We start from the raw sequence: 72,089 nt of genomic DNA, 5'->3' as shown, positions 1-72,089 counted from the left end.
TTAATGGCCCCACTGCTCCTCTCGCACTCTCACTGTTAATGGTCCCGCTGCTCCTCTCGCACTCTCACTGTTAATGGTCCCGCTGCTCTTCTCGCACTCTCACTGTTAATGGCCCCACTGCTCCTCTCACTCTCACTGTTAATCGCCCCACTGCTCCTCTCGCTCTCTCACTGTTAATGGCCCCACTGCTCCTCTCGTTCACTCACTGTTAATGGCCCCACTGCTCCTCTCGCTCTCTCACTGTTAATCGCCACACTGCTCCTCTCGCTCTCTCACTGTTCATGGCCCCACTGCTCCTCTAGCTCTCTCACTGTTAATGCCCCATTGCTGCTCTCGCTCTCTCACTGTAAACGGCCCCACTGCACCTCTCGCTCTCTCACTGTTAATGGTCCCACTGCTCCTCTCACTCTCTCTCTGTTAATGGCCCCACTGCTCCTCTCGTTCACTCACTGTTAATGGCCCCACTGCTCCTCTCACTTTCTCACTGTTAATGGTCCCACTGCTCCTCTCGCTCTCTCACTGTTTATGGCCCCACTGCTCCTCTCGCTCTCTCACTGTTAATGGCCCCATTGCTCCTCTCGCTCTCTCACTGTTAATCGCCCCACTGCTCCTCTCGCTCTCTCACTGTTAATGGCCCCACTGCTCCTCTAGCTCTCTCACTGTTAATGGCCCCACTGCTCCTCTCGTTCACACTCTGTTAATGGTCCCGCTGCTCCTCTCGCTCTCTCACTGTTAATGACCTCACTGCTCCTCACACTCTATCACTGTTAATGGCTCCACTGCTCCTCTCACTCTCTCACTGTAAATGGCCCCACTGCTCCTCTCGTTCACTTACTGTTAATGACCCCACTGCTTCTCTCGCTCTCTCACTGTTAATAACCCCTCTGCTCCTCTTGCTCTCTCACTGTTTCTGACCCCACTGCTCCTCTCGTTCACTCACTGTTAATGGCCCAACTGCTCCTCTCGCTCTCTCACTGTTAATGACCCCACTGCTCCTCTCGCTCTCTCACTGGTAATCGCCCCACTGCTCCTCTCGCTGTCTCACTGTTAATCGACCCACTGCTCCTCTCGCTCTCTCACTGTTAATCGCCCCACTGCTCCTCTCGCTCTCTCACTGTTAATGGCCCCACTGTTCCTCTCACTCTCTCACTGTAAATTGCCCCACAGCTCCTCTCGCTCTCTCACTGTAAATTGCCCCACTGCTCCTCTCGCTCTCTCACTGTTAATGGCCCCACTGCTCCTCTCGCTCTCTCACTGTTAATGGCCCCATTGCTCCTCTCATTCACTCACTGTTAATGGCCCAACAGCTTCTCTCGCTCTCTCACTGTTAATGACCCCACTGCTCCTCTCGTTCACTCACTGTTAATGGCCCCACTGCTCCTCTCACACTTTCAATGTTAATGGTCCCACTGTTCCTCTCGCTCTCTCACTCTTCATGGCCCCACTGCTCCTCTTGCTCTCTCACTGTTCATGGCCCCACTGCTCCTCTTGCTCTCTCACTGTTAATGGCCCCACTGCTCCTCTCGCTCTCTCACTGTTAATCGCCCCACTGCTCCTCTCGCTCTCTCACTGTTAATGGCCCCACTGCTCCTCTCACTCTCACTGTTAATCGCCCCAATGCTCCTCTCGCTCTCTCACTGTTAATGGTCCCACTGCTCCTCTCGCTCTCTCACTGTTAATCGCCCCACTGCTCATCTCGCTCTCTCACTGTTAATAGCCCCACTGCTCCTCTCACTCTCACTGTTAATTGCCCCACTGCTCCTCTCGCTCTCTCACTGTTAATGGCCCCACTGCTCCTCTCGCTCTCTCACTGTTAATCGCCCCACTGCTCCTCTCGCTCTCTCACTGTTAATGGCCCCACTGCTCCTCTAGCTCTCTCACTGTTAATGGCCCCATTGCTCCTCTCGCTCTCTCACTATTAATGGCCCCACTGCTCCTCTCGCTCTCTCACTGTTAATTGCCCCACTGCTCCTCTCACTCTCTCACTGTAAATTGCCCCACAGCTCCTCTCCCTCTCTCACTGTAAATTGCCCCACTGCTCCTCTCGCTCTCTCACTGTTAATGGTCCCGCTGCTCCTCTCGCACTCTCACTGTAAATGGCCCCACTGCTCCTCTCGATCTCTCACTGTTAATCGCCCCACTGATCCTCTCACTCTCTCACTGTTAATGGCCCCACTGCTCCTCTCACTCTCTCACTGTTAATGGCCCCACTGCTCCTCTCGCTCTCTCACTGTTAATGGCCCCACTGCTCCTCTCACTCTCTCAATGTAAATGGCCCCACTGCTCCTCTTGCGCTCTCACTGTTAATGACCCCACTGCACCTCTCGCTCTCTCACTGTAAATGGCCCCACTGCTCCTCTCGTTCACTCACTGTTAATGACCCCACTGCTTCTCTCGCAGTCTCACTGTTAATGACCCCACTTCACCTCTCGCTATCTCACTGTAAATGGCCCCACTGCTCCTCTCGCTCTCTCACTGTAAATGGGCCCATTGCTCCTCTCACTCTCTCAATGTAAATGGCCCCACTGCTCCTGTCACTCTCTCAATGTAAATGGCCCCACTGCTCCTCTTGATCTCTCACTGTTAATCGCCCCATTGCTCCTCTCGCTCTCTCACTGTAAACGGCCCCACTGCACCTCTCGCTCTCTCACTGTTAATGGTCCCACTGCTCCTCTCACTCTCTCTCTGTTAATGGCCCCACTGCTCCTCTCGCACTCTCACTGTAAATGGCCCCACTGCTCCTGTCGCTCTCTCACTGTTAATGGCCCCACTGCTCCTCTCGTTCACTCACTGTTAATGGCCCCACTGCTCCTCTCACTTTCTCACTGTTAATGGTCCCACTGCTCCTCTCGCTCTCTCACTGTTTATGGCCCCACTGCTCCTCTCGCTCTCTCACTGTTAATGGCCCCATTGCTCCTCTCGCTCTCTCACTGTTAATCGCCCCACTGCTCCTCTCGCTCTCTCACTGTTAATGGCCCCACTGCTCCTCTAGCTCTCTCACTGTTAATGGCCCCACTGCTCCTCTCGTTCACTCTCTGTTAATGGTCCCGCTGCTCCTCTCGCTCTCTCACTGTTAATGACCTCACTGCTCCTCACACTCTATCACTGTTAATGGCCCCACTGCTCCTCTCACTCTCTCACTGTAAATGGCCCCACTGCTCCTCTCGTTCACTCACTGTTAATGACCCCACTGCTTCTCTCGCTCTCTCACTGTTAATGACCCCTCTGCTCCTCTTGCTCTCTCACTGTTTCTGACCCCACTGCTCCTCTCGTTCACTCACTGTTAATGACCCCACTGCTTCTCTCGCTCTCTCACTGTTAATGACCCCACTGCTCCTCTCGCTCTCTCACTGGTAATCGCCCCACTGCTCATCTCGCTCTCTCACTGTTAATCGACCCACTGCTCCTCTCGCTCTCTCACTGTTAATCGCCCCACTGCTCCACTCGCTCTCTCACTGTTAATGGCCCCACTGTTCCTCTCACTCTCTCACTGTAAATTGCCCCACAGCTCCTCTCGCTCTCTCACTGTAAATTGCCCCACTGCTCCTCTCGCTCTCTCACTGTTAATGGCCCCACTGCTCCTCTCGCTCTCTCACTGTTAATGGCCCCACTGCTCCTCTCATTCACTCACTGTTAATGGCCCAACAGCTTCTCTCGCTCTCTCACTGTTAATGACCCCACTGCTCCTCTCGTTCACTCACTGTTAATGGCCCCACTGCTCCTCTCACACTTTCAATGTTAATGGTCCCACTGTTCCTCTCGCTCTCTCACTCTTCATGGCCCCACTGCTCCTCTTGCTCTCTCACTGTTCATGGCCCCACTGCTCCTCTTGCTCTCTCACTGTTAATGGCCCCACTGCTCCTCTCGCTCTCTCACTGTTAATCGCCCCACTGCTCCTCTCGCTCTCTCACTGTTAATGGCCCCACTGCTCCTCTCACTCTCACTGTTAATCGCCCCAATGCTCCTCTCGCTCTCTCACTGTTAATGGTCCCACTGCTCCTCTCGCTCTCTCACTGTTAATCGCCCCACTGCTCATCTCGCTCTCTCACTGTTAATGGCCCCACTGCTCCTCTCACTCTCACTGTTAATCGCCCCACTGCTCCTCTCGCTCTCTCACTGTTAATGGCCCCACTGCTCCTCTAGCTCTCTCACTGTTAATGGTCCCATTGCTCCTCTGGCTCTCTCACTGTAACTGGCCCCACTGCTCCTCTCACTCTCTCACTGTAAACGGCCCCACTGCACCTCTCACTCTCTCACTGTTAATGGTCCCACTGCTCCTCTCACTCTCTCACTGTTAATGGCCCCGCTGCTCCTCTCGCACTCTCACTGTAAATGGCCCCACTGCTCCTGTCGCTCTCTCACTGTTAATGGCCCCACTGCTCCTCTCGTTCACTCACTGTTAATGGCCCCACTGCTCCTCTCGTTCACTCACTGTTAATGACCCCACTGCTCCTCTCGCTCTCTCACTGTTAATCACCCCACTGCTCCTCTCGCTCTCTCACTGTTAATGGCCCCACTGCTCCTCTAGCTCTCTCACTGTTAATGGCCCCATTGCTCCTCTCTCTCTCTCACTGTTAATGTCCCCACCGCTCCTCTCGCTCTCTCACTGTTAATGGTGCCTCTGCTCCTCTCACACTCTCACTGTTCATGGCCCCACTGCTCCTCTTGCTCTCTCACTGTTAATGGTCCCACTGCTCATCTCGCTCTCTCACTGTTAATCGCCCCACTGCTCCTCTCGCTCTCTCACTGTTAATGGCCCCACTGCTTCTCTCACTCTCACTGTTAATCGCCCCACTGCTCCTCTCGCTCTCTCACTGTTAATGGCCCCACTGCCCCTCTCGGTCTCTCACTGTTAATGGCCCCACTGCTCCTCTCGCTCTCTCACTGTTAATCGCCCCACTGCTCCTCTCTCTCTCTCTCTCACTGTTAATGGCCCCACTGCTCCTCTCGCTCTCTCACTGTTAATGGCCCCACTGCTCCTCTCGCTCTCTCACTGTTAATGGCCCCACTGCTCCTCTCACTCTCTCACTGCTCCTCTCGCTCTCTCACTGTTAATGGCCCCACTGCTCCTCTCACTCTCACTGTTAATCGCCCCACTGCTCCTCTCGCTCTCTCACTGTTAATGGCCCCACTGCTCCTCTTGCTCTCTCACTGTTAATGACCCCACTGCTCCTCTCACTCTCTCACTGTTAATGGCCCCACTGCTCCTCTCACTCTCTCACTGTTAATGCTCCCACTGCTCCTCTCGCTCTCTCACTACTAATGGCCCCACTGCTCCTCTCGCTCTCTCACTGTTAATGGACCCGCTACTCCTCTCACTCTCTCACTGTTAATGGCCCCACTGCTCCTCTCGCTCTCTCACTGTTAATGTCCCCACTGCTCCACTCGCTCTCTCACTGTAACTGGCCCCACTGTTCGTCTCGCTCTCTCACTGTTAATGTCCCCACTGCTCCTCTCGCTCTCTCACTGTTAATGTCCCCACTGCTCCACTCGCACTCTCACTGTTAATGACCCCACTGCTACTCTCGCTCTCTCACTGTTAATGACCTCACTGCTCCTCTCACTCTCTCACTGTTAATGGCCCCACTGCTCCTCTCAGTCTCTCACTGTAAATGGCCCCACTGTTCCTCTCACTCTCTCACTGTAAATTGCCCCACTGCTCCTCTCATTCACTCACTGTTAATGACCCCACTGCTTCTCTCGCTCTCTCACTGTTAATGACCCCACTGCACCTCTCGCTCTCTCACTGTTAAGGGCCCCATTGCTCCTCTCGCTCTCTCACTGTTAATGGCCCCAGTGCTCCTCTCGCTCTCTCACTGTAAATGGCCCCACTGCTCCTCTCACTCTCTCACTGTAAATGGCCCCACTGCTCCTCTCACTCTCTCACTGTTAATGGCCCCACTGCTCCTCTCGCACTCTCACTGTTAATGGTCCCGCTGCTCCTCTCGCACTCTCACTGTAAATGGCCCCACTGCTCCTCTCAATCTCTCACTGTTAATGGCCCCACTGCTCCTCTCACTCTCACTGTTAATCGCCCCACTGCTCCTCTCGCTCTCTCACTGTTAATGGCCCCACTGCTCCTCTAGCTCTCTCACTGTTAATGGTCCCATTGCTCCTCTGGCTCTCTCACTGTAACTGGCCCCACTGCTCCTCTCACTCTCTCACTGTAAACGGCCCCACTGCACCTCTCACTCTCTCACTGTTAATGGTCCCACTGCTCCTCTCACTCTCTCACTGTTAATGGCCCCGCTGCTCCTCTCGCACTCTCACTGTAAATGGCCCCACTGCTCCTGTCGCTCTCTCACTGTTAATGGCCCCACTGCTCCTCTCGTTCACTCACTGTTAATGGCCCCACTGCTCCTCTCGTTCACTCACTGTTAATGACCCCACTGCTCCTCTCGCTCTCTCACTGTTAATCACCCCACTGCTCCTCTCGCTCTCTCACTGTTAATGGCCCCACTGCTCCTCTAGCTCTCTCACTGTTAATGGCCCCATTGCTCCTCTCGCTCTCTCACTGTTAATGTCCCCACCGCTCCTCTCGCTCTCTCACTGTTAATGGTGCCTCTGCTCCTCTCACACTCTCACTGTTCATGGCCCCACTGCTCCTCTTGCTCTCTCACTGTTAATGGTCCCACTGCTCATCTCGCTCTCTCACTGTTAATCGCCCCACTGCTCCTCTCGCTCTCTCACTGTTAATGGCCCCACTGCTTCTCTCACTCTCACTGTTAATCGCCCCACTGCTCCTCTCGCTCTCTCACTGTTAATGGCCCCACTGCCCCTCTCGGTCTCTCACTGTTAATGGCCCCACTGCTCCTCTCGCTCTCTCACTGTTAATCGCCCCACTGCTCCTCTCTCTCTCTCTCTCACTGTTAATGGCCCCACTGCTCCTCTCGCTCTCTCACTGTTAATGGCCCCACTGCTCCTCTCGCTCTCTCACTGTTAATGGCCCCACTGCTCCTCTCACTCTCTCACTGCTCCTCTCGCTCTCTCACTGTTAATGGCCCCACTGCTCCTCTCACTCTCACTGTTAATCGCCCCACTGCTCCTCTCGCTCTCTCACTGTTAATGGCCCCACTGCTCCTCTTGCTCTCTCACTGTTAATGACCCCACTGCTCCTCTCACTCTCTCACTGTTAATGGCCCCACTGCTCCTCTCACTCTCTCACTGTTAATGCTCCCACTGCTCCTCTCGCTCTCTCACTACTAATGGCCCCACTGCTCCTCTCGCTCTCTCACTGTTAATGGACCCGCTACTCCTCTCACTCTCTCACTGTTAATGGCCCCACTGCTCCTCTCGCTCTCTCACTGTTAATGTCCCCACTGCTCCACTCGCTCTCTCACTGTAACTGGCCCCACTGTTCGTCTCGCTCTCTCACTGTTAATGTCCCCACTGCTCCTCTCGCTCTCTCACTGTTAATGTCCCCACTGCTCCACTCGCACTCTCACTGTTAATGACCCCACTGCTACTCTCGCTCTCTCACTGTTAATGACCTCACTGCTCCTCTCACTCTCTCACTGTTAATGGCCCCACTGCTCCTCTCAGTCTCTCACTGTAAATGGCCCCACTGTTCCTCTCACTCTCTCACTGTAAATTGCCCCACTGCTCCTCTCAGTCACTCACTGTTAATGACCCCACTGCTTCTCTCGCTCTCTCACTGTTAATGACCCCACTGCACCTCTCGCTCTCTCACTGTTAAGGGCCCCATTGCTCCTCTCGCTCTCTCACTGTTAATGGCCCCAGTGCTCCTCTCGCTCTCTCACTGTAAATGGCCCCACTGCTCCTCTCACTCTCTCACTGTAAATGGCCCCACTGCTCCTCTCACTCTCTCACTGTTAATGGCCCCACTGCTCCTCTCGCACTCTCACTGTTAATGGTCCCGCTGCTCCTCTCGCACTCTCACTGTAAATGGCCCCACTGCTCCTCTCAATCTCTCACTGTTACTGACCCCTCTGCTCCTCTTGCTCTCTCAGTGTTTCTGACCCCACTGCTCCTCTTGTTCACTCACTGTTAATGGCGCAACTGCTCCTCTCGCTCTCTCACTGTTAATGGCCCCACTGCTCCTCTCACTCTCTCACTGTTAATGGCCCCACTGCTCCTCTCGCTCTCTCACTGTAAATGGCCCCACTGCTCCTCTCACTCTCTCACTGTTAATGGTCCCACTGCTCCTCTCACTCTCTCACTGTTAATGGCCCCACTGCTCCTCTCGCACTCTCACTGTTAATGGTCCCGCTGCTCCTCTCGCACTCTCACTGTAAATGGCCCCACTGCTCCTCTCAATCTCTCACTGTTACTGACCCCTCTGCTCCTCTTGCTCTCTCACTGTTTCTGACCCCACTGCTCCTCTTGTTCACTCACTGTTAATGGCGCAACTGCTCCTCTCGCTCTCTCACTGTTAATGACCCCACTGCTCCTCTCGCTCTCTCACTGGTAATCGCCCCACTGCTCCTCTCGCTCTCTCACTGTTAATCGCCCCACTGCTCCTCTCGCTCTCTCACTATTAATGGCCCCACTGCTCCTCTCGCTCTCTCACTGTTAATTGCCCCACTGCTCCTCTCACTCTCTCACTGTAAATTGCCCCACAGCTCCTCTCCCTCTCTCACTGTAAATTGCCCCACTGCTCCTCTCGCTCTCTCACTGTTAATGGTCCCGCTGCTCCTCTCGCACTCTCACTGTAAATGGCCCCACTGCTCCTCTCGCTCTCTCACTGTTAATCGCCCCACTGCTCCTCTCGTTCACTCACTGTTAATGGCCCCACTGCTCCTCTCACTCTCTCACTGTTAATGGCCCCACTGCTCCTCTCGCTCTCTCACTGTTAATCGCCCCACTGCTCCTCTCGATCTCTCACTGTTAATCGCCCCACTGATCCTCTCACGCTCTCACTGTTAATGGTCCCACTGCTCCTCTCGCTCTCTCACTGTTAATGGCCCCATTGCTCCTCTCACTCTCTCAATGTAAATGGCCCCACTGCTCCTCTCGCTCTCACACTGCTAATGGCCCCACTGCTCCTCTCACTGTCTCAATGTAAATGGCCCCACTGCTCCTCTTGCGCTCTCATTGTTAATGACCCCACTGCACCTCTCGCTCTCTCACTGTAAATGGCCCCACTGCTCCTCTCATTCACTCACTGTTAATGACCCCACTGCTTCTCTCGCAGTCTCACTGTTAATGACCCCACTGCACCTCTCGCTCTCTCACTGTAAATGGCCCCACTGCTCCTCTCGCTCTCTCACTGTAAATGGCCCCACTGCTCCTCTCACTCTCTCAATGTAAATGGCCCCACTGCTCCTGTCACTCTCTCAATGTAAATGGCCCCACTGCTCCTCTTGATCTCTCACTGTTACTGACCCCTCTGCTCCTCTTGCTCTCTCACTGTTAATCGCCCCACTGCTCCTCTCGCTCTCTCACTGTTAATCGCCCCACTGCTCCTCTCGCTCTCTCACTGTTATTGGACCCACTGCTCCTCTCACTCTCTCACTGTAAATTGCCCCACAGCTCCTCTCGCTCTCTCACTGTAAATTGCCCCACTGCTCCTCTCGCTCTCTCACTGTTAATGGCCCCACTGCTCCTCTCGCTCTCTCACTGTTAATGGCCCCACTGCTCCTCTCATTCACTCACTGTTCATGGCCCCACTGCTCCTCTTGCTCTCTCACTGTTAATGGCCCCACTGCTCCTCTCGCTCTCTCACTGTTAATCGCCCCACTGCTCCTCTCGCTCTCTCACTGTTAATGGCCCCACTGCTCCTCTCACTCTCACTGTTAATCGCCCCAATGCTCCTCTCGCTCTCTCACTGTTAATGGTCCCACTGCTCCTCTCGCTCTCTCACTGTTAATCGCCCCACTGCTCATCTCGCTCTCTCACTGTTAATGGCCCCACTGCTCCTCTCACTCTCACTGTTAATCGCCCCACTGCTCCTCTCACTCTCTCACTTTTAATGGCCCCACTGCTCCTCTAGCTCTCTCACTGTTAATGGCCCCATTGCTCCTCTGGCTCTCTCACTGTAACTGGCCCCACTGCTCCTCTCACTCTCTCACTGTAAACGGCCCCACTGCACCTCTCACTCTCTCACTGTTAATGGTCCCACTGCTCCTCTCATTCTCTCACTGTTAATGGCCCCGCTGCTCCTCTCGCACTCTCACTGTAAATGGCCCCACTGCTCCTGTCGCTCTCTCACTGTTAATGGCCCCACTGCTCCTCTCGTTCACTCACTGTTAATGGCCCCACTGCTCCTCTCGTTCACTCACTGTTAATGACCTCACTGCTCCTCTCGCTCTCTCACTGTTAATCACCCCACTGCTCCTCTCGCTCTCTCACTGTTAATGGCCCCACTGCTCCTCTAGCTGTCTCACTGTTAATGGCCCCATTGCTCCTCTCGCTCTCTCACTGTTAATGTCCCCACCGCTCCTCTCGCTCTCTCACTGTTAATGGTGCCTCTGCTCCTCTCACACTCTCACTGTTCATGGCCCCACTGCTCCTCTTGCTCTCTCACTGTTAATGGTCCCACTGCTCATCTCGCTCTCTCACTGTTAATCGCCCCACTGCTCCTCTCGCTCTCTCACTGTTAATGGCCCCACTGCTTCTCTCACTCTCACTGTTAATCGCCCCACTGCTCCTCTCGCTCTCTCACTGTTAATGGCCCCACTGCCCCTCTCGGTCTCTCACTGTTAATGGCCCCACTGCTCCTCTCGCTCTCTCACTGTTAATCGCCCCACTGCTCCTCTCTCTCTCTCTCTCACTGTTAATGGCCCCACTGCTCCTCTCGCTCTCTCACTGTTAATGGCCCCACTGCTCCTCTCGCTCTCTCACTGTTAATGGCCCCACTGCTCCTCTCACTCTCTCACTGCTCCTCTCGCTCTCTCACTGTTAATGGCCCCACTGCTCCTCTCACTCTCACTGTTAATCGCCCCACTGCTCCTCTCGCTCTCTCACTGTTAATGGCCCCACTGCTCCTCTTGCTCTCTCACTGTTAATGACCCCACTGCTCCTCTCACTCTCTCACTGTTAATGGCCCCACTGCTCCTCTCACTCTCTCACTGTTAATGCTCCCACTGCTCCTCTCGCTCTCTCACTACTAATGGCCCCACTGCTCCTCTCGCTCTCTCACTGTTAATGGACCCGCTACTCCTCTCACTCTCTCACTGTTAATGGCCCCACTGCTCCTCTCGCTCTCTCACTGTTAATGTCCCCACTGCTCCACTCGCTCTCTCACTGTAACTGGCCCCACTGTTCGTCTCGCTCTCTCACTGTTAATGTCCCCACTGCTCCTCTCGCTCTCTCACTGTTAATGTCCCCACTGCTCCACTCGCACTCTCACTGTTAATGACCCCACTGCTACTCTCGCTCTCTCACTGTTAATGACCTCACTGCTCCTCTCACTCTCTCACTGTTAATGGCCCCACTGCTCCTCTCAGTCTCTCACTGTAAATGGCCCCACTGTTCCTCTCACTCTCTCACCGTAAATTGCCCCACTGCTCCTCTCATTCACTCACTGTTAATGACCCCACTGCTTCTCTCGCTCTCTCACTGTTAATGACCCCACTGCACCTCTCGCTCTCTCACTGTTAAGGGCCCCATTGCTCCTCTCGCTCTCTCACTGTTAATGGCCCCAGTGCTCCTCTCGCTCTCTCACTGTAAATGGCCCCACTGCTCCTCTCACTCTCTCACTGTAAATGGCCCCACTGCTCCTCTCACTCTCTCACTGTTAATGGCCCCACTGCTCCTCTCGCACTCTCACTGTAAATGGCCCCACTGCTCCTCTCACTCTCTCACTGTTAATGGCCCCACTGCTCCTCTCACTCTCTCACTGTAAATGGCCCCACTGCTCCTCTCACTCTCTCACTGTTAATGGCCCCACTGCTCCTCTCACTCTCTCACTGTTAATGGTCCCGCTGCTCCTCTCGCACTCTCACTGTAAATGGCCCCACTGCTCCTCTCAATCTCTCACTGTTACTGACCCCTCTGCTCCTCTTGCTCTCTCACTGTTTCTGACCCCACTGCTCCTCTTGTTCACTCACTGTTAATGGCGCAACTGCTCCTCTCGCTCTCTCACTGTTAATGACCCCACTGCTCCTCTCGCTCTCTCACTGGTAATCGCCCCACTGCTCCTCTCGCTCTCTCACTGTTAATCGCCCCACTGCTCCTCTCGCTCTCTCACTATTAATGGCCCCACTGCTCCTCTCGCTCTCTCACTGTTAATTGCCCCACTGCTCCTCTCACTCTCTCACTGTAAATTGCCCCACAGCTCCTCTCCCTCTCTCACTGTAAATTGCCCCACTGCTCCTCTCGCTCTCTCACTGTTAATGGTCCCGCTGCTCCTCTCGCACTCTCACTGTAAATGGCCCCACTGCTCCTCTCGCTCTCTCACTGTTAATCGCCCCACTGCTCCTCTCGTTCACTCACTGTTAATGGCCCCACTGCTCCTCTCACTCTCTCACTGTTAATGGCCCCACTGCTCCTCTCGCTCTCTCACTGTTAATCGCCCCACTGCTCCTCTCGATCTCTCACTGTTAATCGCCCCACTGATCCTCTCACGCTCTCACTGTTAATGGTCCCACTGCTCCTCTCACTCTCTCACTGTTAATGGCCCCACTGATCCTCTCGCTCTCTCACTGTTAATGGCCCCATTGCTCCTCTCACTCTCTCAATGTAAATGGCCCCACTGCTCCTCTCGCTCTCTCACTGCTAATGGCCCCACTGCTCCTCTCACTGTCTCAATGTAAATGGCCCCACTGCTCCTCTTGCGCTCTCACTGTTAATGACCCCACTGCACCTCTCGCTCTCTCACTGTAAATGGCCCCACTGCTCCTCTCATTCACTCACTGTTAATGACCCCACTGCTTCTCTCGCAGTCTCACTGTTAATGACCCCACTGCACCTCTCGCTCTCTCACTGTAAATGGCCCCACTGCTCCTCTCGCTCTCTCACTGTAAATGGCCCCACTGCTCCTCTCACTCTCTCAATGTAAATGGCCCCACTGCTCCTGTCACTCTCTCAATGTAAATGGCCCCACTGCTCCTCTTGATCTCTCACTGTTACTGACCCCTCTGCTCCTCTTGCTCTCTCAATGTTAATCGCCCCACTGCTCCTCTCGCTCTCTCACTGTTAATCGCCCCACTGCTCCTCTCGCTCTCTCACTGTTATTGGACCCACTGCTCCTCTCACTCTCTCACTGTAAATTGCCCCACAGCTCCTCTCGCTCTCTCACTGTAAATTGCCCCACTGCTCCTCTCGCTCTCTCACTGTTAATGTTCCCGCTGCTCCTCTCGCACTCTCACTGTAAATGGCCCCACTGCTCCTCTCGCTCTCTCACTGTTAATGGCCCCACTGCTCCTCTCGTTCACTCACTGTTAATGGCCCCACTGCTCCTCTCACTCTCTCACTGTTAATGGCCCCACTGCTCCTCTCGCTCTCTCACTGTTAATCGCCCCACTGCTCCTCTCACTCTCTCACTGTTAATGTCCCCACTGCTCCTCTCGATCTCTCACTGTTAATGACCCCTCTGCTCCTCTTGCTCTCTCACTGTTTCTGACCCCACTGCTCCTCTCGTTCACTCACTGTTAATGGCCCAACTGCTCCTCTCGCTCTCTCACTGTTAATCGCCCCACTGCTCCTCTCGCTCTCTCACTGTTAATGGCCCCACTGCTCCTCTCACTCTCTCTTTGTAAATTGCCCCACAGCTCCTCTCGCTCTCTCACTGTAAATTGCCCCACTGCTCCTCTTGGTCTCTCACTGTTAATGGTCCCGCTGCCCCTCTCGCACTCTCACTGTAAATGGCCCCACTGCTCCTCTCACTCTCACTGTTAATCGCCCCACTGCTCCTCTCGCTCTCTCACTGTTAATGGCCCCACTGCTCCTCTTGCTCTCTCACTGTTAATGACCCCACTGCTCCTCTCACTCTCTCACTGTTAATGGCCCCACTGCTCCTCTCACTCTCTCACTGTTAATGCTCCCACTGCTCCTCTCGCTCTCTCACTACTAATGGCCCCACTGCTCCTCTCGCTCTCTCACTGTTAATGGACCCGCTACTCCTCTCACTCTCTCACTGTTAATGGCCCCACTGCTCCTCTCGCTCTCTCACTGTTAATGTCCCCACTGCTCCACTCGCTCTCTCACTGTAACTGGACCCACTGTTCGTCTCGCTCTCTCACTGTTAATGTCCCCACTGCTCCTCTCGCTCTCTCACTGTTAATGTCCCCACTGCTCCACTCGCACTCTCACTGTTAATGACCCCACTGCTACTCTCGCTCTCTCACTGTTAATGACCTCACTGCTCCTCTCACTCTCTCACTGTTAATGGCCCCACTGCTCCTCTCAGTCTCTCACTGTAAATGGCCCCACTGTTCCTCTCACTCTCTCACTGTAAATTGCCCCACTGCTCCTCTCATTCACTCACTGTTAATGACCCCACTGCTTCTCTCGCTCTCTCACTGTTAATGACCCCACTGCACCTCTCGCTCTCTCACTGTTAATGGCCCCAGTGCTCCTCTCGCTCTCTCACTGTAAATGGCCCCACTGCTCCTCTCACTCTCTCACTGTAAATGGCCCCACTGCTCCTCTCACTCTCTCACTGTTAATGGCCCCACTGCTCCTCTCGCACTCTCACTGTTAATGGTCCCGCTGCTCCTCTCGCACTCTCACTGTAAATGGCCCCACTGCTCCTCTCAATCTCTCACTGTTACTGACCCCTCTGCTCCTCTTGCTCTCTCACTGTTTCTGACCCCACTGCTCCTCTTGTTCACTCACTGTTAATGGCGCAACTGCTCCTCTCGCTCTCTCACTGTTAATGACCCCACTGCTCCTCTCGCTCTCTCACTGGTAATCGCCCCACTGCTCCTCTCGCTCTCTCACTGTTAATCGCCCCACTGCTCCTCTCGCTCTCTCACTATTAATGGCCCCACTGCTCCTCTCGCTCTCTCACTGTTAATTGCCCCACTGCTCCTCTCACTCTCTCACTGTAAATTGCCCCACAGCTCCTCTGCCTCTCTCACTGTAAATTGCCCCACTGCTCCTCTCGCTCTCTCACTGTTAATGGTCCCGCTGCTCCTCTCGCACTCTCACTGTAAATGGCCCCACTGCTCCTCTCGCTCTCTCACTGTTAATCGCCCCACTGCTCCTCTCGTTCACTCACTGTTAATGGCCCCACTGCTCCTCTCACTCTCTCACTGTTAATCGCCCCACTGCTCCTCTCGATCTCTCACTGTTAATCGCCCCACTGATCCTCTCACGCTCTCACTGTTAATGGTCCCACTGCTCCTCTCACTCTCTCACTGTTAATGGCCCCACTGCTCCTCTCGCTCTCTCACTGTTAATGGCCCCATTGCTCCTCTCACTCTCTCAATGTAAATGGCCCCACTGCTCCTCTCGCTCTCTCACTGCTAATGGCCCCACTGCTCCTCTCACTGTCTCAATGTAAATGGCCCCACTGCTCCTCTTGCGCTCTCACTGTTAATGACCCCACTGCACCTCTCGCTCTCTCACTGTAAATGGCCCCACTGCTCCTCTCATTCACTCACTGTTAATGACCCCACTGCTTCTCTCGCAGTCTCACTGTTAATGACCCCACTGCACCTCTCGCTCTCTCACTGTAAATGGCCCCACTGCTCCTCTCGCTCTCTCACTGTAAATGGCCCCACTGCTCCTCTCACTCTCTCAATGTAAATGGCCCCACTGCTCCTGTCACTCTCTCAATGTAAATGGCCCCACTGCTCCTCTTGATCTCTCACTGTTACTGACCCCTCTGCTCCTCTTGCTCTCTCACTGTTAATCGCCCCACTGCTCCTCTCGCTCTCTCACTGTTAATCGCCCCACTGCTCCTCTCGCTCTCTCACTGTTATTGGACCCACTGCTCCTCTCACTCTCTCACTGTAAATTGCCCCACAGCTCCTCTCGCTCTCTCACTGTAAATTGCCCCACTGCTCCTCTCGCTCTCTCACTGTTAATGTTCCCGCTGCTCCTCTCGCACTCTCACTGTAAATGGCCCCACTGCTCCTCTCGCTCTCTCACTGTTAATGGCCCCACTGCTCCTCTCGTTCACTCACTGTTAATGGCCCCACTGCTCCTCTCACTCTCTCACTGTTAATGGCCCCACTGCTCCTCTCGCTCTCTCACTGTTAATCGCCCCACTGCTCCTCTCGCTCTCTCACTGTTAATCGCCCCACTGCTCCTCTCACTCTCTCACTGTTAATGTCCCCACTGCTCCTCTCGATCTCTCACTGTTAATGACCCCTCTGCTCCTCTTGCTCTCTCACTGTTTCTGACCCCACTGCTCCTCTCGTTCACTCACTGTTAATGGCCCAACTGCTCCTCTCGCTCTCTCACTGTTAATCGCCCCACTGCTCCTCTCGCTCTCTCACTGTTAATGGCCCCACTGCTCCTCTCACTCTCTCTTTGTAAATTGCCCCACAGCTCCTCTCGCTCTCTCACTGTAAATTGCCCCACTGCTCCTCTTGGTCTCTCACTGTTAATGGTCCCGCTGCCCCTCTCGCACTCTCACTGTAAATGGCCCCACTGCTCCTCTCGCTCTCTCACTGTTAATGGCCCCACTGCTCCTCTCACTCTCTCACTGTTAATGGCCCCACTGCTCCTCTCGATCTCTCACTGTTAATGGTCCCGCTGCTCCTCTCGCACTCTCACAGTAAATGGCCCCACTGCTCCTGTCACTCTCTCACTGTTATTGGCCCCACTGCTCCTCTCACTCTCTCAATGTAAATGGCCCCACTGCTCCTCTCGCTCTCTCACTGTTAATGGCCCCACTGCTCCTGTCACTCTCGCACTGTTAATGGCCCCACTGCTCCTGTCAATCTCTCACTGTTAATGGCCCCACTGCTCCTCTCACTCTCTCACTGTTAATGTCCCCACTGATCCTCTCGTTCACTCACTGTAAATTGCCCCACAGCTTCTCTCGCTCTCTCACTGTAAATTGCCCCACTGCTCCTCTCGCTCTCTCATTGTTAATGGTCCCGCTGCTCCTCTCGCAGTCTCACTGTAAATGGCCCCACTGTTCCTCTCGCTCTCTCACTGTTAATGGCCCCACTGCTCCTCTCGTTCACTCACTGTTAATGGCCCCACTGCTCCTCTCACTCTCTCACTGTTAATGGTTCTGCCGCTCCTCTCGCACTCTCACTGTAAATGGCCCCACTGCTCCTCTCACTCTCTCACTGTTAATCGCCCCACTGCTCCTCTCGCTCTCTCACTGTTAATCGCCCCACTGATCCTCTCACTCTCTCACTGTTAATGGCCCCACTGCTCCTCTCGCTCTCTCACTGTTAATGGCCCCACTGCTCCTCTCGCTCTCTCAATGTAAATGGCCCCACTGCTCCTCTCACTCTCTCACTGTTAATGGCCCCACTGCTCCTCTCACTCTCTCAATGTAAATGGCCCCACTGCTCCTCTCGCTCTCTCAATGTAAATGGCCCCACTGCTCCTCTCACTCTCTCAATGTAAATGGCCCCACTGCTCCTCTCGCTCTCTCAATGTAAATGGCCCCACTGCTCCTCTCACTCTCTCACTGTTAATGGCCCCACTGCTCCTCTCACTCTCTCAATGTAAATGGCCCCACTGCTCCTCTCGCTCTCTCAATGTAAATGGCCCCACTGCTCCTCTCGCTCTCTCAATGTAAATGGCCCCACTGCTCCTCTCACTCTCTCACTGTTAATGGCCCCACTGCTCCTCTCACTCTCTCAATGTAAATGGCACCACTGCTCCTCTCACTCTCTCAATGTAAATGGCCCCACTGCTCCTCTCGCTCTCTCACTGCTAATGGCCCCACTGCTTCTCTCACTCTCTCACTGTAAATGGCCCCACTGCTCGTCTCAGTGGATAGGGAATGGCGATGTTTAAATCTTGTAGACCTTGTCAGTTATGTGAGACGACAAAGTGTTTGGTGAGATATTGGTCATTTTGTGGGAACTTGTAACTATTTAGAATTTCCCTCCCTTCCCGCAACCCACCACGGTGTGAAGCATTCCGGTGCGGGAGCCCGCTCACAGAGATTTGCACGGTGAATTCTTCATCAGGACCTACAGCGTGATGACTAACAGCCAATTCTCACAAACAGGAATATTGTGAAGTCTCAGTGCTTATGTCTTGCCCAAAGTAATTGATTAACTTTTGAGTGACTCCCATTAGGGGCAACGGATAATGAATCCATATCCAGTCACTGTCTGAGTTCGTATAGGAGCCCAAAACATCCTGTGGGTGGTGGATGAGAGGCCAGCAAGGACAGAATAGCAATAGTCTAGTCTGAAGAAGAGAATTTTCCATCATTAAAAGCAAGTGGCTGGGAGTGGACAGGTGAACAGGGGAAAGGCGGTCAGGGAGTTTACTGGGAGTGGACAGGTGAACAGGGGAAAGGCGGTCAGGGAGTTTACTGGGGAATGGAGACTAAATGAGTAAATGAGTCTTATGCACTTGTAAAATTTTGCAGAGAGATAAGAGTAGCAGGGCAATTAACAGTCAGAGAGCGAGAAGAGCAGTGGGGCCATTAACAGTGAGAGAGTGAGAGGAGCAGTGGGGCCATTAACAGTGAGAGAGTGAGAGGAGCAGTGGGGCCATTAACAATGAGAGAACGAGAGGAGCAGTGGGGCCATTAACAGTGAGAGAACGAGAGGAGCAGTGGGGCCATTAACAGTGAGAGAACGAGAGGAGCGGTGGGGCCATTTACAGTGAGAGAGCGAGAGGAGCAGTGGGGCCATTTACAGTGAGAGAACAAGAGGAGCAGTGGGGCCATTAACAGTGAGAGAGCGAGAGGAGCAGTGGGGCCATTAACAGTGAGAGAACGAGAGGAGCAGTGGGACCATTAACAGTGAGAGAGCGAGAAGAGCAGTGGGGGCATTAACAGTGAGACAGCGAGAGGAGCAGTGGGACCATTAACAGTGAGAGAGTGATAAGAGCAGTGGGGCCATTAACAGTGAGAGAGTGAGAGGAGCAGTGGGGTCATTAACAGTGGGAGAGTGAGAGGAGCAGTGGGGTTTTTAACAGTGAGAGAGAGAGAGGAGCAGTGGTGTGTTTAACAGTGAGAGAGTGAGAGGAGCAGTGGGATCATTAACAGTGAGAGAGTGATAAGAGCAGTGGGGCCATTAACAGTGAGAGAGTGAGAGGAGCAGTGGGGCCATAAACAGTGAGAGAACGAGAGGAGCAGTGGGACCATTAACAGTGAGAGAGTGAGAGGAACAGTGGGGTGTTTAACAGTGAGAGAGCGAGAGGAACAGTGGGGTCATTAACAGTGGGAGAGTGAGAGGAGCAGTGGGGTGTTTAACAGTGAGAGAGAGAGAGGAGCAGTGGTGTGTTTAACAGTGAGAGAGTGAGAGGAGCAGTGGGATCATTAACAGTGAGAGTGAGAGGAGCAGTGGGGTCATTAACAGTGAGAGAGTGAGAGGAGCAGTGGGGTGTTTAACAGTGAGAGAGTGAGAGGAGCAGTGGGGTCATTAACAGTGAGAGAGTGAGAGGAGCAATGGGGTGTTTAACAGTGAGAGAGTGAGAGGAGCATTGGGGCCATTAACAGTGAGAGAGCGAGAGGAGCAGTGGGGTCATTAACAGTGAGAGTGAGAGGAGCAGTGGGGTGTTTAACAGTGAGAGAGAGAGAGGAGCAGTGGGGTGTTTAACAGTGAGAGAGCGAGAGGAGCAGTGGGGCCATTAACAGTGAGAGAGCGAGACGAGCAGTGGGGTGTTTAACAGTGAGAGAGAGAGAGGAGCATTGGGGCCATTAGCAGTGAGAAAATGCAAGGTACAGCTGTACAAATGAATTTTCTCTCCCTGCCTCTCTCGTGTGATTCAAACATAATAAATAGGAGTAGGAATAGGCCATTCAGTCCCTCGAGCCTGCTAATAATGTGATGGCTGATCTTTAACATCAACTCAACTCCTCTATTCTGTGCCCATATTCCTTGATTTCCTTAGTGTCCAAAAGTCCACCAATCTCATTCGACAGCCAACCTGTCACAGCCCCTTCAAGTAGAGAATCCCAGAGATTCCCAACCCTCTGAGTGATGAAATTTCTCTTCAGCTCAATCCTAAGTGGCTGACCCCTAATCCTGAGGCTGTGACCCCTAGTTCCAGTTGTTTCAATCTTTCATTCTTCTAAACTCCAGAGAACATAGGCCCATTTCACTTAACCTCTCCTGATTTGACACTTCTCTCAGCAAAGGAATTAATCCATTGACCCTTTGTTGCATCCTCTTCAAGACAAATATACTCTTCCTCAGGTAAGGAGAGCAGATCTTTACATAGAACTCCAGGACATGAATTTTACACCCCCCTACACACACACCCCCCCCCCACCCCCCCAAGGTTCTGAGGCAGGCTGGGAGGGTGGGGATTAATGCAATTCCCCCTGGGATCCTGCCCACCCTGACCTGGTGACACTTTTATACTGGGGCGGGCAGGGCCTTGGACAGGAAGCCCGGCCTTGCCCCAATTAATGCCCTTAAATGGCCATTCAATGGCCAGAATTAAACCGAGTTCGATCTCTGGCTGAAAGGTGGCAGGGAGGATTGGTGCCTCCATCAGAAGCCCCCTTCCGACTGGGGGGTGTGGAGGGGTGGTGCCCTCCTCTTAAGGCCAGTTGACCTCCAGACCTCCCTCCCCACCCAAGTCCCAAGCTTGCCTCCTGAGACCCCAGTCACCTACCTTATGACCATCCAGACCTTCCCTACCCTCCCCACTCTGGGACTCCTTCCTGTACTCCAGGTCCTGGGACTTACTGCCAGGCAACTCCCTGCAGTGCCTCATCCAGCCTCTGCAGTGCTGTGCCTGGAGGGACCGGAGAACTGAATGGCCAGCTGCTCTACAAAGCAGGTCTTCCTCCCGTATAAGGAGTGGAAGTCCCGCTTTATGCCAATCAATTCTTGTTAGAGTGTGAAATGGCATCAGGGCTGCAGGAGTCGGCGGGGATGTGTGCAGGGTCGAACAACTGTAATCCTGAAAATTCAGTCCCAGCTGTGGTCTCAGCAAAATTTTACAAGTGCGTGAGACTCCTCTTCTCATTTAGTCAAACCTCTTTCAATAAAAGGCGCTCATTACAGTCTTGGTTCAAATATGGACAAAAGAACTGAATTCCAGAGAGGAGGTGAGAGTGACTACCCTTGACATCAAGGCAGTATTTGACCGAGTGTGGCATCAAGGGGCCCTAGCAAAACTGGAGTCAATGGGAATCAGGGGGAAAACTCTCCACTGGTTGGAGTCATACCGAGCACAAAGGAAGATGGTTGTGGTTGTTGGAGGTCAGTCATCTCAGCTCCAGGACATCACTGCAGGAGTTCCTCAGGGTAGTGTCTAGGCTCAACCATCTTCAGCTGCTTCATCAATGACTTTAACTCCATCATTAAGTCAGAAGTGGGGATGTTCACTCATAATTGCACAATGCTCAGCACCATTCACTACTCCTCAGATACTAAAGCCGTCCAACTCCAAATGCAGCAAGATCTGGACAATATCCAGGCTTGGGCTGACAAGTGGCAAGTAACATTCGCACCACACAAGTGCCAGGCAATGACCATCTCCACCAAGAAAAGATCTAACCCTCACCCCTTGACATTCAATGGCATTACCATTGCTGAATCCCCCACTGATCAACATCCTGGGGGTTACCATTGAGCAGAAACTGAACTGGACTAGCCACATAAATACTGTGGCTATAAGAGCAGGTCAGAGGCTAGGAATCCTGCGGTGAATAACTCACCTCCTGACTCCCCAAAGTCTGTCCGCCATCTACACGGCACAAGTCAGGAGTGTGATGGAATGCTCCCCACTTGCCTGGATGAGTGCAGCTCCCACAACACTCAAGAAGCTTGACACCATCCAGGACAAAGCAGCTCCCATGATTGGCACCCCATCCACAAATATTCGCTCCCTCCACCAACAATGCACACCAGTAGCAGTGTGTACCCTCTATAAGCTTTTGCCAAGGCTCCTTAGACAGCACCTTCCAAATCCATTATCACTACCATCTAGAAGGACAAGGACAGCAGACACATGGGAACACCACCACCTGAAAGTTCCCCTCCAAGTCACTCACCATCCTGACTTGGAAATATATCGGCCGTTCCTTCACTGTTGCTGGGTCAAAGTCCTGGAACTCCCTCCTTAACAGCCTATGGGTGTCCCCAAACCACATGGACAGCAGCGGTTCAAAAAGGCAACTCACCACCACCTTCTCAAGGGCAATTAGGGATGGGCAATAAATGCTGGGCCCAGCCAGTGAAGCCCACATCCCATGACTGAATTACAAAAAGGACACCCAAATCCCTCTGAACATCAAGAATTACTGGACTCTCACCATTTACCTGTCTCTAGATGACCTGCAGAATTAGGCAGTGGAGAGCTAGAAAAGACTGCATATCCCTCTGTTTTGTGGGAATCTTAAGTTCAACAACAAACTGCTCCATTTGCTGTCTCCTTGACATAATCTAAGCAAATGGAGAGAAACAGATGTTCTCACTATCTCCTTCATCCTGTAAAAGTTAAAATGTATTGACTTTCCAATCCACTTGTTTGAGATTCAAAATGCTAATTCAAGCTGTACTATTAAGTCCACAGGTTCCAGTTCTCTCAAACAAATCAACCCGATACATAAATATTTCAGAAAGCTGACATGATATTTAGTGAAATATTTGATCAACTGTGTTGGTTTTGCCATCACAAGTAATGAAGTGCCAGAGGAGAACAACAGAACTTTCAATCTCCCTGGGTGTTTTGTGAATTGTTCACCAAGAAATGGACAGAAATAAAAATTACAGTTGTTCAGTAAATATTTTCCTATTACTAGATGTTGGTTTATGCCTGCATTCTGTGTTCCATTAATATGCATCTTATCTCTGAACATGAAAGACTCGAAGGGATGGGAGTAGTGGTAATCCCTAAATTGAATTATTAATGGAAATCTGTTAAAAATTCTGATGTATAGTCCATCTCTTATTAATATTACCAAAGGCTAGCAGTTTAACTGTGTGAATCCATGTCCTGAATCCCATGTAAAATCAGCAAAGGCTTCCCCTCCTTATAATGGGCCATTTTCCCAAAGGGCTGGATTTTGGATAATATTTCTTCTTCACCTTTTCATCTCACAGCATTGGAACATGAGGCAGCATCACACCTAAATCATGATGTCACAAATGGGAGTGAGACCAAAAAATTTCAGCTGTGAACCCTTGGCCAAAACAACCCATTAGTTACCAGCCCTTACAGCTGTAAAGCTTTGGATTGTCCTTGTAGGAAGCCTCAAGGACAAGGACAAGCTTAGGTTCAGTTTCTGACGATACAAATATCTATTAGAAAGGTCAGGTTACCTACCGCTCACTCTCATCCAAGGTCAGGGTGTGCCCTTCACTCTCTCACAGATGTAATGATTACTGTTATGATCTTGTTCATCATGATGACAAGTCTAACCAATCAATAATGGAACTCTTAGTCTAAATAAGACCACCAGGTTTGAATAAGATTGGCCTTGATATGATCAGGGTCGGGTTATGTTGGCGGGGGAGAGGAGTGGGAGGGGAAGAGTTTCAGACTCCACATGCAGCATCTTTTGGCCCTGACAGGTTCCTAGCCTGGAAGTCAGCTTGATTGACAGGCTTGGCTTCCAGTCAGGTGGTGAGAACACAGAGGAGGCACAGGACCACATAGTCCAATCCTATGGGGAAAGGGTCTGAACCCCGGGGGCTCTGATCACTGACCCTGGGGGCCTTTGTTCTTTTGTATGGGAAGGAATGATTAATGAGGGGCATTTTGGGAGTCTGGTGGAAGTGCTCTTGCTCTTAGAGGGCCACAAACAGTCTTGCAAAGGAACTTACCTTCTCCCTGAGCCTATCCTCACCTCCCTTCAGCTGCTGGGTTCTCCTGATGCCTCGGGAACATGACTGGCTGCTGTAAATCCTGCTGAGCAGGTTCAATCTGAGGCTGTGAGCCTCAATAAAATATTTAAATGGACAACTTAACTCTCATCCTGCCTCCATTGAAGCTGAAAGTAGGGTGAGCTGCGGTCAGTGTTCAGGTCCCAGCTGATCCTAACCCAAGTGTTTTTGATTAGAATTCAGCCATTGTGTCTGCTCCAGGTTCATGCAGGGTTAACCCTGCATTCTTAAATTTGGGTGGGGGGGGTGCGTTGGTTATGGTGTTGGCATTGAGATTCTTAAATGCTAATAGTAATCTAGGGTCAATGAAGCAATTGTAAAACACTTGCTGCTGCTCAACTGTGTGCTCCTAATTGAACACAGGGTTCTGATTAAACCTGGGGTCTTCCTGCTTTTCATAGTTAGGTGCCAGTGCCTTCTCTTCAATCTTAAACTGATGAATCCTGCACCTTCCCAGAGTGAAAGTCTACCATAGCGTCCTTTTGGAAACTTGGGGAGAGCTTTACGAATCGATTGCCGAGTGTAAAGACGTTTGCCGCTGCGCTGGGAAATTGTAGCATCAACTTCCCCAGCTCTAACTTTCTGATGAATGTAATTTGGATGAACCCTTGTGAGAAATATAATTTATTCATATGTTTAAGCTGCAGAACTATTGAACTAGTTAACATAATGAGCAAAAGGCGCTGTTGCTCTGGCCCATCACTGTTTGTTTAATGAGGACATTGGTATCCGCCTGACTTAAGAAACAAGGGACATTCTGCCAAACTGTCAATCACTCGCACCCTGTAATGAAACCTGTTGCAAGATTTACAAATGAAACAGTCACAGAAGAAATGTAGTTACTGCCCAATTAAGGGGAACAGAACAGAGTGGGGAATAAGAGCTATTACATTCTTGCATGTAAAAGCTGCTCCAGAATGAGAGTAGGTGGGCCGGGATTGCCAACTCAACTTCATTTCCTTAATGCTTGACTTATCAAAGTGTTATTCAGCAAGGGTGCCTCATCATTGAAAATCAGTTCCATCAGTTTACTTTACAAGTGCATTTCTTTTTTGCCTGAAGGGATTGGTTGCTGGGGAATAGTTCTACTGGGCAGCTGAATTTTAATAGCTGTCCAAATTCGTCACATCTACATCCAGAAATGGGTGTAAATCTGCATATAGATCCAGCAAATTCATTTGAGCTGGGTTGGAGCTGTATGTAAATAAAGGATTCAGTGGACCAACACAATAAATAGGAGACCATTCGGCTCTTTGAGCCTGCTCCATCATTCAACAGGACCAAGGCTGATCTTCCACCTCGATTCCACCTTCCTGCACGATCCTCATGTCACCTAATTCCCTTTGTGTCCATAAATATATCAACCTCTGTCTTGAAAATACGTATCAGTTGAGCATCCACAGCTCCCTGGGTAGAGATTTCCAAAGATTCAAAACTCTCAGAGTGAAAAAGACCTCCTCATCTCAATCCTAATTGATTGTCCCCTTATCCTGAGACATTTTTTTTATTGCCCATTCCTAATTGCCTTTGAGAAGGTGTAATGGAAGGACGGAAATGCATTGAAAGCAGTTCAGAGAAGGTTTACCAGACTAATACCAGGAATGGGTGGGTTGTCTTATGAGGAAATTTTGGACAGGTTAGGCTTGTATCCACTGGAGATTAGAAGACTAAGAGGCAACTTGATTGAAACATGTAAGGTCTTGAGTGGCCTTGACAGAGTGGATGTGAAGAGGATGTTTCCACTTGTAGGAGAATCCAGAACTAGGGGTCGCTATTTAAAAATGAGGGGTCGCCCATTTAAAACAGAGATGAGGCAAAATTTTTTCCCTCAGGGGGTCGTGAGTCTTTGAAACTCTCTTCCTAAAAAGGTGGTGGAAGCAAAGTCTTTGAATATCTTAAGACAGAGGTGGATAGATTCTTGGTAAGCAAGGGGTGATGGGTTATCAGGGATAGGTGGGATGCAGATTTGAGGTTACTATCAGATCAGCCACGATCTTATTAAATGGCGGAGGAGCCTCAAAGGACCAAATGGCCTACTCCTACTCCTTGTTTGTACTTCATACATATACATACGAGCATATGAATTAGGAGCAGGAAGAGGCCACTCAGCCCCTTGACCCTGCTCCACCATTCAATAAGGCCATGGCTAATCTGAATGTAACCTCAACCCCACATTCCTGCCTACTCCCAGTAACCTTTCACCCCCTTGTTAATCGAGAATCTATCCAGCTCTGCCTTTAAAATATTCAAAGACTCTGCTTCCAGTGCCTTTTCAGGAAGAGAATTCCAAAGACTCACAACCCTCTGAGAGAAAAAATTTTCTCTTCATCTGTCAAAAATGAGTGACCCCTTATTTTTAAACAGTGACCCCTAGTCCTAGATTATCCCACAAGAGGAAACATCCTCTCCACATCCACCCTGTCAAGACCACTCAGGAACTTATATGTTTCAATTAAATCGCCTCTTACTCTTCTAAATTCCAGTGGATACAAGCCTAACCTGTCCAGCCTTTCCTCATAAGACAACCTGCCCATTCCTGGCATTAGTCTGGTAAACCTTCTCTGAACTGCTTCTAATGCATTTACATCTTTCCTTAAATAAGGAGACCAGTACTGTACACAGTATTCCAGATGTGGTCTCACCAATGCCCTTTACAACTGAAGCACAACCTCCCTACTGTCATAATCAATTCCTCTCACAATCACTATCAGCTTTCCTAATTACCTGCTGTACCTGCAGATTAACCTTTTGTGATTCATGCACTAGGACACCCAGATCCCTCTGAATCTCAGAGCTCTGCAATCTCACACCATTTAGATAATAAGCTTCTCTTTTATTCTTTCTGCCAAAATGAACAATTTCACATTTGCCCACATTATACTCCATTTGCCAGATCTTTGCCCACTCACTTAACCTTACCCATGTCACTTTGTAGCCTCCTTCTGTCCTCCTCACAATTTACTTTCCTACTTATCTTTGTGTCATCAGCAAATTTAGCCAACATTCCCTCAGTCCCTTCATCCAGTCATTTATATAAATTGTAAAAAGTTGAGGCCCCAGCACTGATCCCTGTGGCACACCACTCATTACATCCCGCCAACCAGAAAAAGACCCATTTATGGCAATTCTTTGCTTCCTGTTCGCCAACCAATCTTCTATCCATGCCAAAATATTTCCCCCTACACCACGAGCTTTTATTTTCTGCAATAGCCTTTGATGTGGCATTTTATCAAATGCCTTCTGGAAATCTAAGTACAGTACATCTACCAGTTCCCCTTTATCCACAGCACATGTGACTCCTACAAAGCACTCCAATAAATTTTTTAAACATGATTTCCCTTGCACAAACCCATGTTGACTCTACCTGATTGCCTTGATTTTTTCTAAGTACCCTGTATAACATCTTTAATAGTAGCTTCTAACATTTTCCCTATGACAGATGTTAGGCTAACTGGCCTATAGTTCCCTGTTTTCTGTCTCCCTCCCTTTTTGAATAAAGGAGTTATATTTGCTATTTTCCAATCTAATGGAACCTTCCCCGAATCTAGGGAATTTTGGAAAATTAAAACCAATGCATCAACTATCTTACTAGCCACTTCCTTCAAGACCTTAGGGTGAAGTCTGTCTAGATCTGGGGATCTGTCAGCCCCACAGCCCCAACAATTTGCTCAATACCATTCTCCTGGTAATTTTCCCGAGTTCCCCCCTCCCTTCCATTTGCTGATTTACAGCTATTTCTGGGATGTTACTTGTGGCCTCTATAGTGAAGACTGAAGCAAAATACCTGTTTAATTCATCCACCATCTCCCTACTTTCCATTATCAATTCTCCAGACGCACTCTCTATAGAACCAACACTCACTTTGTTAACTCTCCTATTTAAATATCTATAGAAACTCTTACTATCTGTCTTTATATTATTAGCTAGCCTTCTCTCATACTCTAATTTTTCCCTTCTTATTAATCTTTTTGTCATTCTTAGCTGTTCTTTATGTTCTTCCCAATACTCTGACCTGCCACCCGCCTTTGCGTAATTATATGCTTTATCTTTTACATTTTTAGTTAACCACGGATGGTTAAAGAAGTTTTCTTTCTCATTGGAATGTATCTATTGTGTGGGATTCTGAAATATCCCTTTACATGTCAGCCACTGAGCTTCTATTGACATATCCCTTAACCTCATTTGCCAGTTCAATTTAGCTAGCTCTGCTTTCATGCTCTCATAATTGACCTTAAGTTTAAAATATTAGTTTTAGATGCACTCGTTTCTCCCTCAAAATGAATGTAAAATTCAATCAGATTATGATCGCTGCTACCCAGGGGTGCCTTCACTAGGAAGTTGTCAATTAATCCTATCTGGTTGCTCAATACCAGGTCCAGTACAGTCTGCTATCTGGTTGGCTCCAGAACGTGCTGTTCTAAGATGCTATTCTATGAACTCCTCATCTATGCTACCTTTGCCCATCTGGTTTTTCCATTCTATATCTAGATTAAAGTCCCCCATGATTATTGCTGTACATTTCTGGAAAGCTCCCATTATCTCATCTTTTATATTCTGTCCTACGGTGTAGTTACAATTAGGGGGCATGTACACCACTCCCACAAGTGACTTCTTGTCTTTATCCTTCCTCATCTCAACCCAAACCACTTCTGCATCCTGGTTTCCTGAACTTAGGTCATCCCTCTCTAATGTGCTAATACCATCGTTAATTAACAGAGTCACTCCTCCACCTTTTCCTAACTTTCTGGCCTTCCTAAATGTCACACACCCTTCGATATTTGGGTCCCAATCTATGTCACCCTGTAGCCAGGTCTCTGTAATGGCTATCAGATTGTACTTATTTATTTCTATTTGCGATATCAGATGACCTGTTTTGCTTTGAATGCTACGTGCATTTAGATACAGAGCCTTTAGTTTTGTCCTTTTATCATTTTTGTAAGCAGCCTTACCTGCTGATTTTCTCTTAGATTTGTATCTCTGTCCCTTCCTGTCACAATCTGTTTATCATTTCCCATATTAATACCTGTCTCTTCTGCCTTGTCTCTATTCTTTGGCTTACCACATCTTCCCAGTTTGATCCCTTGCCCTCACCATCCTCTGTACTTCCCTAGTTAGGCAGCTCGCAAGGACACCAGCCCCAGCAAGGTTCAGGTATAGACCATCCCAATGGTACAGATCCCACTTTCCCCAATAGTGGTGCCAGTGCTCCACGAACCAGAACCCTCTTCTCCCACACCAGTCTTTGAGCCACGCATTAATTTCTCTAATCTTATTTGCCCTGTGTCAATTTGCATGTGGCTCAAGTAATAATCCAGAGATTATTACCTTTGAGGTTCTGCTTTTTAATTTGGTGCCTGGCCCATCATACTAACTATGCAGAGCCTCCTTCCTCATCCTGCCAATGTTGTTGGTACCTACATGGACCATGACCACTGGATCCTCCCCCTCCCACTGCAAGTTCCTCTCCAGCCCTGAGCAGATGTCCCGAACCCTAACACCGGACAGGCAACACAGCCGTCTGGCCTCTCGCTCTTTGCTGCAGTGAACAGTGTCAATCCCCCTCACTATCCTGTCCCCTACCACCAACACTACATTCCTCTTTGCTCCGCCCACGAATGGTTTCCTGTACCACGGTGCCATGGTCAGTTTGCTCATCCACTCTGCAGTCCCCACTCTGATCCAAACAAGCTGAGAGGCCCTCAAACCTGTCGGACAATTGCAGAGGCTCACACTCCTGCACTCCTGCCCTCTGGGTCCCCTTACCTGCCTCACTCACAGCCACACATTCCTGTCCCTGGCCACTGACCAAATTAGAAGACCCTATCCTAAGTGGTGAGACTGCCTCCTGGTATAAAACATCCTGATAACTTTCCCCCTCCCTGATGTGTTGCAGTGTCTGCAGCTCAGCCTCCAGCTCAATGACCCTGAGGCGAAGTTCCTCAAGCTGTAAACACTTATTGCAGACGAGTTTGCCTCAGATCACAATGTTATCCAGGAGCTCCCACATGCTGTAGCCTTGACACATCACCAATCCTGCCATCCTTAATGTGTTTTAAATAATTACTTGATTATATTAATCACTTATTTATGTTGCTTTCTTATATATTTTATTACCTTTACCACCAAATTGTGTACTATTTTAAACCTTAGGGATAGAATAGAATTTACCCACTTACCAGATTCTCACCAATGAACTAGCTCCTTTCCCTGTAGTAGAGCAAGAACCAATTTCTATGGTGTGGGAAAGATAGAAAGAGGAAATGAACAACTCCTTGTCCTTCTTCACCAAACTAGCCCCTCATCAAACTCCAATCTTCATTCAGTTAGTCAGCTGCACTCCGTTCACCTTCTTGAACCGTTGCAGTCCATGTGGTGTAGGTACACCCACAGTGCTGTTAGAGAGGGAGTTCCAGGATCTTGACCCAGCAACATTGGAGGAACGACGATATATTTCCAAGTCAGGATGGTGTATGGCTTGGAGGGGAACTTGCAGATGGTGGTGTTCCCATATATCTGCTGCCCTTGTCCTTCTAGGTGGCAGAGGTCACAGATTTGGAAGATGCTATCAAAGGAACCTTGGTCAGTTGCTGCAGTGCATCTTGTAGATGGTACAGCTTGCTGCCACTGTGTATCAGTGGTGGAAGGAATGAATGTTGAAAATGCTGGATGTGGTGCCAATCAAGCAGCTTCGTCCTGGATGGTATTGAGCTTTTTCAGTGTTGGAGCTGCACTCATCCAAGCAAATGGAGAGTATTCCATCACACTCCTGACTTGTGACTTGTGGGTGGTGAACAGGCTTTGGGGAATCAGGTGAGTTACTCTCTGCAGAATTTCCAGCCTCTGACCTGCTCTTGTAGCCACAGTATTTATATGGCTAGTCCAGTTCAGTTTCTGGTCAATGGTAACCTCTAGGATGTTGACAGTGGGGGATTCAGTGATGGTAATGCCATTGAACGTCAAGGGGCGATGGTTGGATTCTTTTTTGTTGGAGCTGGTTATTGCCTGGCACTTGTATGGTGCAAATGTTACTTGCCACTTATCAGCCCAAGCCTGGATATTGTCTAGGTCTTGCTGCATTTGGACATGGGATGCTTCAGTATCTGAGGAGTCACAAATGGTGCTGAACATTGTGCAATCATCAGCGACCATCCCCACTTCTGACCTTATGAGAGAAGGAAGGGCATTGATGAAACAGCTGAAGATGGTTGGACCAAGGACACTACCCTGAGGAACTCCTGCAGAGATGTCCTGGAGTTGAGATGGTTGACCGCCAACAACCACAACCATCTTCCTTTGTGCTAGGTATGACTCCAACTAGTGGAGAGCTTTCCCCCGATTCCCATTGACTCCAGTTTTGCTAGGGCTCCTTGATATCATACTCGGTATAATACTGCCTTGATGTCAAGGGCAGTCACTCTCACCTCACCTCTTGAGTTTTGTTCTTTTGCCTGTGTTTGGACTAAGACTGTAATGAGGTCAGGAGCTGAGTGGCCTTGGCAGAACCCAAACTGAGCGTCAGTGAGCAGATTATTGCTGAGTAAGTGCTGCTTGATAGCATTGTCAATGACCATTCCAACACTTTGCTGATATTCGAGAGTAGGCTGATGGGGTGTAATTGACTAGGTTTGATTTATCCTGTTTCTTGTGTACAGGACATACCAGGGCAATTTTCCACATTACCAGAGAGATGGCTGTGTTGTAGCTGTACTGGAGCAGCTTGGCTATGGGTGCTGCTAGTTCTGGAGTACAAATCTTCAGTACTATTGTTGAAATGTTGTCAGAGCCCATAGTGTTTGCACTATCCAGTGCCTTCAGGTATTTCTTAATCTCATGTGGAGTGAATCGAATCGGCTGAAGATTGGCATCTGTGATGCTGGGGACCTCAGGAGGAGGCCGAGATGGATCATCCACTCGGCGCTTCTAGCTAAAGGTTGTTTCAAATGTTTCAGCCTTATCTTTTGCATTGATGTGCTGGGCTCCCCCATCATTGAAGATGGGAATATTTGTGGAGCCTCTTTCTCCAGTGAGTTGTTTAATTGTCCATCACCATTCCCGACTGGATGTGACAGGACTGCAGAGCTTAGACCTGATCCTTTGGTTGTGGGATCGCTCAGCTCTGTCTATCACTTGCTGCTTATGCTGTTTGGCACGCAAATAGTCCTATGTTGTCGCTTCACCAGGCTGTCACTTCATTTTTAGGTATGCCTGGTGTTGCTCCTGGCATGCCCTCCTGCACTCTTCATTGAACCAGGTTTGATCACCAGCTTGTTGGTAATGGTAGAGTGGGGAATATGCTGGACCATGAGTTTACAGATTGTGGTTATATACAATTCTGCTGCTGATGATGGCCCACAGCACCTTATGGATGCCCAGTCTTGAGTTGCTTGATCTGTTCAAAATCTATCCCATTTAGCACGGTGGTAGTACTACATAACATGATTGAGGGTATCCTCAATGTGACAGTGGGACTTTGTCTCCACAAGGACTATGCCATGGTCACCCCTACCAATACTGTCATGGAAGATGCATCTGTGAAAGGTAGATTTGTGAGCATGAGGTCAACTAAATGTTTCCCTCTTGTTGGTTTGTTCACCACCTGCCGCAGACCCAGTCTAGCAGCTATGTCCTTTAGGAATCAGCCAGCTCGGTCTGTAATGGTGCTACCGAGCCACTCTTGGTAATGGACCAAGTTCTGGATTCTAGGTTCTAGATTCCCGTGTCAGGAAAGCAACCTCTCAGTGTCTACCCTGTCAAGCCCCTTAAGAACATGATATGTTTCAATGAGATCCCGTTTCATTCTTCCAAATGACAGGGTATATGGGACTGGTCTGCTCAATCTCTCCTCATAGACAATCCCCTCATCTCAGGAACGAGGCCAGAAATGAAAACAGGGAAACAGGGAGAAGAGTGGCCCTGTGGATGTGAAGTTAAGCTACAGTGCTTGACCCAGCACTAGTTGGCCCATCAATGTTAATTTCTAGACTAAAACAGAGCCATTTTCTTTGGCCTGGCAGTGAATCCCACAGCTGTGTACTAATGTCCATCAGACTGGTCGGGTTCAGCGAAAAAAACTTGAAAAATTCTAATCTCCACCCACAGGCTCCTCATCGAGCTCGTTAAGGAGCTTAATGGGCCATGAATTGGCAGCAGGCAGGTCTCCTGCTCTCTCCCTGTGCCAGCCTTTTGAAAATTTCAGGCTCTCCTGGTGGAGACGGGACCCTTAGGCGACCCCTGGGACCTACATTAGGTCATTTGAAAATCCAGCCCTTGCTCTCTATCCTGGCAGAGGGCTGGTTTATCTGTGCACCCAGAAATCTTTCCTAGCAGACATCGGAAGAAAATTATGGGGAAAAATCCTTATCAGCCACTTTAATTGAACATGTAAGGACAGTGATGGTGATTGTTGTTTCCCAGTGCGATCGAACTGAGCTGCCTTGGTCTGAACTGGGTCAATGTAAAACAGATGCTTATTTCCTCCTTCATATCATTTATCTTAACAGAGGACTCTGTCCTGAAAGAACAGAACTGGTCCCTGCTGTCTATCTCTGAAAGATTGCTATTCCATTTTCAAATTAATTAAGTTGTTCACAAGACCAAAAAGATATTAATGTTCTGAAATATGTGTAAATTTAGATCTGCAGTGTGTAAGACAGAGCTGATTTTGGTTGCATAAATTATATCTCTTCTGCCTGAGATGAAGTAATTACCTTAATTGAAGTCTGAGTGTATTCCACTCATTACAGTGTAGTAACTGTGTTTCTGCTATTATTGTGCTCTGAACTGACACTTTGGAAGCTCCATTATCTTCACCAACTATCTGATGGTGGGCTGGAGGAGGAGGTAGGGAATTTGAATGCTGCGTGTGTGCTTTTCTTTCCATTCCTCCTCATGCCGGGATAGAATTTCATGTTCCCTGTAAAAATAAAAGACTTGCATTTAGATAGCACCTTTCACAACCTCAGGATGTCACGAAGCGCTTCCCAGCCAATGAAGTGATTTTTGAGGTGTAATCACTGTTGTGATGTAGGAAATGCAGCAGCCAATTTGTGCACAGCAAGCTCCCACAAACAGCAATGTGGTAGTGACCAGGTAATCTTTTATTTGTGATGTTGATTGAGGGGTAAATATTGGCCAGGAGTCCAGGGAGAACTCTTTTTCACCTCTTCAAAATAGTGTCCTGGGGTCTTTTATACCCAGCAGAGAGGGCAGATGGGGCCTCGATTTAATGTCTCATCTAAAAGAAGGCACCTCCGATATTGCAGCACTCCCTTGGGGTGTCAGCGTAGATGGAAAATGTTACATTCACCCAAGAGGGCAGATGGGGCCTTGGTTTAACATCTCATCCGAGTCTTTCTTTGTGAGCCTCAGAGTTCCATGAGCCTAGCTGTTTCTTGTCCAAATGCTAGCCACTGGGCTGCACGAGTTAAGCTGTTTCCCCTTCACCCCGCACCTCCCCTCCAACCCCCCTCCATCCCACCCCATGAAGGCACTGAGGCTAACAATTGGGTCAACTTGAAGTCAATAAATTCACGACTCGGGCTGGGAGCTCTGTTTGAATGCATTCCTGGAGGTTTCATCACATGATCTTCTGCCATGAAGATGAAATTATGCCTAAATATTTAAAATCTACCCTTAGGACTTTTCTCCAGACTCTGCTTGCAGCAGTGTCCTAGAAATAGCCATTTAATCTTGGAGATTCCAGGCTAATCCTGGAGGGTTGGCAACCCCTGGGCCTGCCTGGGGTTTTAACCTCTGCTGGCTACTGTGGAACTAACTGAGGTAAATTGCTTAACCATTTAATGTAATATTCCTCTTCACTCACTTACCTCAACTGGGTTACTGGAGCAGTAAAAATAACTAACAGCCACTGACCATTCACTTAGAGGTTCTATTTTCAGGTTGATGTACTCCCAATAAATGCCACAAATTATTCCACAAACATATGCCTGTGCGGGAGTTAATTATATTTTCTCAAGAACATCACCAACGACAAAATGAAATTAAAGACCAGCAGCTTTTCATGAGTGTAAAAATACCCATTTGGATGCACATGTTCTAAATTGAAAACTTATTACCAGTTTCATTAGTGAAATGGTATGAATGGCTGAAATGAGTTTCTGTACCCACAGGGGCAACGCAGTTCATTCCAAAACTGATTCAATCCTGAATTATCCACTCCACTTGGCCTGTGTATCAGAAGTCACTCTGTTCCTGGAGAATGGGTTGTGCAATCAGCTGACCTTCTCATCCACACTCCTGTTCAGGGAGGCCCATCGCCCTTGACAAATCGACCAATCCCATACCTCCAAATTCTGATGGGATTTGGCAAATTAATCCAGGCAAATCATTCAATGTGGTCACCTTCCAGGGCACACAGTGTAAGAATTGGGATAGTAGGAATGTAGGGAGAGAAGTTTGTGGGGCACTGTTGTCTCTGAGGGCAATCTGATTGTGGAGTGAGAATTCTGGAAGGATTGTGAGGATGACAATGACAATTAGATGTATTTTGGAGTGAGAAAGCATTAAGGGATATGGGGAGAAGATGGGTAGATGGGATTGGTCCAATAAATAGAATGTCATCTATGTTCCTGTACTTGTATCTGTCTGATTTTTTGCTTTTTGAGTTTAACAAAGTAAAAGGGGTTAGGGTTGGACTGTTAACCCAGCTTCAGCATCCAGTGTCAGCATAGATTGAAATAAACAGAAAATGCTGGAAATATTCAGCAGTTCTGGCTGCATCTTTGGAGAGAGGAACAGAGTTAATGTTTCAGATCTGTGATCTTTCGTTAGAACTCTTGTGGTATCTGCCCTGACCTAGTTTTGCCTTGTGCAGCCTTGCTGTTGAAATCACACTCTGTGTTAAACACATATTGACCATGTCATATCTTATATGGTTCTATTAGATCTGTATAGCTTCCTTTCATGCATAAAAAGCCCCAGCATCATGAGTCTATCCTCAGAACTTGACAAGGATTTTAGTATTACCTCTCGGTTGCGAGTGTCTCCCCCAGGCTAAAGAATACAGAATGTTCTGGTTTACATCTTCAGAAATATAACCATCTCTACCCATCTGAAAGGCCAGCAAGATTATGACGCATAAAATATTCTCTTAAATAACAAATAAATCGACGTCTTAGAGGTTTGAGTGGTAAAGGAACTGGTTAGAGTGGTTCTGACAAATGCAGAATAGGCAGATCCCAGGGTCCAATCTCCAGACGGTGCTGAGGTGTTTGATTTGAGCTGGGATATTGATTGAGTATTGCAGTTGACTTTTGCAACTTCTGAGCAATGGAGGGGCAAATGTCAGTGAGGGTTCTTGCCCTTGAATGCTCTCCAGTGCCCTCTGTAAGTTTGAGTGATCCTCGCCGAGGACAAAATATCCTCGGCTGTGACCTCTGTAAGGGGGCGATGGTGGCATAGTGGTAATGTCATTGGCTGAGGAATTCAGAGGCCCAGGTTAATGTTCTTGGGTCATGGGTTCAGATCCCACTGCAGCAGCTGCTGGAATTTGAATCCAATTAACAGAATCTTGAATTGAATGCTAGTCTCAGTAATAGAGACCATGAAAGTATTGTTGATTGTCTGTTGTAATGTGGAAAACAGAAACTTACTTGGCAGAGTAAGAGAGAAACTTAAACCAAATTTCAGGTTTGCTTATACAAGTTGACAATCAGTTACAGTTTGTGCCTCCAAACACCAAGCATCATGCTTAAACTGACAAAATAGACACTGGCCTATCACAGCTCTCATAATTTATGGATATAGCCAGACTGTTCCATGAAGCTATAATTTTTATCTAATTATTTCATAGCTCACTGTTCTAACCTCCGCAGCTTAAGGCACAGCTGACAATCTGTCGCCTTCCATCTCATTCCCTTCTGACTTTCAAATCTGCCAGAGAAAAATAATAGATTCCATTTATTGTAGGCACCTTCCCTCTGGAATTAGAAATTTCTAGATTTTTGCTTGGGAGCAATGGAAGCATTGGGAAAGGCCTGGGTTACATGCACAATGGACACTAACTGGCTCTTCACCCCTAAACATGGGCCTGGTCCTTACACAGGTGTCATAGAGTCATAGAGATCTACAGCACAGAAAAAGGCTCTTCGGCCCATCAAATCTGCGCCGGTCAAACAAGTACCTAACTATTCTAATCCCATTTTCCAGCACTAGGCCCATAGCCTTGTACACAAGTGCACATCCAAATACTTCTTAAATGTTATGAGGGTTTCTGCCTCTACTGCCCTTTCAGGCAGTGAGTTCCAGACACTCACCATTCTGGTGAAAAAATTCTTCCTCACATCCCCTCTAAACCAACTGCCCCTTATCTTAAATCTACGCCCCCTGGTTATTGATCCCTCCACCAAGGGAGAAGCTTCCTTCCTGTCTACCCTATCTATGCCCCCCATAATTTTATACACCCCAATCATGTGCCTCCTCAATCTCCTCTGCTCCAGGGAAAATAACCCCAGTCTATCCAATCTCTCCTCATAACTAAAACTCTCCAGCCCAGGCAACATCCTGATAAATCTCCTCTGCACTCTCTCTAGTGCAATCACATCCTTCCTATAATGCGGATTCCAGAACTGCTGCAATACTCTAGCTGTGACCTAACCAGCGTTTTATACAGTTCCAGCATACAGTTCCCTGCTCTTATATTCTGTGCCTCGGCTAATGAAGGTAAGTATCCCATATGCCTTTTAACCACCTTATTTACCTGTCCCGCTACTTAAGGGACCAGCAGACATGCACACCAAGATCCCTCTAATCCTTGGTAATTCCCAGGGTTCTATCATTCATTGAGTGTTCCCATGCCTTGTTTGCTCTGCTTAAGTGCAAAACCTCACACTTATCTGGATTAAATTCCATTTGCCACTGATCAGCCCACCTGACCAGCCTGTCTATTTCCTCCTGTAATCTAAGGTTATCCTCCTCACTATTTACCACCCCACCAATTTCCGTGTCATCCGCGAACTTACTGATCAACCCTCCTACATTCAAGTCTAAATCATTTATATATACCACAAACAGCAAGGGATCCAACACCGATCCCTGTGGAACCCCACTGGACACAGGCATCCAGTCACAAAAACACCCCTCAACCATCACCCTCTGCTTCCTGCCACTCAGCCAATTCTGGATCCAATTTGCCAAATTGCCTTGGATCCCATGGGCACTTACCTTCGTTATCAGTCTCCCATGTGGAACCTTATCAAAAGCCTTGCTGAAGTCCAAGTAGACTACATCAAATGCATTGCCCTCATCTACACACCGGGTCACCTCTTCGAAAAATTCAATCAAATTGGTCAGACATGACCTCCCCTTAACAAAACCATGCTGACTGTCATTGATTAATCCCTGCCTCTCCAAATGTAAGTTAATTCAGTCCCTCAGAATTGCTTACAATAGTTTCCCCACCATTGAGGTTAGACTGACTGGCCTGTAGTTCCCTGTTTATCCCTTCCTCCCTTCTTGAATAACGGTATCACACTGGCTGTCCTCCAGTCCTCTGGCACCTCTCCTGTGGTCAGAGAGGTATTGAAAATTATTGCCAGAGCCCTGCTATCTCCTCCCTTGCCTCACTCAACAGCCTGGGATGCATTTCACTGGGCCTGGAGATTTATCTACTTTTAAGCCTGCTAGACCACTTAGAACCTCCTCCCTTTCTATGCTAATTTCTTTAATTATAATCACAGTCCTTCTGCCTGATTTCTATACCCATGTTGTCCCTCTCACTTGTGAACACTGACACAAAGTATTAATTTAGAACCCTATCTACGTTTTCCGGCTCCACACACAAATTACCACTATGGTCCGAAATGCTCTTTCCCTAGTTATCCTCTTAGAGGGGTACCATGTACCATGAGACCGACACCACTGGTATCTCCTCACTCTCCTGTTTTCATGGTTTCTGAGTTTCAATTACTTGGTTAATGGGGCAATCTCACTTCATGGAGGCCGCAAGTGGCTGGAGTGAGAATTGGAAATCCCTGTTCAGTTTGAGATAATCTTCTTTGTAGGGGTAGGGCGGAGAAACTTTCGTTATTTTGCTTGTTTGTACCTGACCTGGGAGAGCTTGATAATGACGGTGAGTGTTCAAAATACAGAAGACTCCATTTTTAACAGCCTCAGCATCAACACCCTCCTCATCTTGACAAGTTCCAAACTTACCAAAAACTAGGTATAATGAATGAGTCACTGTCGGTGTCTGTTGACAACATGAATTGCTGCCCCCAATGGCACAGAGAGGGACATGGCCTCATGATTGTGAACAGGTGCAGCTTGAATCCTGCCTTTAGGAAAAGACACTGAGCAGAGGTAGCAGTTTAGGTAAGGCCATTCCTGAATATTACTTAACAATAAGACAGCGTATCATGTACAGTAATCACAAATACAAAGCAGTGCAAAATAAATTTAGATCAAATATCAGAAAGATCTCTTCACAATAAAGGTCCAGAATATTCTTCCAGACAGGGAGGCCAAACTTAAAAGCATCTGAAAAAGATGAGATGAAACTACAGAGGGCCATCTGTGATTCACATCATGGTTAAATTGCCCATCAGCATTCACTGTCCAACTCAGATGTGAAGGGTGGCTATTTGAGTTAATTATCAGGGACTTCTGGCTTGTGTGGAACTAAACCCCTGGAGATCTGAAGACCCTCTGGAGAGGAGAGCTAACTGGCAGAACAATCGTAATGCGTGCTCTGTACAGGAGGCAGGATCCTTCAGTTAGTAACACTTACTCCAGATTGCAACATTAAGAGGGTCATGCAAAAACCTCTTTCTAAGATGATAAGTTGTCCATGCTTAGCCTTACACGCTGGAATCCCCTTCTTAAACTCCTAGCCTTCTCCAACTCTCCGTCCTCCTTCAATACCCTCGTTAGAGCCTTCACTTTGATCAAGCTTTTGATCATCCCTCTCAATTACTCCTTCTTTGGCTCAGTTGCCATTTTTGGAAAGCACCTTGAGGCATGTCTTCATGTTAAGGATGCTTTATTAATATTCATTGTTGGTACATTGAGATTGAAACTAGAGTTGAGTGAGTGAAACACAATCTCCTTCCCACTAGAACTCTTCTTTATCTTCAGTAACTGGCTTAGATCTGAACACATGTTCATTGTTACACCTGATAATTGGGGCAGGAACAGATTGTGATGAATTTACTATCAGAGCGAAAATCAGATTTTCAATGTGGAAGGAGCAGTGATCATAAAATGAATTAGTTACTCTGTTCATGCTGATTGATGGATCATTTATTCGCTCTGTGAAAAGGTGTTTATATTCCCCAAGTGATGATGGATTCTCCTGTCAGTTCGATGGATGAGTGTTCAACAGGGATACCAGTTGTTCACTGTCTAAGCTGGTTTAGTCTTATACGTGATGGTAAACCAAATTTTGAATTTGCAGATCTGATTGCAATGATTACATATGAAGTCACTGTTGGGGGAGCTAGATGGAGGCCCTGGCTTTGTAGCATGCTCTCTTGTCCTGTATGGACCTGGCTTTGTTCTCCTGAAATGTTAAGATTGCTTGATGACAAGTGCTTCTCCATCTGGATCTGTCCAGGTTCTTGAAGCTATGAATGTATATATAATTGGAAAATATTTTTCTTTTAAATTAGAGGTTTGGTCTGTGGGTGTGTTTTAATTGGATTAAAACCAGCTATTCTGGGTGCTTTGATGTGTACTAGTTTTGATATGTAAGACAGATGGAGTGCATTTGCATTTTTTGAATAGAGCATTCAAGAAGTGGGGTGAAATCTGGCACCTAACTAGCAGAGACCAAGCAATATCTTTATATTGCTAATAAAATTGATACTATGAAAGGGCTTTTATTGTTAGAAGAGGCTGGTGATACAATGAGAATTTATATTCAATGAGCTGTGCTAGGTATAACTTCAGAACTTTTTATGTGTGCAGAGGAAAGGCAATGTAAGATCAAAGCAGCTGTAAGCCTACAACTGTCTCCACAGGAACCAAAGCGAAAGGAACCTCATTTTGAATTTGAAAGGTGAAAATGCTTTACCTGGTGTCTGGTTAAGTCTATGGGCACTGTTGCCTTAATGGAGATTAGTTTGGGAATTTGTTAAAAGTTATGTAATTTGTAGCCATGTGTATGTGTTCAATGTGTTGTAACTTAATAAAATGTTTCATTTAGTTTAATATAAAACATCTCAAGAACTGGGGATCTGATTCCTGAATGTATAGTTGCATCTCAAACATACCACTTAAAAATATAGGTTATGACAGTTGTTCAAAGTTTCCCTCTGAGATTTTTAAATAACTCAGCTTTACCGAAAGACTGTCCCATAAAACTAGGGGTTTTTTTTCCATGTAGCGGGCAGGCGTCCAACTTATTGGCTCTGAGGCTGGTTTCCAGAATGTCTTTATATCTGGTTTTGCGATGTCGGGTTGTGTGGGTTCCCATGCTCAGCTGGCTGTGGTGTACTGCCTTTGGTATGTAGCAATCCTTCATGTGAACCACATGACTGACCCAGCAAAGCTGAACTCTGATGAGCATGTTCTCAATGCTAGGTATGCGGCACCTTGCAAGAACTTTGGCGTTGGGGATTTTGTCCTGCCACCTGATGTTGCAGTTAGATCTTAAGCAGCGACGGTAGAATGCATCTTATGTTCCCCAAGCGTGCAGCAAGATTATTGGCCATGATATAAAGCTGCTTCAGTGAATGTGAGAGCTGGGATTTAGGGTGAGGAAGGAAGCTGTGGATTGACTTAACCTGCGAACAATAGCACCAATTAATTGGCACATGGTGTTTTTAATTATCATTTTACAGGTGTGGAGAGGCTGGGCTAAGTTATTTACAGTATGATAACTAGACTGGACTGAGTGTGTTCTATATAATGCAGTAACCAGTTATATACATTGCAATGCTCAGCCTGCAATCTATTATGTATGGTGTAATAACCAGGTCAGGTAGAATACATGGAGAATATTAAACAGAAGGGTCACAAATCCATCATCTAATAAAGCGATGTGTTTCAGAAAATGTTTATCTACAAAGAATTTTCCTCCTTGTGCTCCCTCAAGTAAAATCTTTCTGTCATATCTGCATTGTCACATTGCAATCAATTAGTTCGTTTACCTCCCTGTGCTGAAACTTCTATTTATATAATTATTTGCAGCCCTTTAAGTGCTGCTAGCGTACCAGATTTTAGATTTAAGGGGAAGACTTTCCGTCAGGAAATTGGTTCCCTGGGAACTGGCAAAACAGGTGACCCCAGAACCATGGACACGGCTCAGTTGCTATTGCCAAACCAGCATTGTCACCTGCTTTAATTCGCCTCTCAACTACTGTCCGCCTCCAATTTTCGCCTGAGGCACTGGTTCATGCCATGGGCTCTGTTCCACAGCATTAAACTTCCTGTGGTACCTCATTTGAGAGACCAGTTTCCTTCTGTGATACAAGATAGTATGCATTGGCCAAGGGAAGATGTCAAAGCTGAGCCTAGTCTTATTTTCGCTCAATGTCCTCACTTCCCTCCTTACCTAATGCAATGGCACTGGGTCCAATTGTAGCTGAGATCAGAGATCAACCAGGGGCTGATGCTGGAGAGTTCCAGGCTAATAGCACATTGCCTTCACCAAATAACTCCTGGCAAGATCTACAATTGCAGCCATGCTCATGTCTTAGAGTAAGGCCTCATTACAAAAAAGCAAGCATCAAGCTTCATATTCCAACTGAAATGTTATCCTTTAAATAATATCCTCCACTTAAAGCTGCAGAAGAATTCTCAGCCTGGACCATCATTTCATTTCTGGAGTAATGTGTAGGTTGTGCTCCCAGAGGTGAAGAAGCAATCTTCAGTTCTCACAGCAGGGGCTTGATTTGAGAGAAAATGAAACACAATTGATGCTTTAGGTCCTTAGACTTATGCCTCACAAAATGCATGTGGGTAGCACTTTCTCTTCCCATAGGGCAGACAACAAGCAGACAAGATCTCAGAGCTCAAAAGGCTATCCTGTTCAGCAGCTGAACTTTCCCTTATGTTCAAGTATCTTTGGAAATATTCTTTGCTGTTCAAATCCCATATGGATACAGCACAGATGTGAAATATGATTATAAGGTCTGAATGTGCTCACCCAAACAGGGATTCCCACCTTTACAATAATAGGGAATGTAAGCAGCCCCTATGATGATTTAACTTCTTTTTAAAGGCTCCTGATAGCAAGATTACTTTCTTACAAGAGAATTATCGAGCAAGACCTCCTCTTTAGAAGGAGGACTCTGAATACTGCTCACAATTTAAGAGACATTTGCATAGAAGCTCTCTCCCTTTAGTGAACATCTTTCTTTAAATACCCATGTGCTCCAGTGAATGTCACATGTCAGTGAACATATTTTTAAAATTCATTCATGGGATGTGGGGCATCTCTGACTAGGCCAGCATTTATTTCCCTTGTTCACAGGACATTTAAGAGTCAACCACATTGATGTGGGTCTGGAGTCATATGTAAGCCAGACCAGCAGATTTCCTTCCTTAGTGAACCAGATGGGTTTTTACAACAATAGGCAATGGTCATCATCAGACTTTTAATTCCAGATTTTTATTGAATTCAGACTTCACCATCTGCTGTGGTGGGATTTGAACCCAGGAACCACAAAGCATTACCCTGGAATACCAGTCCAGTGACAATACCACTATGCTACTGCCTCCCCAATATACATAGCAGATATTATCCAATGCAACAACTGCTCATAACCACAACTTCTGAATCCTTCACACATGCCTTTTCTAATTCGTTTTATTATGGGCAGGATTTTTCACTCAGCGTGGTCCCCGCCCGACGCGCCCAAGTGTAAAATAGCGCGATGATGTTGGATGAGTGTCCCGACATCATTGCGCGCTTGTGCAATAATTCGGTCGGCAGGCACGTGTGAGAGTCGGCAGCGCGCCCACCGACAGCTAAGAGGCCTATTGAGGCCATTAATGTATTAATGAAGTGCGATTTTATGCTGCCTGTCCAACCTTACATTTGGTGGGTGGGCGAATCGGCCAGGCGGCCTTTGGACTTTTGAGGAAACTTCAGCCACAGGCGGGTGAGGTTTCCAAGATTCATTTTTTAAAAACGCTTTGGCACTTATTTTATTCCCTATGTGCTCAGGTGAGTGATTTCTCAGGATTTCATAACCTTTATTTTTGATTGTAAAACGTTTCAGCTCCCTGAGGCAGCTCTCCACCTTCATTGCGTGCTCCCCTGTGCCCATGCTGAGCTCAGCGCTTGCCCGCTTACCGCCCCCACCCTGGCAGCGCTGAGCTTTTGGGCGCGCCTTTCACGCTGGCTGGGCTGTTAATTGTCCAGGCGGCGTGAAATCGCAGTCTGGGTGGCGATCGTGGGCGTCCCGTTTCCTGGCTGCTCCTGGGCCTGCCCACCACAACCACCCAACAGCCCAAACATCCGGCCCTTTTGTTTTTTTTATACACCATCTATAGAAGAGGAGCGCATGTGATAGAGTTTCCACAGGACCTCAATTATCAGCGAGCATGCAATTTCTTTACACACCATACCAGCACCGTTTAAAGAGCATAATGTTTAATACTTCAATGATTAGGTACATCTGTCAGATGAATAATTAATGATCAGTGTTTACAGCAGTGATAATCTTCTGAGAATTAATGTTATCACTCCACATTTAACAAAGGAGTTTTACTCATTTAAATCAAACATAACGTCAGGCTATACTGAGACTGAGCTGGACATAGTTACAGTTAACAGCCACTATCCAAGGATACTCAGGTGATTAAGGTGGTGATTAGCTGGGGTGTACACCATCAGGAAGATGGTCGGTGCTCAGTTAGTACAGCAGTTTGGGCGCTGCAATAGGTTTTAGTGTGTTAGTGGATCTGGAGAATAATCAACCTGGGATCTTGTTTGCAACTGTTATCCAGTGAGGCTGTCTGAAACTGGGAGTGTGCATGCGTCTAATGCCGGTGAAGCCCCATCTGTCACGCTTCCAAAGTGGAAATAGCTTGCCCAAGTTCAATGGCTTAATTGATATCAATACTAATAACTTGCTTTTATATAGCACCTTTAACATAACAAGACATTCCAAGGCATTTCACAGGGGTATGATAAAACAAAGTATGACACTGAGCCACATAAGGAGATATTAGGGCAAATGACCAAAGGCTTGATCAAAGAGGTAGGTTTTAAGGGGTGTCTTAAAGGAGTAGAGAGGAGGGGAGTTTGGGAGGAGCAGTAAGGGAATTCAGAGCTTAGGGCCCAGGCAGCTGAAGGCCATTGGTGGAGCAATTAAAATCAAGGATGCTCAAGAGTCAGAATTACATGAGCACAGATATCTTGGAAGATCGTGGGGCTGCCGGAGTTTGCAGAAATAGCAGGTGAGGCTGTGGAGGAACATAAAAACAAGGGTAAGAATTTTAAAATCAAGGCATTGCTGGACCAGGAGCCAATGTAGGTCAGTGAGCACAGGAGAGATAGGGGATTGGGACCTGGCCTGAGCTGGACATGAGCAGCAGAGCTTTTGCTGACCTCAGGTTTATGGAGGGCAGAATGTGAGGCCGGCCAGGAGCAGGAACAGTCAAGTCGCAAGGTAACAAAGGCATAGGTGAGGGGTTCAGCAGCAGATCAGCTGAGGCAAGGGTGGAATCAGACAATATTACAGAGGTGGAAATAGTTTTAGTGATGGCACAAATATGTAGTTTGGAGCACGTTTTGGGATCAAAAGGAGCAAAATGGTTGCAAACAGTCTAGTTCAGCCTCAGACGGGGGCCAGGGAGAGGGATGGAGTCAGTGGGGCTATTGAACAAAATCTTAGGCAGGGACTGAAGGGAGTGACTTTGATCCTCCCAATATTTAGTTGGAGGAAATTTCTACTCATCCAGTACCAGATGTTTACAAGCAGCGAGACAAAAGAGAGGCAGTGGAAGGATTGAGAGAGGCTGTGGTGAGGTCATGCTGGGTGTCACCAGTCAGATGTGGCAATGCTCACTTGTCGGGGCCCAGATATGGGGAGTGTTGATCTGAGGTGTCCTGGTGTCCATCCAAGCAGTCAGCACCTTCAGGGGAGGAAGACCAGAGGGGTGTTGGTGGGCAGCGGTGGGGGGGTGGTGGAAATGCGGAAATCAAGGGGCAGGGATATGGGGACAGTAAAGGGCTTCAGTAAAGTAGGGATGGCACTGTGTCTGATGGAAGCATATAATCTGAAGTTAATACCAAAGACGAATAGACTCATGAATATAAATTTGATATGTTTCCCATATTAACTGTCGCACAAGTATGAGATGTTATTGAGAAAATAAAACTTGCTCAAGTCTCCTGTTTAAAATCAGACACTTAAATTTGAAGGTGAGAAAGTGAAGCAGCATTAATGAGCTGAAAGGTCTGTTTCTGCTCTTACCCCCACATGTCTCTTTACCAAGGTTAACGCTTCCCTTTGACAGGAATAGTAAGGTGTGAAAAATAGCAGCATCTTACAAGGCCGTTGACTGTGATTCACTTGTTCTTAGCAGCATGTAAAATAAACTTCCTAATCTTGCTGTCAGGGTGAGATATACATTTGCTTCATCTTCATTCCCCCCATTTCTCCTAAGGCTGTGTGGCCTTCTCACATGGCAACCCAGAAAGGGAATGTTGGCATCCAACTTGCCCACTGCTGCCATCACCAGCCCAGTCCGATACCACACAGGGTGCCTCGCTGGGGAAGGAGGGAAAAATAATTGGGCTTCCTCCTCCTGATCAAAATAGTGGCTCCTACAGGAAACTGCATGTGTGCATATGGGAGGACAGGATGGGACTTGTTTGTAACTTCCCTCAGTTGTAAAGCTGACTCTGACTGTGGTTTGTCCCTTGAGTGGCCATTGTTGATAGAACAGTGCCTGAGCAAAGAGCCAAGATCTTTAGGGAAGATGAAGAAAGTGGAAAATAAAGTTGGAGCTTGAATCATTGAGAGTTTGTTTTTCTTAACCCTATTTAGTAGAAATATCATGAGAACAACTGAATCTGTTCTATTTTTCGTGTCCAAGGCAGAAAATGCACAAAGAATTGATGAAGGTTTTAGAGGAAGGATTGCTTAATGTGGAGAAACAACATGTTCGTGATCCGAGTGTTTGATACATCCTCAAACAAAACAAGTGTGAGTCAGACTGTCAAACCCGATGAGACATCTAGATGCGCAATCAGTAATATAACCTGGAGTTGGACAGTCTTACAATTCTCTGTAAAAACAATTCAATTCCTTCAAAGATTTGTAATGCTCTTGTTTTTCCTCCTCCAGAACTGCTAGTCTGACTGACGATGGAGAGGCTCCTCTTCTCTCTGCTCCTGCTCAGCATGGCTGTCAAGGCTCAGATTTGCCCAAAGCGCTGCATCTGCCAAAATCTGTCCCCTTCCCTCGCGATCCTCTGTGCCAAAACTGGGCTTCTCTTCGTGCCTCCATTTATTGACAGGAAGACTGTGGAGCTGCGTCTAACCGACAACTTCATTACCACGGTCAGGAAGAAAGACTTTGCCAACATGACGAGCCTTGTCCACCTCACGTTGTCAAGGAATACAATCAGCCAGATCATGCCTCTTACCTTTGGTGACCTACGTGGACTTCGTGCTCTTCACCTGGACAGTAACAGGCTGACTAAACTTGTAAACGACCACCTGAAAGGTCTGGTGAACCTGCGCCACTTAATCCTGAACAACAATCAGCTCAACCACATTTCTGAAGGATCCTTCAATGACTTCATCACATGCCTGGAAGATCTGGACATGTCCTACAATAACTTGGAGCAATTTCCTTGGGAGGCTATTGCCAAAATGGTAAACTTGAACACCCTTACCTTGGATCATAATCTAATTGATTACATTGAAGAAGGAACATTCTCTGTTCTTCACAAATTGGCCCGATTAGACATGACATCCAACAGACTGCAAAAGCTTCCTCCTGATCCCCTTTTCTTAAGGACTCAACCACTGATTAATGCCAAAGGCACTCAAACCACCTCATTGATGCTTAGCTTTGGTGGAAACCCACTGCACTGCAACTGTGAGCTGCTGTGGCTCCGACGCCTGACAAGGAAAGATGACCTGGAGACTTGTGCATCACCGCCTCACTTGATGGGGAAATACTTTTGGCTGATCTCGGAAGAGGAGTTTATCTGTGAACCTCCTCTCATAACACGGCTTCACTCAACCAAGGCATTTGTCATGGAAGGGCAAGGCGTGACCTTGAAATGTAAAGCAGTGGGGGATCCAGATCCCTCTATTCTCTGGAGCTCACCAGAGGGGAAGCTGGTTTCCAACACATCCAGAACAACAATATATGACAATGGAACCTTGGACATTTTGATCACGACACTCAAAGACAACGGCATGTTCTCTTGCATCGCTTCCAATGCAGCTGGCGTATCAGATACCAACATCACCATTGGGATCATCCCACTCCCTCATCTCGTCAACTTTACAAACCACGTGAAGGAACCTGCCCCGGGTTCCTCAGACATCACCACATCCACCAAATCTGGATCCCCTTCCAACAACAGCGACACCAAGAGTTTACAGGATAAGAAGGTTGTGGCAACAGAGCTGAGCACAACATCAGCCCTCATCCGTTGGCCTTCTCAGCGCCCCATTCCTGGGATCCGCATGTACCAAATTCAGTATAACAGCTCCACCGATGACACTCTTGTTTACAGGTAAACCCTCACCTTAAAGCTCTCATTTCATTTCTGAGAAACAGCGAGCATGTCTCAGTGCACAAGCACCCAGCAGGTTGGAAAAATCTTTTTAAAAAAATTAAAAGAAACAGAAATTTAAACACTATCTTTGGGAAGAATCTATTTTTCTTTTACAGCTGTAGCACTCTCAACTCTCAACAGCAGGTTCAGTGTTCAAGATTCACTCCAGAGACTTGAGCAAAAATCTAACCTGACGCTGTACGAACAGAAGTAAGAACAATAACATGTTAACCTGGTTTTGCTAGTATTGGTTCAGGGAGAAATGTTGACCCAGACCACTGGCAGAATTCCCAAGTCATCTTGAAATAGAATTATAGGATCTGGGGATGAAGGGGGTTTACCAACTGCACTCCTGAGAGATCTGTAACCCTGCTCACCCATATCTAAGATCGGACCACATGCTACAGGCTATATTCTGAGGAAGGTCACGTACAAGAAATGCCTCACCATCCTAATAGGCAATTCTCAAGGGGGAAGATCCACAGCAAGATGATGATGATTCCTTTACTTATATATTCCCATATTAATTTCACATTAATTTCCATTCTAAATTTCTAAACTGTGTAGCCCTCCTTATTAGATTCCATTCTGCGTCCCAGTCCTACGCTGTTTCTGTTATTGATATATTAAACTTTTGAACCCTTCCACTATTTTTAAGAATGTAATGCACCTCAGATACGCTGTCTTCTGAACCCGGAGATGGATTAGTAACTTCAAATAATATTGTCATATTTTTATTCTTATAGAGGAAATGTAAATACAGAGGGAATTAGTGCAAAAGCTGAGCTGTGTAATTGGTAACGTTCAAATGTGAAAAAAAAGAGATCTATTATTATAATGGCAGCACTCTCATCTCTGACTCAGAGTGTCGTGGGTTCAAATTCCACAACAGCATAAAATCGAAAGGGTCACTCCCAGTGAGGGAATGCTGCACTGTCATAGATGTCCTCTTTCGGATGAGATGTTAAAGCGAGGTCCCACCTGTCTTCTCAAGTGGATATAAAAGATCTCATTCTACTTTTTGAAGAGTAGGTGAGTTCTTTCCAGTGTCCTGGCCAATTATAAAGCCTCAGCCAATAACACTAAAACAAATCAGCTCGTCCTCTATTGCACTGCTGTTTATGGGACACAGCTGTATGCAGGTTGGCTGATGTGTTTGCCTACAAAATATTTAATTAGAAGCTAATTAGAGCATTCTGAAGACGTGAACGGGGTCTTTACTTTAGAACAGAAGGTGACCTCATAGAGGTCTTTAAAATCATGAAGACGTTTGATAGGGTAGACACAGAGAAGGTGGGTCAGAACTTCTGAGGAGTGGTAATCACAGTTGAATTGCCCCTATTACTTTCCTTAGTTGGGAGTTGTACATTTCTCATCCGGCCTTCCGAGTCTGGCCTGCTAAGAAACGTGTGGCGTTCCGTCTCCTGGGAATCTTCTGTGCAGAGCAGCACCATGGGGGGGGAGTGAAGCCATGTACCTTTTTTTATAGTGCTCTGTGCTGTAAAGCAGGTAGGTTTAAATGTCCCAGCCATTTTGAGAATCCAGGGAGAAGGTAAGTGTGCAAGATAAGTCAGCAGGATGGGGCGAGGAGGGGGTTTAGAATGGGTTGAGGGGTGTTTAGGGGGTAGGATGGGTCAGGGGAGGTTATGATGGATCAAGGAATTGGATGGTCAGTTGGTGGGGGGGATGGGAAGGGAGTGGGGGTAGTCGAGGGTCGGGGTCAGAAGTTGGGGGTAGTCAGGGGGTCAGGAGGGTATTCAGGGGTGGAGGGGCTTTATATCCTTTCTAAAGTGCCAAGCCTAGAACTGTACACAGTTACTCCAGCTTAGGTGACAATTTGATTATTTATCTCTGCTCCCAAACCTGCCCTGGGAACATGGGTTCAAACCCCACCAAGGGAGCTGGTGGAATTTAAATTCAATTAATGGAGGGTGGGATATAGTTGGGGTGGGTGAGCTTGGTGGGGGGTTTGTCGGGGAGCGGTGGGTAGTAGGGGGTAGTTGAGATGTGTGGGGGATGTAGTCGGTGGTGGTGGGGGGCCTAGTGAGTGGGTCTGAGAAAGTCAGTACAAGAATAATCCAGGAGTTAAAAGCAATTTTAATTCTTCTAACCTTTCCTGGGTAACTATTCTGCTTAGAGAATTGGAACCATCCAAAATCTCCGATTTAAATCAGAGTATTGGATGGTTCCCAGTGCAGGGTAATTACCCACTGAAAGTTTAAACTTCTAAGGTACCTCCCAGGTATGAACCCCTGGAGATCGGAAGTTCTGGGCCAATGTTTCCACTTGTGAAGCAGAACAGAACTGGAAGCCATTAATATAAGACAGTCACTATAAATCCAATCAGGAATTCAGAAGAAACCTCTTTACCCAGAGAGGAGGGAGATTGTGGAACTCGCTCCCACCGGGAGTAGTTGAGGTGAAAGGCATTGATGCATTTAAGGGGAAGCTGGATAAATACATGAGGGAGAAACGAATAGAGGGTTATGCTGATAGGGTGAGATGAGGAAGAATGGGAGGAGGCTCATGTAGAACATAAACACCAGCACAGAGTAGATGGGCTGAATGGCCTGTGTTTGTGCTGCAATGTCTATAATTCTTGTTTTAAGCCATGGGCACCAATTGATTCAAACAGAAGTTGATAAAGTGACTGAAAGTGTTGTCCAACATTTCACCCAATGTGTTGACATGCTGAACTGAAATTCCCCTGGTTGCAGCTTTAATAAAAGGCATCAGCCTAACTAACATACGTCTTTTGTTGAAGTAGGGGACCCACAGGAATGGGCCATGTTGGGAGTGTTTGCTATAAATAGTTTGCAGCATCATCCCGGCCCCACAGACTTTTATTAAATAAACTGATCTGCAGAAACACTTGCTGGGAAGGACACACGTGTCACCTGAGGATGAAGACCAGATCAGCTTGGGTGAGGTCCTGATAGCCTGCCAATCCTCCCTGTTTAGGCTAACCCATGAAGAATGGTTGTCTTAGACAAGCTGTTGGAAAAGCTGCAAACTCCTGTGTAATTCTTTAACTGGAAAGGGTCAGGAGCAAGAGAATTGCCTATTCTTGAGTGTGCACCCCGTTCCCCTCTCGAGCCTTTTCTCCAAGATGTTGCAGCAATGTTCATTCTTACTTTGCGCACTGTACAGATTATCCACACATTGGGGCCTGTGACTGGAGTGGCTTAATGAAAAGAGCAGACAGTTAATCCCACAGTGTAATCACAGCCAGAACTAGCCACCTTGCTGCCATTCTGTGATTGTTATCATTTCTTTTCCCTGCAAGCTGATGTGCTGCAGGTTCATGCCAGGCTTCCCATGGTGCCCATTTCTAGGATCTAATGTCTGGAAAATCAATTGCCCCTTTCATCAGTTTTACTGGCTCATTTGTTCCCTGTTTCTCTGACCCCCTCCAGGAATTCGAGTGTGGCTCTGAATTCCAAACGCGATAAGTGGGGAAATCCATATTTTTCTAATTCCTGTTGCTGATGTGCCTCATTAGAAGCTGCCCTCAGACTAATTGTACAGGTTCATAGAAGGGCTAAGTTTACTGAACCCAGAAGCAAGCCCACTTATACTACAGTCACCAGTCACAGCCATTGTATTCTTTACTACAGAATGTGCTATGGTATAATAATCAGACTGAATTTATATAACACAAAAAGGGGAATCACAGGCTGGAATGGCACACACCAAGAATGTGTTACATAACAGAAATTTAGGAGCATTATTGTAGGATATTAGTGGATTTCCCATGATGTCATTCATGCTGAATTGATGCAGTACATTAGATTAGTAAATCTTGGTATTTACCAGCAAAAAATGTGAAGAGAGATTCTAGGATTTTTTTCTCTTTATTCTTTGATGTTATATGGGCATCACTGGCATTTGTTGCCAATCACTAATTGCCCATGACCTGGGTGACTTGCTAGACCATTTCAGAGGGCATTTAAGAGTCAAACGCATTGTTGTGGATCTGGAGTCACGTGTAGGACAGACCAGGTAAGGATGGCAGATTTCCTCACCTAAAGGACATTAAGTGAACCAGATGCGTTTTTACAGCAATCAGTGACAGTTTTCATGGTTAACATCACTGATGACTAGCTTTATATTCCAGATTTATTGATTGAATTTAAATTCCACCAGCTCCCTTGGTGGGATTTGAACCCATGTCCCCATGGCATTATCCTGGGCAACATTCAGCAGCACGGAATGTGGTTCAGGCATTTGGGATTTACTAGCAGTATGACATTGTAGATTTCTGGGTTTGGGAGCACAGATGAATAATCAAATTGTCACCTAAACTGGAGTAACTGTGTACAGTTCTAGGCATGGCACTTTAGAAAGGATATAAAGGCCAAGTAAGCAGTGCAGGGGTCCACCAAATGTCACCAGAGCTCTAAAGAGTTAGATTTTGAGGAGAGATTATGTAAACTAGGCTTGTATTCCATGGAATGTAGAAGATTATGGAATGATTTGATTGAGGTTTTAGGATGTTGAATGGAATTGACAAAATAGATGGAGAGAAACTATTTCCAGCAGTGGGTGTGTGGGACGGGTTGGGGGTGGTGTGGGGGAGTGGTGGGTGAGTTTAGGTGGCATCCAGCACAAGGGGATATAACCTTAAAGTCAGAGTCTGACCACTCAGGAGAGAGGCAAAGGGTGTTGGGTGTGTGGAACTCCCTTCCATGAAAAGCTAGATGCTAACTCAGTTGATAATTTAAAATATGTGATTGATAAATCTTTTCCTTGCCAAGGGTACTGAGGGATAATGAAATCAAGCCAAGTGGATGGAGTTAGGACACAAGTCAGCAATGACCTCAAGGAATGAAGGAATGAGCTTGAGGGGCCTAATACATTGCCCCTGTTCCCATGCTGTTAATAATTGTTCCCAAAGAAATGTTTCAAAATCTACTCCCATGACCAATATATTGTTTCAAAAGTGCAATGCCCAGATCCATACACAGTTACTTCAGTTTACGAGACAGTTTGTTTAAAGTTTTAAATAAAGTGAACTAAAAAATGTTTTTTGTGTGAAGCCTTAACTTGAAAATAATCTTAAAATTATTTGCCGGTTTATTCTCAAATTATTTGCGAAGACAGGAATATTGTTATAGCCTCAGCAACAACATGACTTACAGTCTGTGCTGAGAAAAATAAATACATTTTCTGTCTGCAGGAGTTTATGAATTCTCAGTATAGACAAGTTAAAGTGAAGATGGTATAATCACTGCAAGTGAAGCAATTGGTCAGCAATAAAATAAGAACATTTATTTTGAAAATGCTTGCAGAGCCTCACATGTTACACCTTCAAATCATTTGGAAACTCAGAATTTCTGTCATAACATCAGCAAATAACCACTTCTGGTTGTATAGGCAGAAATATGGATGTTTGCAGCAAATTGCGATACAGTTTGTAGAATCTTTGAAAATTCAAGTATGTTGGGGCAGAATGTCCATCCAGGAAGTTGAGCGATTTCCTAAATGCTCCCATGAATGGTTCCATGGTTAGAATTTCACGCTCCCCACCGGGTGGGTTTTCAAGCGGAGAGGGGGGAGCTTGAAATCGATTGGACGGGGTCCCCTCCGGGTTCTCACCCGTCCCGACCACACAGCGATTTTACACTAGGGCGGGTAAGGCCTCGGACAGGAGACCTGCCCTTACCCGAATTGAGGCCCTTAAGTGGTCAATTATTGGCTCGTTAAGGGCCATTTCCCATCCTGCCTCAATTTTCAGGCTGGCGGGGGGATTGAACATCCGTGCGGGAAGCCCAAAAAAGAACAGCGCTAGATCCTGGGTGGGAAGGAAGGCATTTCCATCAGAAGCCCCCTTCTGACTGGGGCCATCCACCCCGTAAAGTCCAGTGGCCTCTGGACCTTCCCCCCCCCAGGCCTCTCCCCCGAGGCCCTGATCACTCCCTTCATGCTCCCCGCTCCCAGACCTTCCCTACGCTCCCCGCCTTTGAGGTTACCTCTGGTGCTCGGACCTAGGCTCTGACATCCTCCTGCGTTTCTTCTTCTTTCCACTGCAGTGCTGTCACTGCAGGGAGGGCCGGCAGTTTCTAAGGCGGAGCTTCCTCCCCAGCGAGGGGCAAAAGACCTGCCAGCAGCGAAGTGACGCTCATTCGAGTGTGAAATGGCTGCGGGGTACTCAGAGTCAGTTCTTTGGAGGGCTGGAAGCAAGATCCCGGCATCCAAAAATCTCAGGCCCGTTGCACTTTAGTGATAAAGTCAAAATAGTCCTTTAATAAAAACAAAAAAACTGCGGATGCTGGAAATCCAAAACAGAAACAGAATTACCTGGAAAAACTCAGCAGGTCTGGCAGCATCAAATGATGCTGCCAGACCTGCTGAGTTTTTCCAGGTAATTCTGTTTTTGTTTTGAAAATAGTCCTTTATCTAGTCATAATGTGTTAGGTAAAGAACTAGCTGCAATAATATAATACTAATTGCCATGAGATTGTTTCCTCAGTTAAAGCAGTCTTAAAGACAGGAACGTGTGTGAGAAATGTCATGTATTAGCCAAATGTTTTAAAGTTGGGGTTCAAAATTCATTATTGGTGGCAGAGTAGAGGAAGCTTTGTCAACATTGAAATTGTGTTGGAAACACTCAACACTAATGTTAATGGAGTTAACAGTCTACAGGCAGCATAGAAACACACAGATCTTTGCAATGCCCCTCTCACACCATCCATTATCATAGATTGGGCATTGCACTTGTCGATGGACAACTGAGCAACAACTAATCAGCTACTTTCCAGTCTGAAAGTTCATGGCATTGATTCATAGTTTGCCCAATATGATTACACTGAGAATGATCAATGTCAAAACACAAATCCAAAATCCAATTTGCTCTTGGGAAATCCAAATAATGAAATAGCCGTGATTTATGGATTGTCCCTCTACCCTCTGATTGGATCATTCAGGATGGCACTAGGGCTGCCCCAGTGTCATCAATCAAAGTGAAAATTAATCTAACAAAAGTGCCGTCTTTTTAAATAAACATCTAAATCATAAATAAAGCAAAAGAAACTTATTAAATTAAATGATTTTGCTTTTCTTGGTGCTGACAATGTGCTCCACTGCCTCCACATAATGAAATGAATATCCCATTATAACACCTGGCCACATTTCTTTATATCTAAGGCTGCGAGTGATTGATGATCGGAGAAAGGGCTTTTATATTGCACCTTTCACATCCTCTGGGCATCTCAAAATATCTTAATCAATTAAGTACTTTTAAATTGGGCCACAGTTGTCATGCAGTAAGTTTGGCAGCCAATTTGCTCATAGCGAGGTCCCACAAAGAAAAAGTTGGATGGTCAGTTCATTTTTGCTGCTGTTGGTTGAGGAAAGACTGCCAACTGGGGCATGATGAAATAGCCCTGCTCTTGTTGGAAAAGTGTCATTGGGTTGTGTTTACACTCACCCAGGGGAGGGCTGCCTGATTGAATATTCCTTCAGGATGAAATGTTAAACCGAGGCAACATCTTTATGTTTGAGTGGGAGGAAAAGGTCCACACTGGCATCTTTTCAATGAGGAGCAGGGAGTTTTCTCCCAATGAGTTCTCACAACGACCCTCAACCAGTTTGACTATGTCCTGAAACAACAGAAAGATTCCAGTCAGCTATAGTATTTATATACCATACCTATTGAGACAATGCACTTATAGTACACATATCCATCTCACTAGTAGAATCTGTAAGGAAATTTATCAATGTATCCATGGAGTCTGCATAGAATATTCCCCTATCTGTATAAACTATTTAGCTGTCACTCTGTCTGTGGTATTTGTAGGAGTCTTGTGCTCATCCTATTTCCTATAAAATATATATGTAACTGTCTGAGAATTTATCTTTAAGGACGTCTGCTGTTAGATGTGTTATTTATTCAGCCTCCATCTGTAATGTGGGAATTAGATGGAAAAGTAGAGTTGAGGTCAAGGATCAGTCATTAAATGACATAGCAGGCTTGAGGGACTGAATGGCCTCCTCCTATTTCTCTTTCTTGTGTTCTTATGTAAGCGAGCCTACTTATATTATATAACCTACAGATCATCCCAGCTACATGCTAGCCTATAGAAACTGTTTACTCATCTACATTTAACTCTCAAAGCTGCAATTCAACCACACTGTCTCTCCATAAAAAATAGACTTGCATTTCCAAGAGTCTTTTAAAACCTCAGTCAAAGTTCTTCACAGCCAATTTTCAAAGTGTAATCACTGGTGTAATGTAGGAAACAGAGCAGCCAATTTGCACATGGCAAGATCCCACAAACAGCAGTGGGATAATCCCTTTTGGTGATGTTGATTGAGGGATAAATATTGCCCAGGACACCAGGAAGAACTCCCCTGCTCTTCTCTGAAATAGTGCCACATGATGTTTTATGTCTACCTGAGGGCACAGACAGGATTTGACTTTAAAATCTCAAAGATGGAACCTCCAGCAGTGCAGCACTCCCTCAGTATTGCACTGAAGTGTCTGCCTGGATTGTTGTGCTCAAATCTCTTTCAAGTGAGAGCTGAACCCACAACCTTCTGACTTAGAGGCAAGTATGCTTCCCACTGAATCTATACTCACTCTCCACACTGCCACATCTTCATTAACATCTCTTTTGACCAAACCATCTTTAGTTAGGGAAAAGAGAAATCAGTCAAGGTTCCTGCTTCTGGCCACTGGTCAGCTAGTGGCCCCTTGTTAGCAGGTCCTGTATGTAGATGATGGGTGAGGACAGAGCTAGGCTCTAATCTGAAGTATCCACTCAATGACAAGCCCGCCAACACGTGGCATCTAGACTCAAACACAAAGCTTAGGTGAGGTGCAGGACGGTTGTCACTGCTCATTAACCCAAACTACTGGAGAGAGCCACCAGAAGGAAAGGAAAGCAAATTCAAACAGAAAAAAAGTCATTCCAATCGAAAGATAAATAATGATTTGGTATTTTCAATTTTGCTCTTGATATAAAATTGAAAGGTACATTTATCAGGTGTGTAGTGAAGCAGAATTCACGACATTATTGCTGCTAGCCTGGCCTCACCTCTCCTTTCAAAATTTAATCGCTATCCTACTCGAAGTTAGCTGACGTAGCTCCCAAACCAGTTCTCAAGGTGTCTAGGCCCGCAATAGAAAATGGCCCAAATTCAACATAGTTGGAGTTCTGTATCTACACCATGCAATATCTGTCCTGTGAGTGTTTGATGGAGACAGTTTAGAGGGAGCTTTACTCTGTATCTAACCCCGTGCTGTCCCTGTCCTGGGAGTGTTTGATGGGTACAGTGTAGAGGGAGCTTTACTCTGTATCTAACCCCATGCTGTACCTGTCCTGGGAGTATTTGATGGGGACAGTGTAGAGGGAGATTTACTCTGTATCTAACCCCGTGCTGTACCTGTCCTGGGAGTGTTTGATGAGGACAGTGTAGAGGGAGCTTTACTCTGTATCTAACCCCGTGTTGTACCTGTCCTGGGAGTGTTTGATGGGGACAGTGTAGAGGGAGATTTACTCTGTATCTACACCATGCAATATCTGTCCTGGGAGTGTTTGATGGAGACAATGTAGAGGGAGTTTTACTCTGTATCTAACCCCGTGCTGTACCTGTCCTGGGAGTATTTGATGGGGACAGTGCAGAGGGAGCTTTGCTCTGTATCTAACCCCGTGCTGTACCTGTCCTGGGAGTGTTTGATGGGGACAGTGCAGAGGGAGCTTTGCTCTGTATCTAACCCCGTGCTGTACCTGTCCTGGGAGTGTTTGATGGGGACGGTGTAGAGGTATCTTTACTCTGTATCTAGCCCCGTGCTGTACCTGTCCTGGGAGTGTTTGATGGGGACAGTGTAGAGGGAGATTTACTCTGTATCTAACCCCGTGCTGTACCTGTCCTGGGAGTGTTTGATGGGAACAGTGTAGAGGGAGCTTTACTCTGTATCTAACCCCGTTCTGTACCTGTCCTGGGAGTGTTTGATGGGGATGGTGTAGAGGGAGATTTACTCTGTATCTAACCCCGTGCTGTACCTGTCCTGGGAGTGTTTGATGGGGATGGTGTAGAGGGAGATTTACTCTGTATCTAACCCCGTGTTGTACCTGTCCTGGGAGTGTTTGATGGGGACAGTGTAGAGGGAGATTTACTCTGTATCTAACCCCGTGCTGTACCTGTCCTGGGAGTGTTTGATGGGGACAGTGTAGAGGGAGCTTTACTCTGTATCTAACCCTGTGCTGTACCTGTCCTGGGAGTGTTTGATGGGAACAGTGTAGAGGGAGCTTTACTCTGTATCTAACCCTGTGCTGTACCTGTCCTGGGAGTGTTTGATGGGGACAGTGTAGAGGGAGCTTTACTCTGTATCTAACCCCATGCTGTACCTGCCCTGGGAGTGTTTGATGGGAACAGTGTAGAGGAAGCTTTACTCTGTATCTAACCCCATGCTGTACCTGTCCTGGGAGTATTTGATGGGGACAGTGTAGAGGGAGATTTACTCTGTATCTAACCCCGTGCTGTACCTGTCCTGGGAGTGTTTGATGAGGACAGTGTAGAGAGAGCTTTACTCTGTATCTAACCCCGTGCTGTATCTGTCATGGGAGTGTTTGATGGGGACAGTGTAGAGGGAGCTTTACTCTGTATCTAACCCCGTGTTGTACCTGTCCTGGGAGTGTTTGATGGGGACAGTGTAGAGGGAGATTTACTCTGTATCTACACCATGCAATATCTGTCCTGGGAGTGTTTGATGGAGACAATGTAGAGGGAGTTTTACTCTGTATCTAACCCCGTGCTGTACCTGTCCTGGGAGTGTTTGATGGGGACAGTGTAGAGGGAGCTTTACTCTGTATCTAACCCCGTGCTGTCCCTGTCCTGGGAGTATTTGATGGGGACAGTGTAGAGGGAGCTTTACTCTGTATCTAACCCCATGCTGTACCTGCTCTGGGAGTGTTTGATGGGAACAGTGTGGAGAGAGTTTTACTCTGTATGTAACCTGTGCTGAGGGTTGAATTTTCTTCCTGATTAAGAGGCAAGCTTCAAGGTGGGGTTGCTGGAAATTCTTCATTACCAGCCAGTATGCCGGACTGCCAGCATGTTCCAGTCTGTGACTAATTTCCAGAGAAGTAGCTTCTCAGGGGTAATGGCTACCCCACCTGCCAACGATGGCTAAATTATTTGGCCAATTAAAGTGTCTAGGTTTTCCTTACAATGGATAGCCACACTCCCTCCTCTCCCCGCTCTTCATCTCAAAGTCGCAGGAGCCTGTGGACAGCCTCCATTTGCCCACCAGCTCTGGATCCTTAATGGATGGGGCTCCTAAATGAGGTCTCTTACTTTGTTGTCTCCTCGAAAATCTCCCCCAGGGTCCCACCATGGCCATCTTCCGACTCCCAAATCAGAATTCATCCCAGTGTCAGGATCGGGATCCTGGAACTAAAATTCAGTCCTGTGTGTCTGCAATGGAAAACGTTCTATCTGCCAGTGCTAACAATTCTCACCTTCATCAGCACAAACCAGTCATAAATGTCAGGTTCTGTCTAGCGGAAGATTCAGTTATCATCCTGGTAAATCTTTTTATGTCGACTCATCAGGACTGAATGATGCTCTTGGCATTCTCTATCTGTGTTGCTACCGTACAACACACTTGCATTTGCAAACCGATACATCTCACTGTCACTGCCTTAAAGTGACATTCACTAGGAAAAAAAATAAATGGCAAGCATTGTAAAAATATTTGGTGGACCATGGACTTACCCTGGTCTGACAATATTAAAACCATTTCCCTTTGCTTTCTTGCAAAGCCCCTTTATTTTGTCTCTGTTGAGAGCTCTGATTGAAGAGCTAGCAATAGCATAGGAAAAATGGGCTGAGTGACCTCCCTCTGAGGCATAAGTTCCACAATACTTTGTACAACAATGTTCTGTCTGCAGCTCTACAACTTGGCAGGCAAGTAATTTATAGACAAAATGACTCTTATTGAAGCCCTCATAATTTAAATATAGTCAGGCTTTTATTAGCTCCTATACATGCACACTGCACTGGCTCCCCTGCAATGTGTGAATTCATTCTTCAGCTGATTGTCTGTGCCGTTCTCCACCCTTTATTCTTGCTTATGTTGCTTGAAGCTTCGGTGTTTACAGTCTTGGTGTGAGTTTTAGGTTACACATTCTTCAAAGCCCCAAATATATTATAAAGTACTGTAGGGCTAGCTCGAGAGGTCTTGTGCCTCAGATGGTAGCACCCCCACCTCTGAGTAAACTGCTCTGGGTTCAAGTCCCACTCCAGGACTTGGCCACAGAAGAACTATGGATGCAGACAAGCCACTGGATATAGTACCAGTCCTCAGCCTGGATAAATGGGGAGGGTTAATATTAGGAAGGATGTAAAATGTAAATTCCAAGAGTTTGGGAATCACAATTTCACCACAAGTCTAACAGTCTTATTGCTAAAAACTTAAACTTGAAAACAGCAAACAATGACTTAAAACATACAGTTCCACCCTTAGTCAGGCTAGGTTGACTGCGAGCTGATTGGATTCAATCTGATTTGCACCAATCCACTTCAAGCAGGACTTCTATTGGTGATCTTGCCCCTGATGGTGCTGTATTGTGAGGGTTTTTTAGCCTGATTTTATAGTTTGGCACCTGCTCTCTTGCTCAATCCCTCTGAGCCACTTGAGTGGCATTGTCTGATTGGCTGCTGGAGTGCCTGGTAACATGTTCCGAGAATTGTAAGCTCATTTCTGCAGCAAATTTAAACAGATCTTAAAACATATTCTTACAAATGGGGATGGAGAAGGGTGATAAACCAAACTGTGGTGACCCCATATAACATGGGAAAAGTCGAAAAAGACTGCAGGAGTAACTCAGGGAAATAAATCATCCCCAAAACAAATACTATCTCTAGGAACAAGATGTTTTTTAACTCAACAGTGTTTTACCCTATTGCATAGAATCAGGCAATTGATATGATTTTCCAATTAATTAATTTAAAACTAACCAAGCTTCTTTTTGTTTTATTTATTCTTTCATGGGATGTGAACAAGATCAGCATTTGTTGCCCATCCCTAATTGCCCTTGAACTGAACAGCTTGTTAGGCCATTTCAGAGTCAACCACATTGCTGTGGGTCTGGAGTCACATGTAGGCCAGACCAGGTAAGGACAGCAGATTTCCTTCCCTAAAGGGCATCAGTGAAGCAGATTGGTTTTTGTGACAATGGTTTTGTGAATGCCATGACTAAGACTAGCTTTACAATTCCAGATTTATTAATTGAACCAGATGCTGTGATGCGATTTGAACCCATGTCCCCAGAGCATTAGCCTGGGCCTCTGGATTACCAGACCAGTGACACTACCACTGTGTCACAAGCACCCCCATGTTTGCAATGTGACCACAGTGTTAACAGCTAACATGTGTAAGTCATGCAATTCTGTTAACTGAAATGATTGTATAACAGGGTAGCCATGAGGAGTGATTGGATAAGAGGGAATATAGTAAAGTGATATCAGAAAACCAGTTTCACAATCAGGAATGGATCCTGAGATGCTCTGTTTGTTTTATCCTCCCATGAGATATAGTGGAACTGCTGCTGTCCTGCATTCACTGAGGATACTAGCAATCTGAAACAAGGAAGGAAGGAGAAGAAGAGATGAAGGGCAGCCTGATCAAATATTCTATCCTTAGATATTTTGCAATGAGTTCATTCCAAAACAATAGGACTCGGATAATGAAACAGACCCATCAAGAAGTTGCCGCATTGATTTTACTGCCTTGAATCAGCTGACACTCACTGTTTCATATTAAACTCCTGGTAACTACACGGCAGCATGTTTGAAAAAAGATTCAGGCACAATCTCAAATGTTGAATGAGGTCCAAAGACATTTACACCCATCACATTCAAAGCTCTGATGATGAGGCAACACTCCACAGAACAATGATTTTAGAACCATGTACTTGTATTATACAAAAGCTATGGACTGTGCATTCAACATAGGTTTTGAAAAGGGTTTCTGGGCAATATATTAGGTCAGATTTCTATCTGTCTGGTGCAGGCACCCTGTGCAATATAAGCAGAGTGTCTCGAGAATTCTGCATTCTAGTCCCTTGAGTGTCTGTTGACTTTCTAGCACAGTTCCTCAATTGCCGAATTCAAATGAAGCCTGTTTTCTATAACAGCGCCACTGTTGTCATTTGAATCATTAATAATGTTACAACTGGGGCTCCCCCGGAGTGTGACAATTGTTACAGGGCGTCCCACAATGTGCCACTATTTATAAGGGATCAAAGAAGTATGTCAATATTTTCAGCATGTCCAATGGTTATGTCAATAATGTAAGAAGGTTCAAGAATATGTCAATAATTGTAGGGATTTCCCACACAGAAAAAAACTAAAACTCACTATCAACTACCATATTTGAATGCAACATATATATTATAATATGTTTGTAACTTTACCATCGCCTGTACTATTTCACCTTTGGGTTCATAACTCTCCCAAATAGTTCCCCAGATGATATCATCAGCATCCATGGTTCAAATATTCAATAATTCTAACAGCAATTTATTGAAACTTTCCTATGGAAATGAGGAATGAGTAAGACTCCCTTTCTAACTTTGGCCTTGCTATTTCTGAATTGCTGCACAAAATGTTTGTCACACCAACATTTTTCTCCACCCTCCAATTCCCTCCTGAAGGGATTGATCCCTGTCCAGTCTCAGTGACCCCTGATGATGTCCAATATAGGTGTAAGATTCCATTGCAGCAAATTGCTTTGCCATAGGGAACATCACAGCATCTCTCCTGACCTTACATTGACCCTTGCCATCCATTTATTATTGGGTAGGGACCAGCAGTTGGGGCCTGAATGATTTTTCCCTCTCCTAGCCCAGTGAGTGTTCTGACCAGTTGTAATTTGTCTTCCACCATTCCTGATTGACATCAGCTAAACTAACAATTTACAATCCAGTTTCATGCCACAATTTTCAATGGTGAAAGAAAAACCCAAGAAAACCCAACTAAATTCAAAATTATTGCAACAGTATGGGAGAGGTGATTTTGTAAGTGATATATTATTACTAATTGAAAGTCTTGTATCTTTTAGGATGATTCCATCTGCAAGCAAAACCTTCTTGGTGAATGATCTGGCACCAGGAAGGGACTATGACCTGTGTATTCTGGCTGTCTATGATGATGGAATTACTTCGATGACTGGTACTAGAGTGGTGGGTTGTGTCCAATTCACTACAGAGCAAGAATATACCCAATGTCATTCGGTACATACCCAGTTCCTTGGTGGGACCATGATCATCATCATTGGTGGGATCATTGTGGCCTCTGTGTTGGTCTTTATCATCATCCTTATGATCAGGTATAAAGTCTACAACAACACTGGAGAACACAAGACTGTGGTGAACAATATGTGCTCACAGACCAATGGGGGTCAGAATGGAGGAATGACGCGGTCCACTTCAAAGCTCGCTGAGGATTCAGGTGAGTCCATTCAAGAGATTTTTGATGAATCCTCCAAGGGCTCGGTGACTGTGCTATTAAACATGTCTAGGGAAAAGGGCAATTTTCCTCAAACTACAGCTGTGATGACAGCAGACACTTTGTCTCACACACAATGCAGGAGGACAAAGCCAAGTATAGACCCCCAGAAAGAAGCTCAGTTGTCTTCTGAAGAGGGACAGTCAGAAGGGAGCACAACTGACTCCAGCTTGTCGGTTTGCTTGATTAGGCCAAGCCAGGGCACTCTACCTCGAAGGGAGAAACAAACTAAACTAAGCAATGTATCTGTTCTGCCCTGCGAAATCTCGAGAGCTCGCCATAGACACTCGTTTGATGGAGACTATTCTCTATTCCAGAGCCACAGTTACCCAAGGAGAGCACGGACTAAGACAAATCTGACTGGCAGTGGGCAGAATTTGAACTCTGATGACACTGCTCTGGAGACCAAGAGAACAACCTTTAGCAGCACAGAATGGATGTTGGAAAGCACAGTGTGAGCTCAACTTCACTCACAGGACAGCATCAACAGTCCATCATTAATGCAGGGCTAGCACTTGCACGGAGGTAAACCTTTCAAAGGAACAAGTGGGCAGGAAACCTCGGGATATGTCCCCTTGCATCTGCAGCGGTGCCTTAAACTACCACAATATTGGGACCTTGGAATGGAAAGGTTCACTGCTGCCAAAATCAGTGCCCAAGGACATGACCATCACCACGTTCACAGAAGGAGTTAGATGCTTTCTTGGTGTTTTCTTTTCATCTCTCCCAACAGTGTTGCAAGTCTTTGCAATCCAAAGGGATTTGTGTTCAATAATGGTGCATTCTGAGTACTTCACATCACACCAGGGAGGATCAGTCACTGGAAAAACTATTGTCATTAGCACTCTCATCTCAAAGAAGACACAGCTTTGATGTTTATTGAAATCAGAAAATAAGAAGTATATAAGCAGGAACTCATGGAAAGATGAGGATGAAAGATTGAAATATGCTGGACAGCTTATCCAATTCAAAATGATTTCATGTTTGATATTTGTTGTATCTGGCTGGCCTGGATAAATTTCTGTGTAAGTGTATGTACTATATCTATATATCTGTCTTTATATCAGTATACAGATATTTATATGGATATATGTATCTGTATTCTACATTTATATATATATATAGTGAAGAGTTGTACCACCCATGACTTTTTTTAAAGATGCTGTTGATGAACATGTTTTTATATTAAAAACCTGTGCCATCATCTTCCCTGCCGTTTTGTTCTATTTTGAATGTGTTTGCAATTTTTAATACAAGCTGGAAGAGTTTCTTAGACAAATCTTTGTAAGAGAAATGGATGGATAAAGATCAGCAAAAGGGCCTATTCCACTCAGCCTGCCTGATGTTGGGATATTGATTGAGCTGGGGTTCAGCGCTCTTCTCTCTCTATATCCTGCAAAAGAAGTCTGATTGAATGAAATATTATCCCAGTTCCCATAAAGTGAGAAAAAGCCCTCACTGAAACTATAAAGCCTGCAGTTTTACTAGAGGTCCTGATCCTATAATTGTACAAAAATGCCAAGCTTCCACCAGCAATCTGCTAATGTGGGACAATGGGCATTAGGAGTTGACAATGGTGAATCACAATAGTTGGCACAGTCCAAGCTGCAAAGAAGTAAACCAGAAACAAAAAAAATGTAATTTTTGAAATAAAGGCCCAATTGTTTTACTGTTGGCTACATCTAAGGGTGCAGAGACTTTGGCAAATAATGAATTTTCATCATTATCCAGACAAACATCAGAACTGTAACCTTGGCCAAATCTATATACTGGCCACTTCTCTCACTCACTACATTGTCCCAATCCTATCCATATTCAGCACTCTGGAGATTATTCCCTTCCCTGCTCCCAATTCCTCTTCTTGCCATGGATAGTGATCTCTGCTCTAGTTCCCAGCACCATTCACTTCCTTGATCTGATCTCTCCCTTTCATATTCCTCTTCTTAGCTCTCTATCTACCTTCTCTGGTACACCTGCATTGAAACTGGGTATATGAACAGAAGCTGGTGGAAAGACATTGAGAACTAATCGGACTTTGAGGAGGAAAGGTTCAAAGTCAGTGGAGATAGTCAGGGATAAATGTCTTTGTGCAATACCTATATATCTACCATTTTAAAGTAAGCAGGTCAGCCACAAAACAAAACAGAACAATGTCCTCTACATGCTGATATTAGCAACACCCAATTTTACCGTAAAGACCATTTATTGATGACAGTGGCTGCTCATGGTATCCTTTCAGATTTCAGTTCTTCTGTATCCTTATCATTGAAAATGCTAATGTTGGCCTGAAGGGAATGAGTAAAGCTGCTCATTGCTTTGGTGAATATATTTTCTTCCTTAACTCCTTTTAATTATGAATTAGTGTTTGCATTATTAATTTCTTTTAAAGTTTAGTGTGTATAAATTTATCTCTTGAACTTCAAGCCTATTAAATTTGTGAGAGCATTACATACACACAGAAGTAATTAATAGTAATTGTACACCAGCAGAGAACATCTCATCTCCCTGACTTGCACACACCAGATGGTAGAGTGCTGCATGTCATATAGAGATAAATAGATTCCTGAGAGTGAGTTTACAGGCTGTCATCTAATTGACTGAACCACAAGCACTATATAACAACCAGCTGTACCCCGTCCGTCTTCAATGTCTCTCTGCTAATGTTATTTCTCAAACAATACTGTAATAAGAGTGAGTTGGATTTAGAAGGGGTCCTCGTGAAAACACATCCCTAAGGTATTAAGAACTGTCTTGGAGCCAGTGTTAGAACCCCAGAGCCATCACAGCAGACTGTTAGAGAACAAATTGTGCCCAACAGCTCCTCCCTCTCAGAATGACCTTGAAGAAGTATCTGCATTAGGACAGAGAGCTTAACTTTTAATAAAAAGAGCCAAGCAACAACAACTTTAACTTATATTGCATCATTAATGGTGAAATAAAGTCCCAAGGCACAAAAATACATGTAGATATTAGAACAGATAACCAAAAGCTTGGCCAAAGAATAAGGAGGGCTTTAAAGGAGATGGTCCTGGAGCAATGGCATCCCTGAGCATGGGGCCTCAAAGGCTGAAACCATGGCCTCCAGTGTTGGGGGAGAAAAGTGGGAACATGCACAAAAGGCTAGAGGAACAAAGTTCAGGGAAAGATTGTAGGGCTGTAGAAGGTTACAGAGGGGTGAGGCCATGAAAGGATTTAAACACAAGGTTGGGAATCTTAAACTGGAGGCAATTGGGAAATATTATCCGAGCTCTCTGAAATCTTGTGATTAAGTCTCCTTCCTGATGCGCTATACAGAGCAGAGAGTTCTCAGGGTCAAGCCCTGTCAGAACTGAGTTATCTCATCTGAGTCAGGCAATCATCATACAACTGGAAGAAAATCAGCTTGGGTTCCCTTCTTGCTCACTATCCAATGACCAGTGGCAGCAAGTGTTGGTGTCTAGATGCTGAGACTATATTAGCTGTGATTCCCTCCATAGTTGAATGGTCTGCTGGAAGAAGCCTAAATTCGACATTTAGAAAGAGTACTTCCATGAGGAAGAGGAAAAGAAAGGTGAAGGGAAAAATAAAATGAAAGAGCAAAGCAGAAACCCAGTCAAGTGCTAAGATGAATAGCTATTAACTACAAGTTGTGATGAAACATCTCTCCGGCCATATAATCAGCCATTACCTTTCCCAATTGTTGCCAAGCTATTAAACAGCCACTTGAGTCACATTATTAACCAGTACATTTATATCGACATATAAAACTCATTCTAAAACATAAATTTACAATAAATGGGTGGATTTATAAGAGGTGGTACTCTCAGGAACTCTCTGGAGCCTAATGAATTCTCAACTATTTGGCCAGGGGATTCCATGCTTCAACTAGAGTTTCTATATGGTACAGACTAAAAACACGCTGACTCTACATCTGTCTGTCGCACATTCATTCGACACCTTCATCTGATAAGAATAACAAAAAACATATTTTACACAATTTCGATTAAACATTTAACACACATGCTGCCATTTCTCTATAACATTCAGCAACAGGTTTATGGGAAAGGGTTTGGTCCATTGAAATTCCATACTTGCCCAAGAATCACAACTGGATCAGCCAAGTGTTTGTGGGATTTGACCAGGCTGGAGCTGGTTCAACTCTGAGTACTAAATACTGTACAGATTTTATAGTTCTGTATAAACTCTCGAGCTCTGCTGCTATGTATGTCAGCATGACTCAGTAGGTAGCACTGACACCTCTGACCCAGAAGGTCACAGGTTCATGCGCCAGTCCAGAGATTTAAGCAAATATTCTAGGCTGAAACTCTGTGGGGAGCTGCACTGTCAGAGGTGCTACCTTCTGTTGAGATGTTAAACTGAGGAACCGAAGGCAGCAGAATTCTCCCAATTGCTGAACTAATATTTCTTCCTTAATAAGCACATATAAAACAGAACATCTAGTCAATTCTTGGGATCTTGCTGTGCATGAATTACCTGCCAAGTTTGTTTATATTATGAAGATGTAACGTTTTATCGATTGTGAAGTGTTGTGGGCCATCTTGAGATTGTAGATCTAAACGAATTCGAGTTCATTCTCTGTTTTGAATAATGTAGATATAAGGAACAATGTGTAAATATCATGCTTAATTACTGTTAAATTCTCTGCAATTTCCTCTATGATTCAATCTAATTATGCACAATGCATTCCATCAGGGATGTATAAATTGTGTTGGTTTACTCCTGCTTTGGCCCAGTTGGTAATTTCACAACCTTTTGTGTAGAATGAAAGCCAGGGGCCCTGTGGAACCTCAGCACACCCACTCTTCACGTCTGAGCCTTCTTATAGAGCACTGAAAGGGTCTTGAACCTGAAAGCCTCATAGTCTGGACACCACACTCTGTATTTAACCCTTTGTTTTATCTCACTGGTGTGCCTTGTTTAACTCTACAGGTTTGGAGAAGCACACTGGATTGCTTTTACCACCTCGGTTATGGCCAATTTCTCAATTCGAACAGCTCATTCCAAGTATTAGCAACTTGATTGATATGGGAATTTATGGTTTAAACTTGAAAAGGGCCTTGACGCAGTTGTGAGGATAAAAAATTGAAGAGAAAGGAAGACTTGCATTTATTTAACAGCTGTCAGGGCCTCAGGACATCCTAAAAGGCTAAAATTTGTAAATTTGATGTCTGGTAACTTTAATACTGTGAGGAACGTGGTAGGTCATTTATATACGAACATATGAATTAGGAGCAGGAGTAGGTCATTCGGTTCCTCGAGCCTGCCCCACCATTTGATATGGCTGACCTGATGGTGGCCTCAACTCCACTTTCCTGTCTACCCCCAATTACCTTTGACTCCCATGTTGGTCAAAAATCTATCCAACTCAGCCTTAAAAATATTCAGTGACCCTTTCTCCACTGCTTTCTGGGCTCCTGTGGATATAAAAGATCTCACGGTCCTATTTCAAAGAAGGACAGGGCGTTCTTTCAGGTGTCCTGTCTAATATTTATCCCTCAATAAACATCACTTTTAAAAACAACAGATGAACCGTTCATTATCACATTGCTGTGGAATCTTGCTGTGCATAAATTAAGCAAGGTCTCCTTACTTAAGCAAGGATATAATTACATTGGAAGCATTGCAGAGAAGGTTTTCAGACAAGTGGTTTCTGGAATGACGTGGATATCTTACGAGGAATATTTGGACAGGCTGGGCTTGTGGGGCAGGGGGTAGGAGTTGAGGTGGGTAAGTGGGGCAGGGGGTAGGAGTTGAGGTGGGTAAGTGGGGCAGGGGGTAGGAGTTGAGGTGGGTAAGTGGGGCAGGGGGTAGGATTTGAGGTGGGTAAGTGGGGCAGGGGGTAGGAGTTGAGGTGGGTAAGTGGGGCAGGGGGTAGGAGTTGAGGTGGGTAAGTGGGGCAGGGGGTAGGAGTTGAGGTGGGTAAGTGGGGCAGGGGGTAGGAGTTGAGGTGGGTAAGTGGGGCAGGGGGTAGGAGTTGAGGTGGGTAAGTGGGGCAGGGGGTAGGAGTTGAGGTGGGTAAGTGGGGCAGGGGGTAGGAGTTGAGGTGGGTAAGTGGGGCAGGGGGTAGGAGTTGAGGTGGGTAAGTGGGGCAGGGGGTAGGAGTTGAGGTGGGTAAGTGGGGCAGGGGGTAGGAGTTGAGGTGGGTAAGTGGGGCAGGGGGTAGGAGTTGAGGTGGGTAAGTGGGGCAGGGGGTAGGAGTTGAGGTGGGTCAGTGGGGCAGGGGGTAGGAGTTGAGGTGGGTCAGTGGGGCAGGGGGTAGGAGTTGAGGTGGGTAAGTGGGGCAGGGGGTAGGAGTTGAGGTGGGTAAGTGGGGCAGGGGGTAGGAGTTGAGGTGGGTAAGTGGGGCAGGGGGTAGGAGTTGAGGTGGGTAAGTGGGGCAGGGGGTAGGAGTTGAGGTGGGTAAGTGGGGCAGGGGGTAGGAGTTGAGGTGGGTAAGTGGGGCAGGGGGTAGGAGTTGAGGTGGGTAAGTGGGGCAGGGGGTAGGAGTTGAGGTGGGTAAGTGGGGCAGGGGGTAGGAGTTGAGGTGGGTAAGTGGGGCAGGGGGTAGGAATTGAGGTGGGTAAGTGGGGCAGGGGGTAGGAGTTGAGGTGGGTAAGTGGGGCAGGGGGTAGGAGTTGAGGTGGGTAAGTGGGGCAGGGGGTAGGTGGAGATGTGGGTGAGGTGGGTAAGTGGGTAGAGGATGAGGTGCACAGGTGGTTGAGTTGGGTAAGTGGGTGGTTGGGTCTGGTCAAGGGGTAGTCGGGTGGTTGGGGGAGTAGTCAGGTTAGGGAGATAGTTCAGTGGGATCAGGTGTAGTCAGGTGGTTGAGGTGGGTGGTCGGGTCGGGTCAAAGTCCAGTCAAGGGTGGTAGTCGGGCCTGATGGGGGGGTTTAGTTACACGGTCATTGGGTAGTTGAAGGTTAATGGGGAATGATTGGAGGTTTAGTAGTTGGTGGGGTTGGGGGGGGGGGAGCGCAATGCAAGTTATGGGGGTTTGGTTCTGATTTTACCCAGGAGTTAGGTTAGGTTTAAATCTGTCTAACATTTCCTGGGTATCTATCCAGGTAAGAACATTGAAAATGTCCGAAATTTCTGACCCTAACTCACAATGGGAGTTATTCATGGAGGGTTCCAGTCAGTAGGGGAACTTCCCATCGGAAATTGAAACTTCCAAGGTAATTCCCATGAAGGTGTGCATATCAGGACTTCCACAGGGTCCCAACGCACATCTTCAATCATACATCCGGTCTTCGACGAACCGGAGACTGGAAGATTTAACCCAATCATATTATAGTTTCCACCATTAGTGTCCCTCACCTCAATTAGAATAAAGGTTTCAGACATCAAATCTGCAATGAAAACATGTTTTAAAACAGTAAGAACTCGTTGAAGTTGTTTTATCTTATAAAGATTTTGATGACTGAAGTTGATCCTTAAAATGGATCCTGGTGGTACAGCAACTGCGTCCGGCAGTGAAAGATATATTTACTAATCATTATGTTGAACAGTGGTTATGCTATGACTATTTATCTAGTAAACTATGACCAGATGGTGAGGCTGGGCTTTACCATGAACCTTGTTTACTACTGTAAAATAAAAGCAAAATACTGCGGATGCTGGAAATCTGAAACAAAAACAAAAATTGCTGGAAAAACTCAGCAGGTCTGACAGCATCTGCGGAGAGGGACACAGTTAACGTTTTGAGTCCATATGACTCTTCATCAGAACTAAGAAATATAGAAATGAGATGAAATATAAGCTGGTTGAGGGGGGTGGGACAGGTAGAGCTGGATAAAGGCCCAGTGATCGGTGGAGGCAAAGAAGAGATTGCCAAAGATGTCATAGACAAAATGACGAAGGGGTGTTGACGGTGGTCAACCTCTTTTTCCACCTCATTTCTATATTTCTTAGTTCTGATGAAGAGTCATATGGACTCGAAACGTTAACTGTGTCCCTCTCCGCAGATGCTGTCAGACTTGCTGAGTTTTTCCTTGTTTACTACTGGTTGATTTTCATGCCCTAGATCTACTTAGAAACACA

The 72,089-nt window shown here is 46.6% G+C and overlaps 1 protein-coding gene across 1 annotated transcript; it reads left to right on the top strand.

The window, feature by feature from the left end:
* Positions 1-47,115: 47,115 nt before the first annotated feature.
* On the top strand, positions 47,116-64,528 carry LOC121272675 (leucine-rich repeat and fibronectin type III domain-containing protein 1-like). Its single transcript, XM_041179394.1, has 2 exons — positions 47,116-48,512; positions 63,625-64,528. The coding sequence occupies exons 1-2, from the start codon at positions 47,125-47,127 to the stop codon at positions 64,526-64,528; spliced, it is 2,292 nt and encodes a 763-aa protein (XP_041035328.1). The 5' UTR covers positions 47,116-47,124.
* The last annotated feature ends 7,561 nt before the right edge of the window (positions 64,529-72,089 follow it).

Source organism: Carcharodon carcharias, chromosome 34, assembly GCF_017639515.1.
Source record: "Carcharodon carcharias isolate sCarCar2 chromosome 34, sCarCar2.pri, whole genome shotgun sequence".
NCBI lineage: Eukaryota > Metazoa > Chordata > Chondrichthyes > Lamniformes > Lamnidae > Carcharodon > Carcharodon carcharias.
The sequence above is the reverse complement of the archived record's forward strand: the minus strand, read 5'-3'. Positions and strand labels throughout refer to the sequence as shown.

Excerpts from the sequence above, each read along its gene's own strand:
- LOC121272675 (XM_041179394.1), top strand. The coding sequence starts at position 47,125 with ATGGAGAGGCTCCTCTTCTCTCTGCTCCTGCTCAGCATGGCTGTCAAG. Across the intron at positions 48,513-63,624 it reads GATGACACTCTTGTTTACAG|GATGATTCCATCTGCAAGCA; the intron begins GTAAACCCTCAC and ends TGTATCTTTTAG.